General features: G+C 32.2%; 3 protein-coding genes across 3 annotated transcripts; all 3 read right to left on the bottom strand.

Moving 5' to 3' along the window:
* Positions 1 to 26,617: 26,617 nt before the first annotated feature.
* On the bottom strand, positions 26,618 to 29,805 carry LOC143048942 (temptin-like). Its single transcript, XM_076222793.1, has 3 exons — positions 29,554 to 29,805; positions 27,739 to 27,889; positions 26,618 to 26,803 (listed from the first exon to the last, which is right to left on the bottom strand). Exons 1-3 carry the CDS (start codon positions 29,734 to 29,736, stop codon positions 26,700 to 26,702), a joined length of 438 nt encoding a protein of 145 aa, XP_076078908.1. The 5' UTR covers positions 29,737 to 29,805; the 3' UTR covers positions 26,618 to 26,699.
* A 6,168-nt stretch (positions 29,806 to 35,973) lies between these two features.
* Positions 35,974 to 37,879, bottom strand: LOC143048941 (temptin-like). The gene is made up of 3 exons (XM_076222792.1): positions 37,641 to 37,879; positions 36,844 to 37,000; positions 35,974 to 36,105 (listed from the first exon to the last, which is right to left on the bottom strand). The coding sequence occupies exons 1-3, from the start codon at positions 37,812 to 37,814 to the stop codon at positions 36,017 to 36,019; spliced, it is 420 nt and encodes a 139-aa protein (XP_076078907.1). The 5' UTR covers positions 37,815 to 37,879; the 3' UTR covers positions 35,974 to 36,016.
* Positions 37,880 to 57,034: 19,155 nt separating this feature from the next.
* LOC143048832 (uncharacterized) lies at positions 57,035 to 61,064 on the bottom strand. Its single transcript, XM_076222701.1, has 6 exons — positions 60,972 to 61,064; positions 60,601 to 60,691; positions 59,206 to 59,275; positions 58,905 to 58,966; positions 58,021 to 58,111; positions 57,035 to 57,351 (listed from the first exon to the last, which is right to left on the bottom strand). Exons 2-6 carry the CDS (start codon positions 60,682 to 60,684, stop codon positions 57,035 to 57,037), a joined length of 624 nt encoding a protein of 207 aa, XP_076078816.1. The 5' UTR covers positions 60,685 to 60,691; positions 60,972 to 61,064.
* Between the last annotated feature and the right edge of the window lie 11,025 nt (positions 61,065 to 72,089).

The raw sequence follows: 72,089 nt of genomic DNA, 5'->3' as shown, positions 1-72,089 counted from the left end.
TTGATCAAAAACTGTTCAGCAATTTTCCAAAAAAATGGCCTTACTATAGTTTGATATGCTTTTTCCGGAGTTAATTTCTAAATGATAAGAATTAATTTGCTCTTGCTGCTGATTATTGTTCATGTTTATTTCATTTGAAATCTGAAGAAAGTGTTATATCTAGATATTTTGTAGATTGGACCATGCATATTATAATGAAAATACATTTGGTTTTTCTTTGTTAAGAATGTAAGGATGTTACACACCCAATGGTCAAACAGTGTCCGGAGTGCATTTTTAAGTACAGTAAGATGTATAGACCTACTGAAACGTTCTCCTCTAAATTGTTTGTGCGTAGGATTTTTTTTAAATGACTCTGTGCTATAGATTTATTTATTATTATTACTCATTCTTTTATGGACAATTAACTATTCTATTAGTCACACTTACAAGAAGGTGATAAACTCCAACTTCCTAAAAACAATTGAATGTAGAATCATTTTGACGCTCCTGTCCCAAATTAGGAAATGTATTATTTTAAGTATAGATTATACAATGTAGTTGCCCGATTTTTAAATACAGACTGTTACATGCATTTACAACTTTTCTAGAGGCGGGTATATGAGAGCTCGACATGTTTCTATTTTTGACGCTAAAATGTATTAATCAAAAATATACTGTTATATTATATTAAGGGTAATGAAGGTATTTTCTGAAAACAGCGAGTTACCTCGTTTATATGATTTTCATTATACACAATCGCATCATACGACGTCTATTACGTGAATGTACTTTTTTGGAAATTTTAACTAAGATTTCACATCAATTATTTTTTTCGTGTATTTATAACTTTCAACGAGACTTAACTGTTAATGGAATAAATTTATCAATTTCAACGTTTCGCAAGAAACATTTTTATCTAATAAAAAAAAACCATTATTTTTACATGCCAGTTTAGATAATGTAGCAATACAGATACACAGCTGGTGTTGTGATACCTATTGTAAATATAATTTAATATATCGTGCAGTTCTTCATTGCACTTGTTCAGGTCTGTAAATGTTTTCAGAAGAGCGTTGATCAAAAACTGTTCAGCAATTTTCCAAAAAATTGGCCTTACTATAGTTTGATATGCTTTTTCCGGAGTTAATTTCTAAATGATAAGAATTAATTTGCTCTTGCTGCTGATTATTGTTCATGTTTATTTCATTTGAAATCTGAAGAAAGTGTTATATCTAGATATTTTGTAGATTGGACCATGCATATTATAATGAAAATACATTTGGTTTTTCTTTGTTAAGAATGTAAGGATGTTACACACCCAATGGTCAAACAGTGTCCGGAGTGCATTTTTAAGTACAGTACGATGTATAGACCTACTGAAACGTTCTCCTCTAAATTGTTTGTGCGTAGGATTTTTTTTAAATGACTCTGTGCTATAGATTTATTTATTATTATTACTCATTCTTTTATGGACAATTAACTATTCTATTAGTCACACTTACAAGAAGGTGATAAACTCCAACTCCCTAAAAACAATTGAATGTAGAATCATTTTGACGCTTCTGTCCCAAATTAGGAAATGTATTATTTTAAGTATAGATTATACAATGTAGTTGCCCGATTTTTAAATACAGACTGTTACATGCATTTACAACTTTTCTAGAGGCGGGTATATGAGAGCTCGACATGTTTCTATTTTTGACGCTAAAATGTATTAATCAAAAATATACTGTTATATTATATTAAGGGTAATGAAGGTATTTTCTGAAAACAGCGAGTTACCTCGTTTATATGATTTTCTTAATACACAATCGCATCATACGACGTCTATTACGTGAATGTACTTTTTTGGAAATTTTAACTAAGATTTCACATCAATTATTTTTTTCGTGTATTTATAACTTTCAACGAGACTTAACTGTTAATGGAATAAATTTATCAATTTCAACGTTTCGCAAGAAATATTTTTATCTAATAAAAAAAAACCATTATTTTTACATGCCAGTTTAGATAATGTAGCAATACAGATACACAGCTGGTGTTGTGATACCTATTGTAAATATAATTTAATATATCGTGCAGTTCTTCATTGCACTTGTTCAGGTCTGTAAATGTTTTCAGAAGAGCGTTGATCAAAAACTGTTCAGCAATTTTCCAAAAAATTGGCCTTACTATAGTTTGATATGCTTTTTCCGGAGTTAATTTCTAAATGATAAGAATTAATTTGCTCTTGCTGCTGATTATTGTTCATGTTTATTTCATTTGAAATCTGAAGAAAGTGTTATATCTAGATATTTTGTAGATTGGACCATGCATATTATAATGAAAATACATTTGGTTTTTCTTTGTTAAGAATGTAAGGATGTTACACACCCAATGGTCAAACAGTGTCCGGAGTGCATTTTTAAGTACAGTACGATGTATAGACCTACTGAAACGTTCTCCTCTAAATTGTTTGTGCGTAGGATTTTTTTTAAATGACTCTGTGCTATAGATTTATTTATTATTATTACTCATTCTTTTATGGACAATTAACTATTCTATTAGTCACACTTACAAGAAGGTGATAAACTCCAACTCCCTAAAAACAATTGAATGTAGAATCATTTTGACGCTCCTGTCCCAAATTAGGAAATGTATTATTTTAAGTATAGATTATACAATGTAGTTGCCCGATTTTTAAATACAGACTGTTACATGCATTTACAACTTTTCTAGAGGCGGGTATATGAGAGCTCGACATGTTTCTATTTTTGACGCTAAAATGTATTAATCAAAAATATACTGTTATATCGTCCGTGTACATTTACGCCAAACATTTTTCATTTTAATATGAAAAATAAATTTTCAAATTGCTCTGCAAATCTTAAAGGTAGTTGGTTTGAAAAATGTAACAAAAACCTATAGAAATCACTTTCGAAAAACCATTTTCTCTATGAGATTTGAAATTTGTTATTTTCATGAATTTATATTTTTGATTTAACGAAGATATTGAAACAAATAACAATAACTTTCTGTTAAAAATGATTTTATTTTGTCAAAAGTTTAAAATTATTAAAACATTTGTATTTGCTTGCTTTAGAAAACAAAACATATTTCAATCTCATTCTTAAAAGCAAATATTGAAAATACTGACCTTTAGCATTTTTCAATTTAGTTTACAATATTGACAAATGGAAAATGATCTAACGTGGAGCATTTTTCAATTTGACTTACAATATTGAAAAATGAAAAATGCTCAAGCGTGGAGCATTTTTCAATTTGTCTTCAAATATTGAAAAATGAAAAATGCTCCAACGTGGAGCATTTTTCAATTTGACGTTTAATATTGAAAAATGAAAAATGCTCCATTTTTCAATTTTCATTTTACTGTGCAATATTCAAATTTGAAAAATGTTCATTATTTAAATGTCTAATAATGGGAACGAAATGTAATTTGTTTCAATGTAGGCGTTTTAAATGTTTAAATTGTTGTCCCTTTTTATTAAATGTTTTACTATTTCCGTTTTTTTTGTCTTGTTTTAAGCGCAATATGTCTTGAAGATCTTTTTAAGGTGTGTGTGTGTGTGTGTGTGAACTATGTGTGGTATCAACAAATTCCGAACAAGAATGGTACACTGACAAGTACGATAATGACCACAAAGAATCATTCTTTCTTTTTATCTATATACAATGTATATAGCTGTCTTTGTAGCTACGTGTTTATATCTATCTTTCGATCTATCAATCTGTCATTCATTGTACATGTATATAGCTTGCTATCTGTCTATCTATCTGCCATTTGTTTTTCTTTGTCTTTTCTTTCCGTAAGTCGTTTTTGTTCTGAAAATGTAATTACTAGGCGATGCGGAGTAGACGAAGTAGCATTGAACCATATCGTGGCTGAATGTGTCAAACATGTTAGAAAAGAAGAGAAAATATTAGAATATTAGATATATTGTCCATGTCAGTTTCTGTACATGCTCAAGGAGCAAGGTTCGCGATTCGAAAGGGATGGGGAGGGATGGGTGTAGATGTTAAATTATTCTGATCACTGCTAGTATATGTTTTCAATTTTGTATTTTTCTACATTATACAGCGTTTCCTAATTTTGAATCTGTTTAATACAAACTTGTTTTTCCCAAGCTTATGATATTCACAATTTCATTCGCAGAATTTCAAGTAAGCAATCATCTTATAAAAGAAAATATGAAATTAACTTGCATGCATGTATGTGTGGTAAATGTATATTTCGAAGAATGAAAGACTTCTTATATTTGCTTTTACCGAAAACAAAATGTAGCAAAGAATATATAATAATTATGTGAATAGTATTTCAACTAACATGAAACAGTTCCCCCTAGGTTCTGTATTATGTACATTCTATTATCATGTCTTTAATATGTTTTACATCTTCAATATGTGAAAGCAAAACGAGTATTATAGGACAAATATGTCGACACAAAAAAGGGGTCTCAGTCAGTGACAATCTTCTTTTGAAATACAAAAAGGAAAAAATAACAGATCGACACAGATCGACACAAATGATCGAATTTCAAACCGTATGCATCATGTACATGGAACAAATACTAGTAGTTACATTTATCAAGCAAAGGAATCAACGTGTGTGAAGCTAGAGTTGGTAAAGCATTAGCGACAGTTAACCCTCGCTACTATCATTTACGACAGCAGCAGTGGTTGATCCAGAACTTTTCATAAGGGGTGGCACTGACTGACTTTAAGGGGGTCCAGTCATGCTTCGGCGATTTCCTATATAATCAACCAAATTTTCCCCACAAAAGGGTGGGGGCACCAACGGAAATACATAGTGTTTCAACTTCTGCAATGATGACAGCGTATAATGCACATGGTCGACGCTTCCACAAAGCCAAAGTAAGGGACAACATCAAAAGTTCAATGTAGGATAATAAAAAAATACTTAATTTACATAGTTTTTTCACTGATTCCTTATTCTTAACTTAATTTGTGAAATATTGATTGTAAAAAACGGACATATGTAAAATCGATTTTGGATAAACAAAACTCGCAGCAATTTCACACCCCTCCCCCTCTATCACAAACATCGAGCACGCTTGTATCTGTACTATATGTTTAGCATTTTTTATAACTTGTTTCTTTGTTTGTATACGCCGTCTAAAACGGGACATATTATGGTATACCGTTGTCCGTCCGTCGTCCACACTTCGGACAATTAATAAAAAAACGCTTCCACCAACTTTTATGGAACTTTATCGAATTGTTTATATCTATTGACGTAAGCTCCCTTTCGATTTTTATAAAATTCAAATTTTTCGTTTCCATGTTATGAATTTTTTTTCCTTAAAAAGGGGGAGTTTTCCAGTTTTCGGAGACTAATTCTAAAATGCTTCCATCAACTTAATGAGACTTTGGTGAATTGTTTCAATCTATTGACGTATGCTCTGATTTTTATAAATTTCAGATTTTACGTTTCCGTGTCATGAATTTTTATGCTTAAAAAAGGGGGGATTTTCCAATTTTCGGACAATCACTCATAAACACTTAAACAAAATTTTATGACAGTTTAGTGAACGGTTTAAATCTGTTGACTTAAGCTACATTTCAATTTTTTTTTAAATTTCAGATTTTACGTTTTTTAGTTATGAATTTTTATATTGAAAAAAGGGGATTTTTTCCAGTTTTTTGGACAATAACTCCAACACGCTTTTACCAACTTTTATGAAACATTTACATTTTTGGAGTTATGGAGTTTTTATTCATAAAAAAATGAGGCTTTTTTTCCAGTTTTTTTTCGGATAATAAATCACAAATGCTTTCAGCATTTAATGATTAGACTATGGTGACTAGTTAATATATCTAATAATCAAACTAAGTACCCTTTTGATTTTTATATAATTTCTGATTTGATGTTGTACAGTTTTGGGGATTTTTTCTTCTGACAAAATGTCGGAAACGGTCAAGGAAATTTTGCATAACGAAATTGAAGAAATGGTGATAGACACAAAAGAGAGTACTGACAGTATAACATTGAAAGACGGGAAAAGAATTGTGGAGCTTTTAAGTCTGGCACTGAATAACTGCAAAACGGTGCACGGCTCAGCGGAATCTGCTCAGCGTAGAGAAAGAAATATTTCAAGGAATTGGGATCTATCTTACTATTCGTTGCTTAAACTGTAACATGCTGAAAAACAAAATTCGGAACAAAACGACCTGCAATAGCTAATTATGAGTATTGGTAGCTGCTTAACGTACCGCGGCAAATATTTTTTGCACATTTATGACATCCAAATGTTATTTTAATGAAACTTAAAGAAATGAGAAAACGTATGAACCCGTAATTAATGAGAAAAATTTAACAAAATATATGGCGCGTAGGGTAGCCGAATCTGGTCTGGTGTTGAAATCCATACACAAAAGTCATTACTACGGCGTAATGTACAGCAGTGCAATATTTTTCATGACGAGAACAGTTATTTTCATTTATTGATAATGAATTCGAAGTAAATAATACTATCTTGAATTCTTTTCTTTTTTAGCATTTGGCAGCCTCCAAATTTTACGGAGAATTGTCATTGTAAGGCCAAATTTAACAGACTATCAATGAAATAACAAAACCGACTGCATGTGCGAGACTCTCATTGGTGAACAAGGTCGTATAACACCTCTATTCGTAAATAGAATAATAAGTAAAGAGAGTTTCTCATCCTATTCTGGACTTGAAATTGGTACATAAAAAAGCCGATTTTAATTGATATTTTAAAAACATATAATATTGTATGTGTATGAAGAAAAACTGTCAATAAAAATCCGTTAAAAAGATTTCAAAATATATAATGGTGTCGTTTTTGATTTGAATTTAAGCAAAATATTACCAATAGATGCAGCATTGTCACACGTTAGTTTGTTTAATTGGTTGTACATGTATTCTTTTTGTATATGAAACTGGATGTAATAGACCAAAACAAGAAAACGCCCGTTCACATGCTGTTAAAAGGGCTTGTAATTAACGGTGTCTTTTGCTATTGTTCATCAGTCATATTTGTATTTTGTTCATTGTTTTGTACTTAAATCAGGCCGTAAGTTTGAGGTTTTTTGCATTTGTCATGTAGGTGCCTTTCATAGCTTACTATGCGGTATGGGTTTTACTCTTTGTTGAAGGCCGTCCGATGTCCTATAGTCGTTTAGTCATTTGTCTTCTTATTTGTATTAGCATGTCCCTATTGTACATTTTTTACTTCAATGTATTGAGAGATAAAAATTGAAGTATCGGCAAATGTACACTAACTGCAGACAGACAGATCAGAAAGTGTACACACGTTAAAACTCGTCGTATAGTTAGAAGATCAGACATACGAACAAAGTGTTTTCAATATAGCTCTTCTTCTAGACAAACAAGTATGCAAATATTCATACGTATACGCCGTAAAAAAAATGTTATGTAACTCATCTATTGATAAAGACATCGTTTAATATCATTCTCTTATACCGGCTGCAGTACTTCCTATGAAATATTATATTACAACTTCATTTTCGGTCGATTGATGCAATAATGGCATGAGTTAAATTGCACAAAACAGCTCTTATTATAAAACAACAAGTACTGCTCATAATTTAAATTTGAAAGATAATTATCTTTTGAGTGTAAAAAAAAAATAAAATCAAAGTACGTCGGGACCTTTTAAAGTTGACGATACGGTATCGGTTTTGTCATTGTTGACGGTTATATGGTATGATCGCCTCACTTAATTTATAGTTGGTTCACATTTTGTCATGTCAATAATGTTGTCTATCATCCTACAGTACATCAAGCAATTTAGAACTAATGTCGGACGGAGATGCACCTTTATACTTCTAGCAGATCTACATCTGGCAAAGCAATCTGCTAGAATCCTTCATTTATATTAAGTATCAACGCTTTGAAAAACACCTGCATAAACTTGACAGCGAACTCGTGTACGGCGGGAATGATTACACGACGTTGTTACGATTAAAACTTAATTTAACGTAATTTAGCGCCATACTGACAGACGTCGTAAAAAATAAAGATGTATGGCTTTTATTGAAAAAACAAGCACATGGACCCCAATTGTTTTCTTTTGCAATCAATCAAGTACTGTTTCAAGAACACTCCGCCAAAATTTCAGGAAAAAAACAACGATAAAATTTTTTCTGCACTTCCGAAAAGACGCAAAAGTATTGTCAATTTTTTATTTCGGATATAGCAATCTAAATCCGGAACATGATGATTTGGTTTAACCTTAAACTTGTTTCAGTATGTTGATGTCATGGATCAAGGGAATATTTTACAAAAACCCGGTTAAGTTATGACTTTTCGTTCAAAAGTATTGTTACTTTCTTTAAAAGTCATAATTTATTGAATTTCAGGGATTTTCTTCCAAATATGCAAATTTCGAACCAAATTATCTCTAAAAGTAGGTCATGAAGGTACTTTTTTCTTTGCATATTTAAAAAGTACACAATGAAATTGACCTTCTATCATAATTTTAAGAAAAAAATCAACGAGGGATCTCTACTGTATCGTATGCTCTTAAAGCATAAAGACAAGAGGAGTACCATGCGCTTACAGCGGAGCTCTTTATTTATTTATTTATTTATTTATTTATTTGAAAAGTCTTTTCAAAAGTGGGACGAAAGATACCAAAGGGACAGTAAAACTCATAAATCTAAAATAAACTGACAACGCCATGGCTAAAAATGAAGAAAACAAACAAACAAACAATAGTACACATGGCACAACATAGAAAACTAAAGAATAAACAACACGAACCCCACCAAAAACTAGGTTTGATCTCAGGTGCTTCGAAAGGGTAAGCAGATCCTACTTCATAAGTGGCTACCGTCGTGTTGCCAATGTGATAAAAAATCCGGTAAATAGTCTAATTCGGTAGGTCACATTCATGAAAGGGAAGGGGATTGTAGTTACGACGTAAGGAACATATCCGATATCATTTGTGAAACGATTCAACTGTTTTTATAATATGCTTTTTATCACTGTTCAATGTTAAGGCGATGGTTGTGCACATAAAACGAGTTTAATCACGAAGAGTCCTATATATGCGCCGTAAAACTAATTTTTCTCGAATGAATTGAATTGTTTTTCAATTTTTCTTTTTGGATTCTCTTATAGATTGTTGTGCGGTAATGGTTTTCATCAATATTGAAGACTGTACTATGAATTATACTTGTTCACTTCATCATCATTTAATGTCTGGTGGAAAAAATTGTTTCTCTCGCAATCATACCACATCTTTTTTTTTGGTGAAGTTATGAATAAAACAAAGTTTATCACTAGTATTCGTCAGTTTAGTTACAGAGCATTCCATTCACGAATTGAGTAAATGAATACATGGAGAGCGCAGCGTTATTTATTTTCATGTGCCATACATGCTATACATATATGATTTTTTATAAATGTACATGTATCAATTGGTGATGTTTTTTGTACTTGCTACCTGGGAAACTAAGAAAAAATAAGATAGCACAGTTTCTTCGGTATTGATTATGTTTATTGATTACGTTACGAACAATAACAATAATAACAACAGTTGAAATTACTGAACAATAAGTGATATATATTTCACGATTATTAAAAAATGTATTCTGACACGATGAAAGCAGGAAACGTACGGTATCAACAATTCAAGACAAGAACCAGTTGCTCATTTTGATCAGTAGGAAAGGTAGAGAAACAAGGAGCATGTTTTAGGTCCAAGTCACACTAGACCACTATTGCACCACGCTCACCGCGATCTAAAAGGTGAGGTCCCGGTACGAGCAGGATGAAAGTTTGGATTTTCATTGTTTTCACGATGCTACTACGATCCCGCTACGGGTCACGTTCTCATCACGCCTATTCTGAGTCTTCAATACGATAATCACGATTTATTACGCTAATCACGTTTTCATAACGACAATACATGCACGATTTATTCGATTGCAACACGATCTTAACACACTTTTTCTTCGATTATAGACCGCTCTTTCATCGACCGGTCTAAGTCCTTTCCACTTTCAAAACGTAATCTGACTACGCTCTCGTCATTATCATCAACATCATATTGCATATACATACTGTTTATAAATACTGTTCCCTTTAATTCTTCTAATTGTCATTTAAAATACGTAGAATTCTCGCAAACAACACAGGCATACCACCAAAATATACCAGAACTAGCGGGAGTGATGGTAGAGATAGAGGTAGAATCAGAGGAGCCTCTGATACGAATTCTGATCCAGTAGATCAGATCAACCAATCCAACCTGAGTCACAACGCGATGCTGATCCATCGAGATCAAATGACGATATTTTATTGAACAATAGAGGAAATGATATAGATGTGTCAAGCATGGTTGTGCTTATCAAACCTTGACCAACGTTAAGTTTTTGATATTTGGTCTTTTTTTCTAACACTATATGCAATATGTAATCTTTGTTTGGTGTATGGAAATATTTAATGATGTGCATGTCAGTCTGGCAGGTTTTATTTGGCCTTGACCTCATTTTCACTGTCCATTGCACAGTATTCAGTTTTTTAGTTTTGTTCTGATTTTCTTAAACTATAAGAAATAGATTAACTTTACTTGCTGTATGGAATTGTAAGTTGTACACTTCTGCCTGCCATGGTTCAGATCCTTGACCTTACTTTCGTGGTTCGTGTGTTTAGTTTTCTCGGTTAAGTCTGTTTCTTAGAAACTATTAGCATGGGTCATTTATACTTAGTGATTTATTGTAAGGTGTACATGTATTTCTTGTTTTGTTTATATGACCTTGTCCTATTTTTCTTTGACCATGTTAAGTTTATGTGATAGTTGTAGTAAAGCTTTATATTTAGAACTATCAACATTGAGGGTGGGCAGGACCTTTTCAGGACGTCATCGGGTGTTTTTAAGCTTGTGATTTCGGGATTAACCCTTTCGGGACACGGGATTTTTTTTTTCATTCAGGACCTCGGGATTTCATGTTTTTAAGTCCAGGATTTTGGATCAACATAATATCAATGATTAGTAAAGAAGGCGAGACATTTCAGCGTGTGCACTCTTTTCGTAATTTGAGAAATTTAAAATAATTTGAACATTTATCGAAATTGCCTCTTTGTTGATACCATTATATTTTTTGTAGCTCGTCCGCTCCCCTTTTATATTCGTTATGTAAACAGAAAGTCACAACTGTTTTGTTTTTTTACAGGGATCACGAAACTTTTATCCTGATCCATATCAGGCTGATAATTCTGAACATACAATCCATCTTGATCAAAATGAATTTTGCAAGTAGCCCCAGAAGTGGGATATAGAGAGGGGGTGCTATTGAGGTTACAAAAAGGGATGGTCGGATATAGGATTATTAAAATGTGGGTAATGAAATCAAAGGGACACCAAAGGTGGGATCTGGAGAACAAACAAAAAAGATGAATTTAGGAAAAGGCGCACACCGAGTCACTCCAACCTCATTCACGTGAATGAAATGAAATCCCATCTGTAATGTCAGAATAAGATTTTAGTGTTGTTTACTTTTTTTAGGGGGAGGACGGGCGGGCATCATAGGAAGATCTCCCATCTCTGACTCAAAATATGGATAATTGTATGTCAAGGGTTTTATGATTCTCCCTGACAGCTTCAGACATAATAATTTTGTATCTTCTATTTTTTTAAATAGACAATCCAATTGAGAATGGAAATGGGGAATGTGTCAAAGAGATAATAACCCGACCATATATATAAAACAGACAACAGCAGAAGGTCACCAATAGGTCTTCAATGCATCGAGAAACTGCCGCACCCAGAGGCGTCCTCAGCTGGCCCTTAAATAAATATATATATATACATGTACTAGTTCAGTGATAATGGACGCCATACTAAACAAATTAAAAACTAAAAACCTAATTCAAAAATAATACATCACTAACAGAGGCCAGAGGCTCCTGACTTGGAACAGGCGCAAAATAAGTGGGGTTAAACATGTTTATGAGATTTCAACCCTCCCCTGATACCTCTGACCAATGTGGAAAAGTAAACGCATAACCATACACCCAGTAAAATTCTGTTCAAAAGAAGTCCGAGTCCGATGTCAGAAGAGGTAACAAAAGAAAATAAACAAAATGATAATAACACATAAATAACAACAGACTACTAGAAGTTACTGATATGTCAGCTCCAGACCTTAATTAAACTGATTTTAAGATTACGTCTTCATCATAGGAATATCAGGCAACTCCCGTTAGGGGTTCAGTATTATACAAATTATAAAATATTTAAGAGAAGAACACAACCCGTGTCATGCCAACAACTGGTTTTTAAAAAATATGTTTAATCCCGATGTAAAAACCTTATAAGTGAAACAATATTAAAACCAAAATATGCAAACTTTAATAACCTGACAACCACAACAGAATCGTACTATATCCCTTCTTCCTAAGTCTGTTTAACAGGTTTTTTTTTTATCTTCTATAATGTTCCTTGTTGTCGTTAGTTGATGTGATTCATAAGTGTTTCTCGTTCTGTATATAGATTATACCGTGGTTTTTCCCGCTTGAATCGTTTTACACTAGTCATTTTGGGAACAATTTATAGCTTATAGCTTTATGTGCACCATGACTCTGTGTTGAAGACCGTACTTTGACCTATAATGGTTTTTATTTTAAAAATTGTGACTTAGAGGGCAAACTGTCTCATTGGCACTCATACCACATCTTCTTATATCTAGAGAAATGTAAACTAGCTTCACATTTGAAGTTAAGTTTTAGCTAAAATGCCACCGCACATTCATTCCAAATAAAAGAAAATCTGTCTAAAAATGAACAAATTTTAAGTAATCAGCAATATCAGTCTTGACAACATTAAACATATTTTGACTATACATTGACACAAAATGTACCAAATAAACCATACTATAAAAATAAAAGACCACAGGAACAATTATACACCTACATTTTCAAAACTTGTCTCCTAAAGACAGTCGTATCTAATTCCACCGAGCACTGACTAAAATTTCTGCTTCATTTCTGATTAGTTTTCCCAAAATGATGTATTTCAGTTAAAAACAGAAAAATCGCTGTAAAATTCAACATCAACCTCGCGGGACCAACATTTAGCATTAGTAATTCTGATTGAGATTCGGAGATGTAAACCACAGCTTGTTCTAGTTGTAAACAGAGACGATGGATGCCAAATGTTAAAGCACTATTGGTATTAAAATAGCTTAGTAATACTACCCCCCCCCCCCCAAAAAAAAAAAAAAAAAAAAAAAACAGTGAACAAATTATTTAATTCATTTTATCTAGTTAAGAAAGGGAGCATTCAATGACTTCCAAAATGAGCTGTATTTACTATTTATTGATGAATAGCTCTCAGCTTTGGTGAAGCTATTCTGTCGTTGAGGGTTTTATAGGGTATATTGTAATTGCTTTCCGCTATGCTAAATCCTTTAATGGCAATAACCGAACCGTGTTGTTACGAGCAAGGTTGTATATGCCTTGATCTATGCGTGTGCGTATTGCTCAGATGTTATCTTAAATGTATATTAACTTTTTAAAGAAGTTTACAAATGTTTTGCAACGGTGCAAATACTAAACTTTGGAGTAAAAATAAATATCTTTATCAATGAATTAAACAAACAAATATCCATTTGATTTAACAGATATAAAGAGAATATGTAGTTAACCTGAATGTGAATAACAAAATAGGGAAATATAAAGTTAAGGGTTTTAAGCAAGGGAAATAACAATAATTTTTTGCATAATAATCCTGCGCCACATCACAAAATTTTGCTGGTGCGGTGTTGTTCTCCTATCTTTTCGGGGTAAGGTAATAAATGTGTATACACGGGTTCACACATACACATATGTGTATTTGGCACAACTTTTTGGAATTTTTGGATCCTCAATGCTCTTCAACTTTGTATTTGTTTGGTTTATAACTATTTCGATATGAGCGTCACTGATGAGTCTTATGTAGACGAAACGCAAGTCTGGCGTACTAAATTATAATCCTGGTACCTTTGATAACTATTATATTTAAAGCATAAAAACAAAACTTTGATTAAACAAAAAGATGAAAATTCAACATTTTTCATTTTTCAATATTTCAAAGCAAATTGAAAAATGCTCCAATGTGGAGCATTTTTCATTTTTCAATTTTTAAAGGCAAATTGAAAAATGCTCCAAGTTGGAGCATTTTTCATTTTTTGATTTTTGAAGACAAATTGAAAAATGCTCCACGTTGGAGCATTTTTCATTTTTCAATTTTTAAAGGCAAATTGAAAAATGCTCCACGTTTTAGCATTTTTCATTTTTCAATATTTTATGGCAAATTGAAAAATGCTTAAGGTTAGCAATTTCAATATTTTGTCCTTAAGAAGGAGATTGAAATTTGTTTCTTTTCTAAAACAATCAAATTCACATGTTTTAATTTATTCAAACTTTTGATAAGATGAAATCTTTTTAAGACAAACTTATCATTACTTTTAATATTATCCTCGTGAAATCAAATAATGTAATGTCATGAAAATTACAAATTTCAATTCTCATAACGAAAATGATTTTTCAGAAGTGACTTCAACAGATGTTTGTTACATTTATCAAACCAATTAATTTTAAAACTTGTAGGGTATTTTCAAAATCTATTTGTTCAGCTTAAAATGAAAAATGTTTGGCGTAAATATACACGGTCTTTATATTATATTAAGGGTAATGAAGGTATTTGCTGAAAACAGCGAGTTACCTCGTTTATATGATTTTCTTAATACACAATCGCATCATACGACGTCTATTACGTGAATGTACTTTTTTGGAAATTTTAACGAAGATTTCACATCAATTATTTTTTTCGTGTATTTATAACTTTCAACGAGACTTAACTGTTAATGGAATAAATTTATCAATTTCAACGTTTCGCAAGAAATATTTTTATCTAATAAAAAAACACATTATTTTTACATATACATCACATGTACTAATAATGACATTAGACAATACGGTTACCTATTTGGTGGATAGCTGTTTTATTGGCAATCATACCTCATGTTCTTATTTCTATATTTTTTTAATTGTCGATATGTGGTCAAATATTTCGGGATGGCATATAGCATATAAACAATATCATTATAAACAATAAAATTATATGCACTGCAATCTAGACATTAGATATGTAGTATGTAAGCATAACGAGACATACACAACAAAATAATAACAACACATTATGATTAAATTAATATTATGTTGAAATTGACTCAAGTGCATAAGGTAAGTGTATTTTGACTATTAAATAAAAAGAAGGCTAAGGTAGTCTGAGCCCAATGTAGAAATCTCAATAACAAAAACATTTAACTATAATAAGATATACTGCAAATAACATACGATTTTTTTAACTAGGCATAATAACTTTTTGACATATCCATTATGGTATGTATAAATATGTTATACAAGAATTATAAAGTTAACTCTAAAACATGGACGTCATCTAAAAGTGAATAAAGTGTATCTTCCTAATATATACAGGACGTAAAACCTTTTCAATATTGAGGAAATTTCAAGTGTTTTATAAGGTAATTCATAAAAAGATTAATATTTTCTTTAAGACTTAATTTTGTGGTTTTGACAAATTTCCCACTAAAGCCTATAAAAGATTGTTTTTTGTCCATAAGTAAAATTCATGCGTCACCTATATCTTAATATATCCCCGGTTTATGTTTGGGGTTAGTGTTGATCAGTCCTTCACTTTCTATGTTGCTATTTATGCCTTTTAAATGGTTTTTCGATTGCATTGGCAGTATGTTTCTAACGTTTGCGTTTGAATCAGTTTTGACCCTGTTATCAAATAGGTAATTGTCAAAACAAATGTATAGAAATCACAAAGGTATATTTAATAAGGGGGAAGTCTGACAAAACGGACAAAATCAAACGTTAAACTATGCCAAACAACGGAACGAATAGAAAACTAAATTTCATATTTCTTACTTGGTACAGACATTTTCAGAAATAAAATGTTGGTTTAAACCTGGTTTTATATCTAGTCTAACCTCATTCTTCAAAGGCTTTTATAGTTCCGTTAGATTGACAAAATTGTGCTCAAATAGACTAGTGACACTTGATAATATAAGTACAACAAAACAATGTAGAAGCAAAAACATTCAAAATTGCATGAATTCCAATTGAAAAGACACAAGTTGTACTTCCAGGTATTCTTACATACATATGGGAGCAGGAAGCGAGAATAAGGATGAGATGAGTAAAAAAATAATAATTGATTGATTTTTGTCTCTGGGAGTAGGTGTGGTATTGAGAGTAGAGAGTGAGAGAAGTGGGAGAAGAATTAGTATTGAGAATAGAGGGGGAGAGAAGTGGAAATTTTCCACCCCTCAAGAAATATGCAATTTAATTGGAATCAAGCGAATTTTGGTGTGTATGACAAGATTAAAATGTTTTAATGTTTTAAGTAAGTACTTTTCATTACTATCAAGGACTAAACAATTTCCAGTACCGTGTGAATCATATGCTTTGAGAACATACATACATCAATAAAGAGTAGTCATTATTTAAAGTATAGCAAATACAATGCAAATACTATGTGTATTAATAGATGTGAGTATCACCAATCCACTACCCAGTAATTCGAAACTGGCATGAAAACACGGATACTGTTTGATTGAAACTTCTTACATTAAACTTTTTCAGGACTCGTTTCAAATTAAGGAATATGTATAACTCATGAGGAGGTCTAGTTTCTTGTTCGGATTTCGCTATAATTTAGGTCCTATTAGGTGTTATCGAGTCTACAATGTCTTATTTGGAATTGGATTTAAACTGTCGAAATGCGCATTTGGTTCATTTAAATTAGTAATCAGTGATTCGAAGTAATACTCCGCCAAAACATATTTAAGGATGTCATGTTCATCCCAAGTAGCGTTGAAATTATATGTAATCATTGAAACTGATTGGATGGTGAGTTCATTCAATCTCTTGATAATTTACCAAAAATTGAAAAAAGTTCCTTAACTCATCACACAGGCTCGAAAAACACCATCCTTGTTTTTTAATCCATTTGCCAGGATTTCATCATATAGTCTTATAATGGAGACACTAGTGTGGCATCCTGGTATCTATGATGAGTTTATTTAGAAGATGCGTAGCAATCAATGGTAGATCAATGCTTACAATCTTGTTGGAAAGAAATATTGTTGTTAATTTTTTTTTTTATGAAAAAGGTCTATCATATTGGGGATAGTCTTTACTGATACTTAGTACTTAAGACAGCTACTATGTAATGTATGAACATAATTGCAAATTCAGGGTTTTCAAATTGTGATCTTGAAACGTATTTGTGATCCCTATGTAAATAAGGTTTGCCTGATGAATGAAAGTGTTAGGATTTATAAAATTTAAAGGATTTTATAAACGGCATGGTAAAAAAAGAGGACTGCTTCTACCCTCATATACATTTGGGATATATTTTTATGAGACAATAAGGTGCAATAAAAATTGTTAAACATCAAAAAGTGGCATGTTCATATATATCTCTTAAAACCATGGCGATATCTCCACGTTTAAATACGTTTTAACAGAAAACGGTGAGTATAAATGTGACATTGATTCAATCTTAAATGAACAAGTAAAATTTTATACTAAACTTTTTACCACGGAAGGGTGGGACAAAACAGCGGGCGAACAACTTTGTCAATTTATGGTAGACAAGGTGAGTAAGGAAGATCAAGAAATGTTAGATAGAGATATAAATATCTCTGAAGTAGAAAAGGTTCTAAAATTACTTAAACAAAACAAATCACCTGGCGAAGCTGGTATAATATCAGAATTTTATGTTTTATACTGGGATATAATTAAAGACGATTTCTTTAGTTTACTACAAGAAATATTTAATGATACTATATTGAGCAACTCTCAACATAAGGGGGTCTTAACCTTATTACATAAAGGAGGGGAAAGGGAAAATATAAAAAATTGGAGACCACTAACTTTACTTAATTGTGATTATAAAATTATTGCAAAGATTTTGTCTGAAAGACTTAAAATAGTATTGCCTAAAATTATTCATACCGATCAGAAGGGGTTTGTTAAAGGTAGGAATATAAGCGAGGCTAACTGAATGGTTCAGGACATTATAGAATATATTGACAACGAAGATGAAGAAGGAATTATATTATTTTTGGATCAACAAAAAGCGTTTGATAGGGTTGAATGGGAATGGATAGATTTTGTATTGGAGAAATTTGAATTTGGTTGGAAATTTAGAGCATGGATAAAGATGCTATTATACAATGCTACTACGTGTATCAAAACTAATGGGTTTGTATCAAGATACTTTTCTATTACTCGCTCCGCTAGGCAAGGGTGTCCAATAGCGCCTCTCTTGTATATCATACAAGCTGAACCCATGGCATGTGCGATTAGGGGTGACATTAAAATAGAAGGATTAAAATTACCAGGAGGGGGAGGGAACTTTATAGAAACCAAATTATGCATGTTTGCAGATGACACCCAGGTATTTAATAAAAATGAAAAATCTGTAGAAAATACTCTTAAAATTTTGTTCTTATACGAAAAAGCTTCGGGTTCTAAAATAAACTATGACAAAACAAAAGGCTTACTATTAGGGGCTTCTAAAAGAAAACGATTTAAATTTGATAAAATGAAATGGATCACAGGCAATGTTAAAACATTAGGGGTGTGCCATGGTTATGAAATAGATGACGATGATATCTGGAGAAAAATTATAGAAAAAGTTAAAAATTGTATACATGTATGGAAAAGTTGGAAGCTTACATTTAAAGGTAAAGCACTTATAGTAAAAAATATGATACTTTCTCTTTGTTCTTACGAGATCGAAATACGAGGAATTCCGGATAAATACACTAAAGAGCTGAATAATATGATTTGGAACTTTATATGGGACGGAAAAGTGAACCAGGTAGATAGAAATGTCTGCTGTTTGGATGAAATAAAAGGGGGGATGGGAATGGTAAGTATAGATACGTTTATAAAAAGTAAACAAACAAAACTTGTATATCGTTTAATTCAGGAGCCATTGGAAAGCTGGAATGCGATCGGTAAGTATTGGCTTTGGAAATTTGACGAAAAATATAATGATGCCTTTTTTGTATGTAAATGTTCAAGTTTAAATGGTCTAGATATGAACTAACTACCACAATTTTATCAGAAAATTATAGATACGTGGTCAGGATTCATTCAAAAGGTTGATTCACCTACATATAAAAGTGCTATTTTAAATACGAGGATATTTGGAAACTCTTCTATTCGTTTCAAAAATAAACCATTGTTTTACTCTTCTTTTTTAAAAAGCGGTATCACAACTATCCAGGACATTTGGAATTCAGAAACTACAGATTTCATTAGCTGTAATGAAATTTATAGTAAGCTGATTGATCGGCGAAATTGTATTTCCGAATTTTCAAAAATAAAACAGGCAATTCCTAAAGATTTCGTGCAAATTTTGAAATCTTGCAGAAACCAGAATTTGCATTATGAAAGTAAATTAAAGATATCAAATGACCTTGAGATCATTAACTTAAACAACCATAAAATCAAACCATCAAAGTTAAAACTCAATTATACTCGTACGGTTTTAAATAAAGATGTATCTCCAAAATGTCAAATTAAGTGGGAGGAAATATTTGGAACAATTATACCTTGGGAAAATATGTGGTCGGGATTGAAATATTTGAAAATTGAAAATAAAGTAAAAGAATTCCAATGGAGATCCTTGCACAATATTTTATATACTGAAGAAAGATAAAAAAAAAATGAAGATATCAAATGGAAAATGCCACATTTATCAAAATGACAATAATATAGAAACCCTGCAACACTTATTTTTCAGTTGTTTTACATCACAGTTAATTTTAAAAAAAACCTCCAAGAAATACTGATCAAGTCAAACATAGGAATAAACAATCCGTTTGGTGAAAAGGACGTTTTATTGGGTAAAAACACGGGAGAACTAAAATATGATAATTTTTTAAACATAATTATCTTATATTTTAAATGGACACTATGGAAAATTAGGAATTCAATAAAATTTAACAAAACGCCTAAAACACCACAAGATATTTATAAAATCTGGAAACAAAACTTGAAAATTAATCTTAAATTTGTTCTTCTTTTGAAAGACGTTGATATCATAGATAAGACAAAATTGGAGTCTGTAATAAAGAAAATTTAGACATTTAATATAGTATAATATAGCTTGATTCAAAGTACATTTTTTATGGTCTATAGTATTAGAATATCGATTGTATCAATTTATATAAACATAAAAAAAGTGATAAAAAAGTATTAGCTTATCATGTTTATTGTAGTAAATGCAAATCTTTTATGTGGGTATCTTATACTTATTCACTTACTATTTTGTATTAAAGTATAGAACTGTTAGATGCTTCTAACATTATATGGTTATATTTTTTACACTAAATGTAAATCCAAGGTTAAAAGTGGACTATATTTTTTTATTGCCTTCTATTTTCCCTGGATAGATGGTTTCACTTTGTAAACAGGGACCCTTAGCCTGATCCTGGACGACTAAGGTAATTGTACACAGGAAATATTTAGGAATAAAAGGTTTATATGTCAAAAAAAAAAAAAAAAAACGTTTTATGGAGCCACGGTCAAGAGAATGTGTAAAAAAAACTATTTATATTTTTTCATGGAACAAACGTCGGTGAACATTATTTTGGAGCACGTGATATCCTTCATTTCTGTTTTTATCTAATATTGTAAATTCCCCAAGTGCTAGTCGAAAGTAAAATAACGATAATAACGAACTCCGAGGAAAATTCTAAACGAAAATAGTTATCAAAATAGCTATCAAACGCACATTGATGCTACGTATATTGTTAATGTGTCTATCTAGTAAGTTCACAACTTAAGTTGGTTGTTCTAATTAGTAAAAGCGTATACAAGAACATTTTGAATAACAGTAGTAAAGGGTGTTTTCTAATTTGCTTTAGATGAAGTAGAATAAAATGATGTAAAGAATCAAGTTAGGAGTCATTTCATTTCATTTCATTTCATTTCATTGGACTATAGAAAAATATCAAATCATCATAGAGGATATTAAAACAGGAACTTAACGTGTTACAATGTCATTAGTCAATAACACAGTAGACAGAAATAGTAGGGTTCATGCTGCACAAATTAACAATTTTAAATATTTCATTTCCGGGACTCTTTGTAGCATTGTACCATTTTTGGTATATCACATTTCCAATACAATACTAGATCCTTATTTTGCAATAGTTGTTTGTCAAATCACATCAGTCTTTGTTTCAGTGTTGGTACCAGTGCAAATGCGATTCATATTTCGTTATATGATACCAATTATAATGTACCATTTGAATTTGTATACTTACAAAGTGGTTTACATCTGAAAACGTCGTTTGTCGGCAAAAGCCACGAGCGCTACGGAGATCTTACACTTTTGCTGTTGCCGGCGTATTGCATAGTGGGTGGATTCTATGTACGACTTGCTTTCGGAAATTTCGTGATTTTATTTAAAAAATGGTCGTTTCAATATAGGCACATAAGAGTTATTGGATACATTACCTTGTGTCTTGTAAACGCAGTTACTTTAACTTATACGTTATCTATATAGTTATCATTTACATTTTAAATGGATGGATATATTTTCTTGTGCGTTCCGACATTGACAATTCTTCAATATCTGTGGAGGTTACGGATATTTTTCGGGATAAAGATTATGTTTTGAAACCTCCGTAACCTTTTGAAAGAACAATTTCCTGGGAAATATGCCGCCATAATAACAGTCATTATTGGTCATATACAGAATTTGATGCAAAATTTTATGATGCTAAACTGCCAGTATGTAGAGGGATTTATTATAGAGTTGAGGGTGAAGATGTTGAAATCACCTGTAAAATTAATAATACGTATGGAATGGTTGAAGCAAATGAAAGTTACACAATCAACTGCATGAGTTTTCCGGTCTTTGACCATTTCCAATGGTATCTTGGTAATGGCTTGACGACCGGTTCATTGAAAGTATCACACAAAATTAAACCAAATAATATATCAGAATTTACATTGCGAATGACTGACTTAAAAGCTGAACATTTTAAACATGAAATAACTTTATGGGGATTGTTTAACCAAGACGAAACATTGAGAGTCATATTCGGATCATTCTTTATAAACAAGCAAAAAGAAATTTCTAGGTTTGTTCATGTACCTCAAGGGCATATTGTATCATATACTGCAATGCCATTTTACAGTTGTTCAACGATTGATCCACATTGTTATACCTTTGACAGATTTTCATATGATAGAAGTTCTACCTTGAATACAAATGCAGTATATTTTGACATTGATAAAGGCTGCGGACCGATGATACGGACCGTGTGCTGTTTGATATGAGTAATGAGTAAGATAGGAGATATATTCTATAAAACCCCATTTTTTAAGGATAGAGAGTTAAATTCTAGCGTTGGTCACTCTGCTTTAACTAAAACTGGGATACAAACAGTAAGTTCATACCAATGCGTTTGCGAACATAATTATGGCAAACAAACCTTCATTATTATGACGTTCCACTATAACGCTTCAAGTAATAAACCATATATATCTGAGATTAAATTACCATATACGTTTTACATCCTTCCAAGGGGGCTCACGCATTTTACGGCGAATAAGTATAAAAAATTGCAAAATGACGTCAGAAAAGCAATAAATGAAGGGAAAATTATTGGAGGGATCCTTGGAGATATTTTGTCGATGATTTACGTTATGAATATTTCATTTCTTACCAAGTGCAAAAAGTCATTTTAATGATAATTTTGATTTAAAGTACTATCATTATAGGGATATTTATCAAAGTATACTGCAAAGTTTGAGTTCACCAATTAGCTAAGATGATATTAAAACCAAAATCTCTATTTGCGATACGCGATGAAATGTGTATTACTCGCGCGAATATTGGGAACTTTGTCATTGATGAAAACATAACACACGACATTATGATTATCGCCGCTAGAGATAGTAAACGTGATTATGCATTTGCAGTACACAATCTTATTCCTTTCTTCGAGGATCTTGGGCTGTCCGTTCTATTTCCACAAACGGATCTTCACGGCGGACAATCAAATATTAATGGTTATTCTGAAGCAGTGTTTTCGTCATCTATATATGTGGTTGTTGGAACTATAGATTTTGAAAATGACCCATGGAGCAATGGTTTTATATTTTCCGATTTAATTCTATCCAAAATGTATGAACAACAACAAAACCAGCATAGAATCTTGTTGATAAAGTTTAGCGATGTGAACATCCCATACGCACTCACATGGAATGAACACGTTACAATAGCTAATTGGTCTATCAGACAAAGTGATGATGACAATTACAGAACATTGAGAAACAAATTTAAATCCATGATTGAAGCACATCATTATGGCATCCTTGATGAAGTTGGGTGACATATTGCTATTCGTTTCTTTTACGTTTCATTATTATTTTTCTTCCACTAGACGTGTTACGGTACTTTTCTATCCCAAATTCATGTATTTAGTTTTAATGTTATATTTGTAATTCTCATCAGATTTTGTCAAATGTCTTGACGTCTTTTCGGTTATATTCATGTGTCAGGGTAGAGAATATTAATCATATCCTTCATTTATCATATTTGATTTGGTTCAACGTAATTTATACGATATATTATGTTTGCAGTTTGATTCAGAATTAACCGGACATAGAATATAGTTAATTGTCTAATTGCTACCTCACTTTGATATAAATAAGTATTGCAAGTTTTATTGTTATTAAATGTAATATCAGTATTTAGTACAAATATAATCTTAAATCAATCCTAATTCTATCTTATTTTTGATAGATAGTTTTATGCATTCAAATGTGACGTCATTTTGCGTTGATGCTTTGACTGATTCGGGGGGATATGTCTATTTTTTTGTGTTGGATTGTGTTGGACTTTGTCGGTTTATGTAATGTATCCGGTTGTTTTCTGTAATTATTTTATACTTCAGTTTTATCATGTATATCTTTTATATAGTCATTTTATCAAATTTACTGTTTGCAAAAGTATAATTTATTCTAAATAATATGAATATTCTGGTCCAGAACAGAAAATCCTGGTCGTTTTTGGCACAACTTTTTTGAACTTTTGGTCCTCGATGCTGTTCAACTTTTATACTTGTTTTGGCTTTAAAACTTTTGTATCTGGGCGTCACTAGTAAGTCTAGTGTGGACAAAACGCACTTCTGGCGTATTGAATTTTAAACCTGGTGCCTTTTGTTAGCTATTATTCGTGTGTTTCTTTGTCAAATGTGTTCTCCTATTTATTTGAACTGTAGTCCTGTAATGTTGTGTTGTCATTTTAATGTTATAATTGACAGTGCCTTAAAAGCGGCCGGGAGGTTTGGCATGCCACAAAACCAGGTTCAACCGACCATTATTTTCTTTTAAAAAAATGTCCTGTACCAAGTCAGGAATATGGTTATTGTAATATTATAGTTCGTTTCTGTGTGTGTTACATTTTAACGTTGTGTTTCTTTTGTGTCGTTTGTTTCCTCTTATATTTGAGTGTGAATTCACATTATTATAAGATTGTCACGGTACTTTTCTATCCCAAATTCATGTATTTAGTTTTGATGTTATATTTGTTATTCTCATCAGATTTTGTCTAACGCTTAGTTCGTTTCTCTGTGTGCGTTACATTTTAATGTTGTGTCGTCATTCTCCTCTTATATTTAATGTGTTTCCCTCAGTTTTGGTGTGTGACCAGGATTTGTTTTTTTCTATCGATTTATGAGTTTTGAACATTGGCATGCCTTTATTTTTGTCCAACTTATATCAGCCAATTTTAATGTAGGTATAGCATAAAGTTAACCACCATGTGCAAATTTTTATACGGGTAAGATATTTTCAAGATGACTACCGTTACCATAGAAACTGCTAAGATACGAAAAAAATCTACATTCTAAATTTTTCATAATAAGATTTAACTGGATCAATCTTTATGGAATTATTCACTTGCATACCTACAAATGTATATTAATATTTTTTTCGCAGAATATATCGTATATTTATTGACTGCATCGGTATGAGTGGAATAGTAAGTTGATTTATCCCGAGAAGCAACTAATGCCCTGAGGCGTAACCGTGGGCAAAAGTTGTATTTTCAAAATATATGCTGTATACTAGCAATTGCAAGGCGAGTTCGCCATCCGCTATTACTAGCAATTGCATATCAGCTTATGTTTATGTTTCTTATGTCCAGACGTTCGTTTATTATCTTCTTGACAGCTTTGTTATGATTCGGAACAATTAGATTAGAAAAAGAAACTTGACCATTTTGACCCTTTATATCAAATATCATACCACATCATATATCTATAAAATATTTACTATGTCCTTACACTGTCAGAATTCGGTATTTTCGAATCGTGTCATAAATATATATTTGCATGAAAGTTATTCTATGTTATTGCTTTGTGCTAATTTAAACTGTCTGTATATCGACTGCAAGTTCCCTGTTGTATACTGACATTTATTTAATTGAATGATGATATATAGAAATAAGACGAATTGATATGAGTTTCAATGAAACAACTCTTCATCGAAGTAACAAGTGTTAAGAATTTAAATGCAAAAAACTATAGATTAACACGACGCCTTGTCTCAAATATAGCAAACAGCAACCAAACACAACTACTGATTTACAGCCTCCTGACTATGGAGGAATAAAATATCATAAAACCGTGACAACGGTGTAATATCAGAACTTTAGACAAACTGTATGGGCTTTGTTTATTATTGAAGGTCGTACGGTGATCTGTAGTTGTTAATTTGTGTGTCATTTTGGTCTCTTGTAGAGAGTTGTCTCATAGGCAATCATACCATATCTTCATTCTTTTTTTGTATTAACTAGTTGGTTTTCAGATCGATATGAAACACGAAAAGAAAAACTAACAAAGGAGAAAGACACAAAGTACTTAACTAAATGAAATCCCTGTTACTGAAAGCTAGTTCACTGTTTAATTAAACTTTAACACAAATCAGGCTAAATTATCAATCACTTTAGATGCAAAGATTATGATAGTTTAATAAAATAGAACTCAGCAAAATGTCCGCTTTAAAACAAAAAGTAGTTCTCATCGGTGAAACAATTCTACAACAAAAACTGTAATATAACCAATAAGATTCTTATCCACAGGCATTTGTTTCTATCCATTGGAAGACCCACTATCAACGTATATTTACGAGAAGGTACCCAACTACTTTTTTCACCTCTCCGCTTAAAACCCTTATTTCTCTGTCAATTCAGTCCCAAATTTGTTGTTCCATACACCATTCGATTCATGAAAAGTTTATCTTTCAGATGATATGCATTGTATTTACCCTTAGAGTACCCCTTACCCCCAGTACACAAGATTTGTCAATAAATTTTCCAATGGATAGAAGCAAGTGCCTGTGTTCTTATCTGTATATCACACTCAAATGGAAGGAATTTTGTGTCATGTTCAAACCATCCATGGGAAAGAAAAGGAATTTTGTGTCATGTTCAAACCATCCATGGGAAAGAAAAGGAATTTTGTGTCATGTTCAAACCATCCATGGCAAAGAAAAGGAATGCATTACAATTTGAAAAATATATATAAATTGTATCTAACAAAAAGCTGCTACGTGTATTCAAAGAAGTATTGGCTCTTCCACTCTGAGGAAACTTCTACACACAATGACCAAATAGACACCATTTTCCTGTTTCCGATGCACATTTTATATCTTTATTTACTGTGGCACATTTTGGATCACTCAGTGGTTCACAAATACCTAAAATTAAAAAAAAAATGTAATAATTATTGTTATAATTTATATTGCATTATTATGCAACGCCGATGTTATTTTTTTTATCTTTTATTACAAAAAGCCTTTCATTCTAATTAAAACACATGTAACTATTTCTATATGTAATCACTACTAAGAAAATAAGTTTCTGGACTGTTAGTCCAACCGGTTTTTATCAAGTCAATAGTCAGTAAATGAGTTATAACATACCAGTCTTTGAATCTCCGTTTGTTCCGCATAATACTTGTTTCTCCAAGAACAAAACTATTGATAATAAATTAAAAGTTCCTTGGAAGAAACATTACATAATATTATTTCCACCTTAATAAAGATATTTTCCTGGAACTAAAACGTCAGATGGTTTCATAAAATTTGTTCCTTTAAAAGAAGAGTGTTGTTTGATTTTTTACATCTGCTTACATCTTAATTAATGTTCACATGTGATCATATTGTAACCGGAGAACATGATTCTACTTGCAAAATCGCATGTCTCCACCGGGATTCGAACCCGGGACATCTGTGTTACCAGGCAGCGAGCTAACCGCTGAGCTAAAGTAGTACTTCTTTAGCTCTCTTTAGCTCAACCGCTTACGGCTGACTAAGTATCTACCACATGTTCTAAGGAAAGCGATCCCGTCACAATATAGTAAATATTTCTGAACTCTAATCATCTAATCACCGTGTTAACTATTCCTGGAACATTTATAATATAGCCAATATTCAAATATGCATGGAACTTTTATAATATAACAAATATTCCTTATGCAATATTTTATCCATTGTGAAGGAAATTTTCTATAGCATTGGATAAAATAGTATATAAGGAAAGTTCCAAATAGAACTTTTGTTATATGATAAAAGTTCTTTGGAACAAAATTTATTTTTGGAACTTATATTCTGTCACACCCTGTCCTCCTTACCTGGGTGACCAGATGCAGCGGCACTAGGAGTTCCACCTTTTTTCCATGTACAATCAGGGTCTCCAAGTTCTTCACCATTTGTACGACCATCTTGATCTGAATCTTTTTGACACAAATCTTTTGTCCATTCAAATATAGCGCCCTTAAAGTCCTGCATAGTTAAGAACAACAGTTTAAAGATTATTCAGATCAGACGATCAAGAACTAAAGCAGGGTTTTCATATCGTTTCCAATACTAGAAAATTTTCATATTACTAACTTATCAAGCTGATATACATGTTTTTCAATGTTATATTAACACTGGCTAATGCATTGCCACAAAGAAGGTAGTTTGTCGACAAATTAGTCAAAATTCGGTAATATGAAAATTGAATATTCAAAAGCTAATATAAGAAATAAATGTTCTAAACAATTTAACGAATATGCAATACACAATTACAGGAAGATTTATATGTCGCTTATCAAAATGGTAGGGGGGAATGCGTAATGTATACTGATATTAGAACAGTGTATTACATGTCTCATATTTAGGCAAGAAAAAGTTACTATAGAAGTCAATTTCGGACAATTTATATTGATTAAGTCTAATACGTCTTAAATTACAAACTTTTTGTCATTTATGGAAATTTGAGGCAGATCCGACAAAAACGCTAATGAACCATATTTATAGCGGTAAGGCGGATGTGCAGCGGTATTCCATAACATATTTACTGTTTAGCAGTAAACTATAGTAAAATGTCTACAGAACTGCAGGACACACTTTTTTTTTATTAATTAGACGATAATTATAAGCTTTCCAATTATTTCACAGATATCCTAAAATAAATTACTTATTTTTACATTTCAATATTTCATTGATATATAAATGAGAATTTGTGGCACCATTGCCAATATCCATGATATCTAAAATGAGGATGTATTGTATGACCTGTTTTTGTTTGCATAAAGTTGGTATGGGAGTATAAATTAAAAAAAAAATAGACTTTGTTTATAATTTGGCAAAACATAGTATATATTGTGATATTTTCCAAAAAATAAAATGATAGGTCACTGTGAATTTACTCAAGCTACATGATGTGACAAAATGACACATTTTGTATGGATTATACAGGAAAAAAACATCATTATGTGATAAGAAGCTATACTAAATGATAGAATTGTAAAACAAAAGATAGCTTATAGAAATGCTTTGGGGGAGGTTGGGATCCCGCTAACATGTTTAAACCCGCCACATTATTTATATGTGCCTGTCCCAAGTCAGGAGCCTGTAATTCAGTGGTTGTCGTTTGTGTTACATATTTGTTTTTCGTTCATTTTTTTTACATAAATAAGGCCGTTAGTTTTCTCGTTTGAATTGTCTGTGTCATTTTGGTCTTTTGTGGATAGTTGTCTCATTGGCATTCATACCACATCTTCTTTTTTTATATTTGGGAATGCCAAAAGAAAAGATAGGGTCACCGTAGGTTTTATCCGGCTAAGATATTAAATGGTCAAATTTCAATTTTCCTTCAGAAAATGCACTATTTCAAAGTTACCTACCCTGAAATGCCAATTTAAAAACATTGAAAATCAAGCAAAAATAATCCATGCTTGTACAAATATTGATATTGATAAGTGTTAATCTTGTTCTTTTTAAAAATGAAAATTCACATTAGTTATCTGCATTCTTGCATTAAATTTTGCTTACTTGAGGGCAAATCTGGATCTTATGTTCTCTGTTATTTACAATCTGAAATGGCGAAAGACGCCCATACTATCTTAATATGAAAAAGTGATAATGATGACAATTTATAGGTAATAAGAAGATATTTTTACCAGTCCAAATTGATTTCTAGGCCCTCCACCTGGTGCCTGGTCGTGTCCTACTCCTTTCCATATCTCACCAGTCTGTCCGCTGCAAGGATCTGGTACATTATTACCATTTGGAATATCATTTCTAAACCATGGGAATCCAAAAACAACAGCTGTCAAGGCTAAATATACAATTTCTCTGAACATGACCGCTCTATTGAAGTACTTCAAAAATATGAAAGTGTGTTTGTCTCCCTTTGCAAGAAATCACATGGAATGGTTCAGCCTTTATCTGGACTTATGTAAAGCAACTACAGTGAAACCTGTGTCAATCGTAACCGTACCTTTTTGTGCCTCAATGTTGTTAACTTATATAAAAGTTTGGTTTGAAGAGATACAAAAGAGGGACTAAAGATACCAGAGGGATAGTCAAACTCATAGATTGGAAATAAACTGACAACGACATGGCTAAAAATAAAGATACAAACAAACAAATAACAGTACAGAAGACAAAACATAGAAAACTAAAGACTAAGCAACACGAACACCACCAAAAAACTGCGGGGGATATCAGGTGCTCCGGAAGTGTAAGCAGATCCCGCTCTAGCGTCACTAGTGGAGCAGGATCTGTATTCCCTTTGGAAGATCATCCTCGAGGGTTTTTTTCGGTTCATGTTTCTAAGTATACTAGTATTAAATTTGAAGACTGTTGTATATGTTTTCGTTGTTTTTGTTTTTTTAGCAAGGTATTGTTGGTTTTAGTGCGACTTTCTTTGCCCTTAGTCCTTGGTATATTTCTCCTTATTTATACTGTGTACAACTGGTGCCCCGTCTTATGTTGTCAATTAATACTATAAGTTGAAGGAGCATCAGTTAAGGAACAAAATAAACTACAAAATATTGATAGGTTATGGAGTTCCTTTTTGAGACCTTACATAAATTTTGCACCTTACATTTGCATTGGTAACATTTGGGTCTCATTTGCTGGTTAAATTTGAAAATTGACCTTTTATGAGCTATTGAAGTCCTTTATGAAAATAAAAATGGATGTAATGGGGCAAAATATTTTACACAGTATGGTCGGAAAAAAACCAAGGAGTCCGAACATCTGACACTTATTTCCAAAACCTCGCATAAGAGCATCCTTAAGTCAACGAGACAACAACCCGTACACATGTAAATTAACGCTATGAACAAGTGAAATATGAAAGATCCTATTCTTTTAATCGGTTTGGAAACACCCTGATAGGTTGTCTACAGGTTTAACTGTATATTATCTGCTCCGATTCCTATGACCTTTTATTTGTTCTTATTTCATGGACATTCGGTGTTATCTTAAATTCTACATTTCCGTAGATGTCACTATCTGGTTCTTATTTAAGTACATCTAGACGAAGTTATGTAAGAAATTTAGAATTATAGAGTCTATATAATAAATTGTTACGATAAAGGATGGTCATCAGAAAAATAACTATGCATTGGTTTCCAAATACTATAGAAAGATCATTTTAACAAATATATACCATTTTAGGTGGATGCATGGGGTGCAATTTAACCCTTTTTCTCAAACCCGAACGACAACCATGATATGTCCCTCATACTAGTACATGGAAGAAAGTTAATCTGATAACATCGTAGGCTATGTCAATTCACATTTGGTGGATGAATGGGTGAATTGAGATCCTTTTTTAACAGAATAAAAAGTAACTGGTCTAAGCTTCAGAAACATTATTAAGACAAAACAAATGTAGATTTTCATCCAAGTAAAAAAATTATCTTTGAATAAAGAACATTTTCCATTGAAACACACCCGGTGTGTCCAATTGTGATAGTGGATAACGTATGTACCACATTCTTGAAGACGATATACATTTACAATAAACTGGACACTGTTGTTTTCTTTCGTCACTACACTAACCTTCGGAGCAGAGATTGGATGGCGGACAGGTTTTACATTTACCCTTCACCGAAATACAGTCAAACTGTCATTTATAAATAATATATATTCATTAAATTTTATACAAAAATATGTATGACATTTAAAATACCGTGTTAATCGATGGTGAGATTGACATGAAACAGCTCTAAATTATTCCTCGATAGACATTTTTTTAAATTATTACTGGATACTTCAATTTGTTCTTGCTTTACTTCGTGAACCAATAGATTATGCAAAATTGTTACTGAAACATGCACCAAGTAACAACAATACTAACAAAATGCTCGCACATGCATGGTATATGTAACATAGCACGCATGATATTATGCCATACCCGTTTTGTATATCCTTTCTATGCTTAAAGCAAAATGACTGCCTCTTAAATGTAAATTACTTGAATAGTTTATGAAAAATGGTTATAAACCAACGAGATATTAACCCAACACCAATATAAGCACGTTATGCATTGTCAACCCCTCGAAAGTCAGTGCTATATATTCGCAGAGTTTGTATTTGTTGTGTTTTGGTTTTGATTATTTATGCCAGGATGAAGGTTAGCAAAATGTGTAATTTACCATCAACACAGTCCTAACATACAACGTTTCTACCTTTTTAGGATACGTTGGGCCAGTTTAATGACAAGATTTTAATGCGGTGCTCTTTTTACACTGAGGGGGTCTCGGATATTATGAATTAACTCCCCTGAGATGGCTAAACTTGACACATTCCATAAGCTTCTGTCTAACCAACCAATGTGATACTGAAGGATTTGTTGAATACACTGGATAAGCTTGTTTCATAAATACGGATTAGTAAATGTATCTATAAAACCTATTTATAGCAGTAAATACTAAACTACCATGATATTTCGTGTTTGTACTCTTAAAATAGATGCGTTCTTAAGACTTTACATGATTATGAAAACTATACATGATTATGAAAACTATAGTTATGAAGGTTAGATACATTTGCTCCTAATCAAAAAGACAATTTTACAGTTTGTTACATTGTAAAATAGCTGCATCACTGTCTAGAGTCAAAGTCAAAGTGAAGGTTTCACAAACATGCTAAATTGTGTAAGTTATTTTAATATGATTTTTTAAATAAAACAACCTTTGATGTGACCATACGGTATATAATTCTCTCATTGTTGAAGGCCGTACGGTGACTTATAATAGCTTTTATCTTCCGTCATCTAAACTGTGGTGGGTAGTTGTCTCAATGGCAACTATACCTCATCTCCTTATTTTGATAGAATATGGCATTGAAATATGTTCGCATATAAACTCATTACTAGTTCCAGACTACATGTAATTATTTAGTACGACAGACAGACTGTTAGCCGACACTCGAATCAAAACAGTTGGGAGATCATATCAATTACAAAATTACAACGCATTGATTATTAAACACAACTCCAAAAAATTTAAAATATGCAAAATCTGGAAAAGCTTTAATATTTTATGAATAAGTTTACAGAAAACGACAGTATCAATATTTCATTCCAACACAGGAGCACTGACTATCGTGCTTGTGATTGCTACGCGGACGAAACTTCCAGCAACAGGGAGACTTTGTAGTGCAAACCATTAGAACTTTTCATAGTTATTAGTACATGAACCATGCACGTATCTTTAGAGTCAGAGAAAAACAGTTAGACCGCCAAATTGTATTGCATTGGAAAACCAAAAATTCAACAACTTTGTGCTTTCAGCTATAAACCTAGTACTACGATAAGGTAACGAGAATTAATTGTCGAAATTATCACTTCATAAGTTCTACATTCGTGAATGGATTAATCTTAACGAGTTTATTATGCAAGTTTTATATTTGTACCTGTGAAGTAACAATTTGTTCCAGACTTATTTAAACCTATCAAGGTTTACCATTTACAAATTGTGAGTTGGATTGCGAGTTATCTCATTGGCATTCATACCGCATCTTCTTATATCTATTTGATTAACTTGGCTCTTGTAATGCCCAGTGTATGGTTAAACAGAAGCCCACGACTTTGGATATTTATACATCATTGGCTGTAACTTATATAGGTTTAAGCATTCTTGATGAAGGTTTTTTTCTTCAGAAAAGCACTTCAGACGCACGAAATCTCTTAAATCTTATTTACATTTTCCATACTTACTTTTCGGTTACATTAGCTTTTTCGACGTTGCCACATTTTGAGCAAGATCTACTAAACCTTCAGGAATTTTTTTTTTCTGTTTTCGTTGTGGTTAGTATTGTGAAGTCTTAAATGTTCTATGTTCTGTTTTGTTTACCGGTGTTTTAGTTTTTATTTGATTGCGAATTATGACACAAAAACCAAAGCTGTCGATACTTTTTTTTTTAACAATTATCAATTTATAGGATTTAAACTGTAATTGAACTAAAACTAAGGTGAGCACCACATGCAAATTTTTCAATTTTGGTTGTCTTAGGCAGCAACCATTTGACTTTCGGGGGGGGGGGGGGGGCCGCTATGGACATTTTCCAGAACAACTGATGACAAGTCGAAAACAATTTTTTTCTTTCAATTTTAGCATTACATATAGTGGCAGCTGAGGGTGAAAAACAAAAAACATTTTTTTTCTCTCAGGGTCATAAACAAATTATTTTTTTCTCCAAAATATGGAAACAAACTTTTTTTTCCAAAAAAATCCATAGCCCCCCCTCCAGAAAATCAAATGGTTGCTGCCTTAGATATAGGAAGATGTGGTGTGAGTGCCAATGAGACAACTTTCCATCCAAATAACAATTTATAAAAGTTAACTCTTATAGGTCAATGTACGGCCTTCAACACGGAGCTTTGGCTCACACCGAACAACAAGCTGTAAAGGGCTCCAAAATTACTATTGTAAAACCAATCAAACGGGAAAACCAACGGTCTAGTCTATATAAAAAACGAGAAACTAGAAACACATATAAATTACATAAACAAACGACAAATACTGTACATCAGATTCCTGACTAAGGTCAGGTGCAAATATTTGCAGCGGGATTAAACGTTTTAATGGTACCAAACCTTCTCCCTTTTCTGAAGCAATAGTATAACATCACAACATAGAAAAACACACTATAAGATATAATTGAAAGGCTTAACTCAATCAAAAAACGTAAATTAATGCATTGTTTCTTTTGGATTTGATGCTTGTCAATATCTTATACATTGGACTTACAAAACATTTGGTTGTGAGTGTACCTGTTGCATGATACTCCAGATTCCAAACGTACCAGTTGTGAGTGTACCTGTTGCATGATACTCCAGATTCCAAACGTACCAGTTGTGAGTGTACCTGTTGCATGATACTCCAGATTCCAAACGTACCAGTTGTGAGTGTACCTGTTGCATGATACTCCAGATTCCAAACGTACCAGTTGTGAGTGTACCTGTTGCATGATACTCCAGATTCCTAACGTACCAGTTGAGTGCGTACTGTCATTGGTACAAAAAATGTATAACCGCACTGTAATATACTGCATATACAAAATCAGCATCCTATGTTGTTTTTGTTTTTGTTTTTTATTTATTAGGGTTTTTTTTGCTGCCGGCGGTCATAATTTGTTAGTCTATAACTGTGTATAGATCAAGCTGTTGGGTTTCTTATTTCATCTGTTTTCTCTATTGTCATGTCTGGGCATTTATAACTGACAACACTATGGGTTTAAACAAGTTGAAGGCCATACATTAATCTATACCTGCTTACATCCGTGTCATTTTGATTCTGGTTGATAGCTATCTCAATAGCAATCATACCATATATTCTTATTTTCAATTCGTAGTTCATTATTTTGGTCATATCAATAAAGACGTTATATATTAGTTGTGCTTTCATTTATAAATACATTTCAGGTATCACATTGCAGCAATGCCAATTTAAATACGAAATGTATCTTGGTAACTAACAAAATAGTATCATAACATGTCCTGTTCTGAAACTGGATTATGGGCTTTGTTTAATGTTGAAGGTCGTACGGAGAACTATAGTCGTTAACTTCTATGTCATTTGGTCTCTGGTGGAGAGCTGTCTCATTAGAAATTATATCACATCTTCTCAAATTTTCGATACTGCGTGTGCATCGATGTTTACCTTCCGAAAAACCGATAACGCTTTGGTTATAATTGGAGCATTGAATGTTACTGCGCACACTTTACTACATGTAGATAGTGTGTTGGTCTCGTACATTGCTGTTACTGTTTTCTTGACCTTCATTTTATTATATATACTATCAGTGAAGGTTAGAGTCATCAATGAAAGCCATTAAAAATTGAAATTCCTTTTATTTATTTTTTTTATTTTTTTCTAAATTATATACAATTTGTCAACGAGTGAATGTAATAAACGATAATATGACAAGTGAAGAAAAAAACATGAATAAATGATAAAAGTTATAATGACATATGTGACATTTTGAAAATAAATAGCAATGACATTAAATAAATGACATCTTGTAGAATAGTCATATTGCACATGGTTTGTGTAGCCGAAACACAGAATGTGGTGTGTCCGTTGTTGGGAATCCCTTTCCAGTTCGTCTTAGTTGGAAACCAGGTTATCGGCCAAACTTTGGGTTCGGATGGTTACAATATATGCCCAAATTCTTTATTAAACATTTTGCACTACTCATTGGCTCACATATTCCTACAATTAGAAAACAAGAAATTAAACATAAATAGAAATAAGGAGATGTGGAATTGTTGTCCTTTATAGGAGTCCTTTCTCGTAAAGAGTCAGTACTGTACCATCCAAACCACAGACAAATATTGAATTGTAACGTTTGTCACATCTCATTTTGGCCATCAGAACCATTTTTTTTTTCATCGTCATAAATCTACTGATATATCTAAAACCTACGTTTTATGTTTTTTGGCTTTAAAAACTGTCGATCCGATCATACCGGATGTCAGAACGTTGTTTTTATAGACATGTTAATAGTAAGGCGGAAATATACAATACAAATACACGCAGTATATATATATATATACCATCAATGGTTCACTTATCCAAATAAAGAACAACAGCAATGCATTGCAGTCTATAAAACTCAATGACGAGATTGGACGTTGTTTTGTTGTCCGAAATTGTTGTCTACTCGGAATCAAACTCAAAGGAACGTATATGTCAGGCAATTATAGAAATATACGACATAAAATATAACAAAAACGAAGTTACTAGACCACGTTATTTTATAGACTGTAAGTGCTTGTTGTTGGTTGGCTAATGCATTGACGTATTAATTTATCACACATAGGCTACTGCATTGGCGAGTATTACAAATAGGCTACCGCATTGGCGGATATTACACATGTGCCTCTTATTAAAAAAAACAAAAGGTATATTTCAAGACAACGTTGTGTACAATTCTTATGGCAAACTAACCTGGGTGTCCAGTGGCGTTAAATATAACTGGGTTTGTTGCTTCCATGTACCATTCACATTTTGGATCTCCTAATTCTTCACCATTGGTTTTGCCGTCACCATCAGAATCCATTTCACAAATATTAACAGTCCATCTTAAACCAGCTTGGAAAAAGTCCTAAATACAAAAAAAAACAGTCTAACTTGTTAAATGTATGTTTTTCAAAAACTATTTCTCCGTGTTTAAAATAGAGAGAGCAAATAGAAGTATATCCGACTTGTTATCAGAAAATTGTCTATCTAATAATTCTCGTCAGCAGTTGTCTCAGTTATAGTTTAGTCTGCTTTTTTGTCCCTTTTTAACACAATAGGGCAGTTGGTTTGCTTTTAGTTGCTTTAAACCCGTGGCAAATATTTAATGCATAATCAGGACAGAAAGATATATCGCACTTGGTATATACAACACTCCTTCACAATAAAAGAACGGCCACTATAAAAGTCAAATTAAAGACGAAGAAAGATTGCAAACAGACCATGCAATCATATTTAAATAAAAGGAAATACACTTTGTATGAAGTCTTTGATGGGTCATGCTCTTTTACTTTTTCCAATTCGATATAACAGATTATTGATTTGAAATAGAAAAATATACATACATTTTACCATGTTGAAATACTTTTTCAACTAGACCTCATTTCAAAATGGATTGATACCAATTTTTGAGAATTTGTTTTAAAAACTGTCTTTTTCAATATATGCATTAAATATTTGCTCATGAAATTTAAAAAAATGCACATCAATTTAGATAAAGAACTTACCTGGCCAAAGATATTACGGTTCCCTCCTCCAACTTCCCTTAGATGTCCAACACCTAGCCATGTTCCTCTGTTACAGGGATTCGGAACACGGTTGCCATTCGGAATCCTTCCTTGAAACCAGGGAAATCCATATGCCAAAGAAAATAACGAAACAGAAATTAATATTTGTTGCATTTTGAAGAGTTCGAGCCTTCGACGATTAAAAACAGTCTATTCTATTCACTATGAAAGAGTTGTATACAAAATTTTAGAATGGGTTCTTATTTATATACCAAGCATTGTGGGCGGGATTTTTAATCCAATAAACACGACTTTTGGAGGGACACCCAAGAATTTTTAATTCAACCTTTTAAAACTCAGTTGATAACATTTGAATACATTAGGTTTGTTTATTTGTTTAAGAAATACAGGCCGAAATACCCCATGTGCAGTTTGCCTTTTCTTGAGTACGTGTAAATAGCCACTGCGAAGGGTTTGTAATCGATAGGACATTGATGTATACACCTTATTTGAATGATTTTGGTTTGACTCCTTAAGTCAAAATGACTTTATTATAATGTAATATGGTAGCTAGGCCTTGTCCTTAAACAAAGTATATTTTAAAATAATATCTTTAAGTCTGTATTTTTTTTTAATAATTACTATTTTTCCTTATATTTATTTATTTTTCATAATTCAAATATATAATTTTTTTTTTTTTATACATTTTATCATAGCCATTATTATTATTATCAAAATTGCAAACAAATCACACATTGTATTTACAAAAAAAAACAAATGCAAAGAAGTCGGAAACTTTAAACTTATGAACGAATTTTAACAAATACTGCCAATTCTTTATACTTTTATTAAAAAAAACATTAATAATACTATAGTTACTACAAAAAACGTACTGTACTATTTTAACACTTTTGACCTAATCAATCTGCGATTCTTGAAAATCTTAGCTCGATTACAAAATACACAAATTGAAGTATTTTATCATAGCATTCTTTGAAACCATTTTCATTATTGTAATGGTATTTTTTTTAAACCCGTTGTTCAACGCATGCATACAACAGCGAATTCGTTCAAATTGAAATTCAGAATTACGATTCGAATTAGACTGGACCCTGTTCTTGCAACATACAAGTATATGTCAGAGCCAAACAAACAGAAAACAGAGAACCAGTCAACAATTAGAAAATCTTAGTTACTTTTGATCGGTTCCCTATTGTGGCGTAAGTAATGTATGGAAATTGTTTTAGTTTTTGGAAACAAGAACAATACGAAAATACAGCATCTTCAAGTTCAAGAAATTATGCTGCCAAATAGTCTGATATCGGCCGCTGTATTCCTCGGAGGTGATTTCATACAGAAAAGTCATAGACAGTTGAGAAAGAAAAGATCTTGTGTAATGCTCAAAACGATTATGTACTGATTTGCGATAGATTTAAAAGTATAAAAATTAATTTTACTTATGTTTCCTTATATTGATAAGTGAACTGGTATTATCCCATAAATAATACCAGATGCAATGATTTAAGAGTAAAAAATAAAATTAAAGCCATAAAGGAAAAGTCGAACAAGCAATAAAAAAATATCGAATGGTCATTTTCTTAACTTATTAACTTTTTAAATACTATTACATTATCATTAAAAGCAGCTGCGTGTATAATGCAATTATATTTCAAGTTAGTTGCAGTTGCAATCTTACTTTTATGATATTTTTTTGTATGAATTTGTCAAACAGTTTAATTAATAGTTTCACTTAGGTTTTTTTTCCAAATGATCTTCATTTAAGAAAATGTTCAACCTTTCCTTGACCTGTAATGGTTAACTTTTATATATTGTGACTTGGATGGAGAGTTGTCTCATTGGCACTCATACCACATCTTCCTTTATCTAATTTCTTTGCATCATTTTTTTAAGTTTGCCAAATAACAAATGTAGGTTGTGTCAGGTTATGAGAACTGGGATAGGTATTGAAGGAATCAAAAACATTTTGAAACTGAATTGTCTGTTTTGATAATGCATATATCTTACTTGTTTTAATGTTACCTTCAGATTTATAAATAACAAATATAATTAATATTCACACAATGACATGCATAAACTTGATAACGTGTTGCTCTTATGTCTTAACAGTTACCAACAGTAAACAGTATTGAAATTTGTCCGCCCCTTTCAAACTTACGAAAACTGCACATTTTTATCATAAAACTTTGATATATTAATTTTATTTATATCATTAGATTTTCTTTTTTTGTTGTTGTAGAGAATACAAAAAAAAAACATATTTTTTTTTTATCAAAACATATTTGTATTCTAAACTGAGTGTCTTTTGATTACTTTCGTGAGACGTATTTGTACTTTGTTAGTGTTCGCTTTGTTCGAAACCGAAAAAATACATGATACGCAGTTATAAAAGGTAAGGGGCAAAATTCAATAAGACATCAAGGGACGACATAAAATCATAAAAAGGGAGCTACATGTATGTAGAAATTACTTTTTTTTTCATTTGTTTACTCCTAGATTTGTCAAATGTATAAATGTGTTGCCGAATTGGTGCATCGTCAAAGTATACCAGAGGGCCATTATTAGCATCATTGTTATAGTAGTATACTATAAAACCATTGGGAGTTCCAGGGTGTGTTCAGAGGGTTTTAATACCCTACTTTTCGATTTTTTTTCAATTAACCATGATTATTTTATTTCTAATTGTGTGAAAGTTTCGTGGTGTTACGGAGGATAATTTTCTAAGATTAAAGGATAAAGTTATATTTTCAATTTCATAACATTTCTTTTCCATATTTAATTCGTTAACAAATCAATTTCTAGTTCAAATTTTAGGACGAAATACTGTATCGTTCAATTCGGGGGGTCTGGGTTACTAAAACTGAAAATACATATCCATGATATATTAAAATAAATCGCCCGACCTTGTCACGTTTTTATAATTGATAAGTTTCTCTAACGCAGATTAGGAGTTATATTTTTAGGCTGAAACATTTATTTATGTTTAACTTAACCTTCAAATTCATATTATAAATACATGAAATATATGTAGACCATGTCACGCTTAAACATGATAAAGATGTATTTTTTCGATTCAACAGCCAATCAACATTAAATAGATACGGAATGTTTCTGCTATTGTGATTTGCAGTTTATTTTGATATTTTCTTCGCGATCTGTGTCTAAGAAATGTAGGTTTCATTTATACACTCTACGACCATTTCTCGGGAAACTAATTGAAAACATAAGCCACATGAATTGCACAACCATTGATTTTTGTTGATTGATTAATTGTTGTATAACGCCACTTTCAACACTATAGTGCTACTTCATGGCGGTCAGTTGTATTGACGGAGGACACCGGAGAAATACCACCGACCTTCTGTAGAAAACAAAATTCGAGAGTGAGCTCGTGTGCCCTGTAAAGGTTAGCAGTCTTCTCCCTTAGTGATACAGACGGAGTTGCTCATGACAAGTGTCGTGATAGGCCGCATTCGGTGACTAATCAGAACGAGACAACGTGGACGAGATTATTACTACCGTAAAAAGCAACCTCAATCAGGCATGCGCCAGAAAGTAATCTTCAAAATGTTGATGGTTTTCTGTAACTAAAGAAGAAGAACGTATATACGAACTATCTAATCGATCGTATCCATTTTCACATAATCTGAGGGGCAGGTACGGCTTCGATACTGAACACGAAACTTAGACATATGAAACTTCAAATAAAAAAAATGATGCATATATTTTTTATAACTAAATAGCTAGTTTTTGTTATAAAACTTATGTACACATACTTTTTTCTAGAGCTAATTTTTTAATTTCTGCAAATTAAGAAGAAATTTACTTTGTCTAATAATTGGCTTCCCAGACAATAATTCGTCGACATGTTTCCCGTATGTATTAACCTCAGCATGACTTTTCGTTAATATACGATGATCGCAATACCCAAGTGCGAAGGGGAAAACCAACATGACATAGAGAGTCAACAAACGTAAACATCGCTCCGTCATCGAAATCAATTACAAGAGTACAAAGGTAAATGTCGGAAAACTTCTGCTTCAAGACAAGACAATTAATTAGCTGCCATAATTTCACATCAACACTGACCGAGTGTTTTTTTGATGATATGGATGCGTAAACAATGATAAAGTCGTGCATAGAAGACAAAGTTTATTACTTATGTATGCATTGGTTAAATAATTGGATGTACATTATTTTTCCTCAGTCACTCGTTTCATATCACAACTACAACTTAGATGTTTTACTAGAATGAAATTCAAAACAGTGTGGCTGTGGCCATTGATTGACACAATAAATTCATCCATTGACTGGGACAATTTAGGTGAACGTTTGTATGTAACGACCACTGTCCACGACGTACCTACGATAGACATTTAAACTGTGGGGTCACCAAAGGTTTCTTAACGCCTTTAATTATAAAATAATTCGACAAATTAATCAGGAATAACCTTTATGTGTTGATTTATATAATTGATATAAATCAAAACATCGTGTTATTTCTGAATATTTTTCGAATTACTTTATTAAGGTGTTGAGAACCTTTGGTGACCCCATAGTTTAAGTGTCTTTAAAAAGTACATAGTGAGCAGTGGTCGTTACATACAAACGTTCACCTAAATTGTCCCAGTCAATGGATGAATTTAATGTGTCAATCAATGGCCACAGCCACACTGTTTTGAATTTCATTCTATTAAAAACTACAAGACCATTCATATACCTTTTGAATCTAAAAAAAAGTATATATAATTTACTTTGTATTCTTAAGTTTAAACTATATTTTTAACAATTAATCCTACATACTTTAACTGACTCCGATGTCCCAACTCAATCATACAACTGCAACCTTTCTGAAACCGTGACTGAAACGTATAAACTACAATCCAAGTTCCAAATACCGAATTGGGAAATTCCTCAGACACCTAGTCTCCGAGACATAGACATCCACCACGGTCGGTGAAGTCATGGTGATGACGTAATACTATTTAATCGATTGGAATGTGTCGTTGGGTTACTGTCTCCTTGAATTTTAATTCACAGCTCCTTTTCATATTTTGAATTTAAATAGAGACGTAGGGAATACGTAAATTAGACAACAACCTGTTTAAATTATCCCAAGCTCTGCATCACCATGAATTGTCTTTATAAACCAAACAAAAACGTGCGACATAACATTTTGTATTTGAATGAAAACATATTAGAAATTGGAGGACACATGAGTTTACTTGGCAAAATCTTTTAAGATATGTAGGGCCACAAGAAAAAAAGGCTTGTTGTTTTTACTTTACATACATTGTATATAGAAAAAAAAATCTGTTCTTTTTTGTTTTTGTGTTGATCCTTGACAAGTGACTTGTGTAGTTGACTACGGTTAAAATTCTTTTTTTTTCCGGCTCGAAAACGTATACAAGTTTCAAATATTTTTTGGTTATTTGAGGTAGCTCAGAGTAAAATTGTATTTAAAGTAGTTCCGCATGTTTTTGTTAACGCCCTTGTGTATACATTCCTAAGTGACAACTGTCCAGATGTGTACTAGTCAACAGCAACACAAGGGAGGGTTGGTTTGTCTCTCATGCAAAATACAGATATCTGGGTCACCCCTTTTTGTCACTTTATTAGTCAGACTTAAACAGACAACGGAAATTATATAAGTCAACTTGACGGAAATGATGGTTCTTAACTTTGCAACATACCCTTGTTCTCACGTATGCCAGTCAGACCTAAGCACATATAGAATAGGGATTTCGAACCCTCAGAGTTCGAACCAGTCACCACAACGGGTGTCAAAAGTTTGACTGCAACTGCTTACTCTGGTTTTAAACGAGGTATCACCTGTCAATCTTATGTTGTATGGAATGTACAATGTCCATTTATTGAAATATTCTGCATTGTCCCATATCATTTTTAAGCAAAGACCATACATCATAGTCAACTTAAAAGGCCCTGATATGACAAATTTAAAAACAACTAAAACGAGTAAACTATACTAGCGGTCTGATTTATGTACAAAACAACAACGGAAAACAATTATAACAAACAGCAACAAACGACATCCAATGAACTGCAGGCCACATACTGTTGACATAAAAGCATAATAATCGATAAATACAAACTTCAAATTACTCCTGTCCTCAGTGCTAGTGACTGTTGTAAAATAAGGATTGAAGTAATTTCATTAGTTTATTATTTAGTTCGGTATAGGGATTCTGCTCTTTCGTTTTCTGTGGAAAAATACCTGGTTTGTTTAAGAAATCGTAGATTTATATTTCTCTGTTTTTCGAGTTGAATAAGTTTATTTACTTTATTATCAAAGTTACAATTAGATGTGTATCCTCTGCTACAATATCATAATCATATGAACTAAAATTTGTAAAACTTGAATTATGTAAAGACTTCTCTAATTCTCTTTTACAATGTTGACTGTTGTACCCCAATTTTTTATATTTTTACCCATTATGTCTGTGTGTCTTGGTCACACATGTTGTCAATATAATGAAATTTTGTGCGACTGCAATAAAGTGTGAAGTTTAGGTAGCTATACAACCAGGTTTAATCCCCAATTGTCTACATAAGAAGTAGGAAGTACCAAGTCAGGAATATGATAGTTGTTCTCCATTCATTTGATGTGTTTTATCTTTTGATTTTGCCATTTGATTAGGGACTTTTCGCTTTGAATTTTCCTCAGATTTTTTTTGTGATTTACTGGATCAAAACATTAATGGCTATGGCTGTTAGCATATAGGACAGATTTTGTATTTTGGACGTTGGTTTCTAAAAATTTAATAAAAAAAGCTAAAGATTTATTCGATTGACACAAAAACAACACAGAAAATTGCAAAAAACATGCAGCTTTTATTGTCGTTCCCTTGTAACTACTTTTCTAATAATACACATGTGTGATTACAGTTCATAAACATGAAAATATAGTTTTACAGATAAATAAAATGCGATTACAAAAATACGTTTTGTAACGATTTGTTAATGGATGGCATTTTATAAAACAACGTCATATTGCACTTGTTCGTGTAATCGAACAATCATGGTTGTGTGTTTGTTATGCAGAATCCCTTTCCAGTTCGTCTTGTATGGCTTGAAGACTGCTTATCGGCCAATAATTTTTCCACTTACACTGTCACAGTACATTCCGACATTTTTACCTCTGCATTTAGTACTACCCATAGGTTCACATATTCCTAAAATCATACACGAACAATTATGTATTATATCGAATGACTATTTATAATAGCTTTGTATATATAATCCTTGTATATTGCAAAAATTAAATTCACAAAAATACTGAACTCCGAGGAAAATTCAATACGGAAAGTCCCCAATCAAATGATAAATATCAAATGATAAAACACATCAAACGAATGGACAACAACTGTATGTTGTTTCGTCTTATTCTTTTTATATGTATTTGCTGTTTTCTTTAATTTGTTTTTTATTTATTTTCCTTATCTTTTTTTTTTATTTATTTTTTATGGAATTCTATATCGGTGAAAGAAAATGTGGTTTTAAATTACGACAAACAACTCATATGAGCTCCAATCTTCAGCAGGGATTTTAACACAAGACCGGAATAATGTGTTCTTTTTTGGGGGTTCATTTCATATTGTGTTGCTGCCTCATTGATGTTTAACCTATAACAAACTTTTTATTTCACATATTTAACAACCACACGTTGTTATATTGTGATCTATATAGTAAGATACATGTATGATTAAAAAGGAGCTGTATGAAGATACAAATACAGGCAGAAATATGTTAAATAAAGGCTACAGTAGTATACTGCTGTTTGATACTCAATAATCGATTAATACTGATGTATTTATTTATTGTTTAACGCTAAATTCAGTGATTTTGGCTATATATGACAGCCATTTTTATTAGTGGAATACGAGGAATACGTCAGAGTTCTCGGATAGGAAAAATAACAGACCTTTGGCCTGAAAATTTAAATTCTAGTCTTTGATTGTTTCAATTAGCTGTCTTAACAGTATGTACAGTATAAACTCCACAGCTGACTAACCTGGATGTCCAGTTGCGTTAGATATCACTGGGTTTGTTGCTTCAATGTACCATTCACATTTTGGATCTCCTAGTTCTTCCCCATTGGTTTTCCCGTCACCATCAGAATCCATTTCACAAAGATTAACAGTCCATCGGAAATTAGCATAGAAAAAGTCCTACAAAAAATTCCCGATTAAAGTGTTTGTCGATTTACATATTGCTTGAAAGGTAATGTTTCTTCTTGATACATTTATTGCATACAATGAATTGTCTATATCAAATCAAAATCAATGATATTAACGAATTTAAATTGTTCAATATATATTTAGTTTTTACAACCGACTATTTATTGAAAGGTGGTATTAATTTGGCTCTCTGGTACCACATCAAATTTATATTGACAGCTTAGCCTAGTGCACGTAGAACAACCATCATAAATATTTTTATTGTATATCAAATGTCATGTAAAAATTAAACTCACTTGACCAAAACTGTTCCTTGGGCCACTTCCTGCTTCACTTTGATGCCCAACAGCAAGCCATATGGACGAGCCTCCTTTACAGGGATCGGGCACTTTGTTACCATTTGGAATTTTCCCTTGGAACCATGGATATCCATATGTTAAAGAAATTAAGAAAACAAACATTAGAATTTGACACATCTTTGTTTGATATTAGCTATATTCTGCAAACGTCAAAAAGCGTTTCTGTTAATCCTGAAATTATATTGTATATCAAATTTTCAGAATTGCGTTTTATTTATACATAAGGTAAACTATATTTTGACCTGAAAAATCTGTCGATAACATTTATAAGAATTGAAATCAATTAATCAAAAGACGTCACATGCCAAAATACATTTTAGATGGTGCGTGAGTGTATGTAAATAGCCATTGCAAAGCTACAAAATTAATAGGAAACATTTTATTTTCATTTCAAGGTGAAACTACGGGGAGTATGTGTCGTATGTTTTAATAATAGATTTAAAAAAATCTTAAGATACTTTTTTCTTATGCACGACATGTACCTGATAAAGTTAACGTCAAGTTTCTTTTTCAAAGCCATGACCATACAACTATCAAAGTCAGTGCATAATTTAACACTAATCATAAAACGAACGTTAGAATATAAAAATAATGATAATAGAAAGTCGGAAAAGTTCTGGCCTCGCGGTCATAAAACTTTCGAGCATGATTTTTGTACTCAGACTTAAGAATCAACCAATCAAAATGCGGGATTCGTGTTTCGAGCATGATTTTTGTGCTCCGAGCACCGAGCAAAGTTTCAAGGTGTTAGTTTTAGTTTGTAACCCGGATTTGTTTTTCTCTATCAATTTATGAATTTCGAACAGCTGAATACTACTGTTGCCTTTAGTTAGCTACGGCTTATTTTGGTTTGTCCATCCGTTTTCACTTTATTGTCACTCCTGGATGGTGCCTTTCTTTTATATCCCTTCTTGGCGAGTTCCAATATCAGAAACATCGAAAAAAAATGTCATTTTTTTAAATTACTGATTTAATGTTTTAATTATTATTTTTCTGTTAAAACTTGATTACATATCCCATAATGTATATTTGTTGAATTTTTCAAAGGTATAATTATATCATATCATGACTACTATTATTGTTCACATATTTTGAAGAATTATTTTATTTTTTAAAGGGAGTTTCAATTCCTGCCCCCCCCCCCCCTTTTCGATTTTTTTTTATTTATGTAATGTTGGGTAAAGTGTACCAATTGGGCAAATTAAGACTTAAAAAGTAAAATCACTAAAATACTGAACTCCGGGGAGAATTCAAAACGGAAAGTCCTTAATCAAATGGCAAAAGCAAATGCAAACACATTAAACGAATGGATAACAACTGTCATATTCCTTACTTGGTATAGGCATTTTCTTTAGTCGAAATGGTGGGTTAAACCTGATTTTGAATCTAGCTTTGCCTCTCACTTGTATGACAGTTGTAAAACAACTTTATAGTCAGTTTGCAAGAAACTATATTCATGTTTAACAGATTTAAGGGGGCTCGCGGGTCTAAATCAAATTTTTTATTTAATATAGGATTTCGCTATATTTTTCTAAAAATGAACTGTATCTTATACTTAATAGAAAAATGAAATAAAAACATGGGGTCACCGTTCATTTACGCTCACAATCTGCCATCGAAAAAAGCATACATTTTTGTTAATGTCCTTTTTCTGTTGAACTAATAGGAGCAATAGAGGTAATATCGAAATAAAAAAAGAACTAAATTACAGAAATCGCTTAAATTTTACAATTATTTAGTTTTTGTACAGCTCATTCGAAAACAACAATAAAAAATATAGGTCACCGATGAGTTAAAAATGATATTTCAATTTTAATGTAAAAAATAGCATTTTGCACCAAAGGGAGATAATTTGAAGCTTTTTCAATGATATCTACATTTTAAAAGTCACCTGGGGCCAACACGAGTTAATTTTGTGGAAAGATTTTTGTAACATATGATAAAGTAACAACTACTGAAGGTAATAAATAAAATTTGTAATGAAAAATAAATGTTTCATTTTTTTCTGAAAATTTTGTACCCGCGAGCCTCCTTAAAACATTTTGCTGAATGCTAAAAACAAAAATTATATTAAAAAATTGAAAGTGTCTGAATGTTCTGGCGTATACATATATTTTTTTATGACTTCTGAGAAATACATGTACCACGTCAGGAATATGGCAGTTGTTATCCATTTGTTTGATGTGTGTGAGCTTTTGATTTTGAAATTTGATAAGGAACTTTTCGTTTTGAATTTTCCTTAGAGTTTGGTATAGTTTGCTATTTTACTTTTTGTAATATTGTCTATAAGAACTCGTAAAATATAAAGGCTCCGTCCGTGTACATTTACGCCAAACATTTGTCATTTTAAAATGAAAAATAGATTGCAACTTTGAAAGTTAATTGGTTTAAAAAATGTAACAAAGATATTTTGAAGTCACTTAATAAAAATCATTTTCCTAGTGAGATTTGAAATTTGTAATTTTCATGCGGATATTAAAAAAAAATAAGTTGGAGTAAAAAAATTATTTGATTTGTAAACAGTTCCCCCCAACAAAAATATATCGTGTTGTATAAACAAATGACCAAAGCTTCTAACACAATAAAAGAAGAACAAGCTAGAACCACAAACAATAATAAATATTTCTATCTTTTTTTTTTTTTATTGTAGGCCTCAATATTTTAAAAATATAAGTTAAACAATATCCAATGCAACATTTTTATACAAAGTTCATTTAATTTAAAGTGCTCTAATTATTCCAGCATTGCACGTAAACAAACTCAGAAAAGCCCTCTAAGGGAATGACAGCATACTTAGAAAACCCCTTTTAGAGACCAACCAATTATTAAATATCACATTATTTAAAGTGACTTTCGATGTTCTGCTAGTAACTATACATCTCAATGGTAAACTGCAAAAAAGATGTATCATGGAAGATAAGACGAAAGAACACTAAAGATACTCAAGATTTAGTTCAAAATATTGTTGTTATTGGTTTGTAAATATTGACACTTTACTTCCGTAATGTCAGTGTGGGAATTTATCTTGACGTGTTGGTCATGATATTTAATTGTTAAATTGTAAATAATGCGATAACAGTCGGTTTGTATGACGTCACATTGATCCCCACGTAGCAAGTATAAACATCTATATCTACATATTGGTGTGCCAATTAAGATACCACATTCAATGTGTATATCAAAATGTTCATCAAGGAAACCGACATCAATCTAAAAAAGGTAAATTGAAAAATAAGCGTTTATTTGACATTTTCTGATCAAAATAAAAAAATAAATATAAAATAAAAAGATGTGGTATGATTGCCTATGAGACAACTTTCTACCAGAGAAAAAATGATATAGAAGTTGGTGACTACATTTCGCTGTATGGCTGTCAACAATGAGCAAAACCCAAGATGTTGAAGGCCCTTAGACAATGTAAACAAAAATTGAAACGAGATAACTAATGTCCTCGTTTGTGTACAAAACAATAAACGAAAAACAAATATAGTATACAGAAACACACGACAATCACCGAATTACGTTCTCAATGCTTGGGACTGTATCATACAGAATATGGCATTGGTTAAAAATGTTAGTCGGCGCACAACCATCCATTACTTGGGACAGCAGTGTAAGGTCACAACAAGAACAAACTATGAAAATCAATTGAAAAGGCTTAACTCCTATATTCGCCCTTCAATTTGAATACAAAGAATCACACAAGGACGAGGTTTCAAAGCTGTCGAAACTTTGCTTAAACTTGAACTTGAATACTAAGTATTTCAATAATCATTCATGTCGTTTATAAATAATTAAAAGTGAGATGTTAAGCTTGCTATAAAACCAGTTTAATCCAACATTTTCTATATATCAAAAATACCTGTACCTTGAGCTTTTGATTTTGCCATTTGATTACGGACATTCCGTTTTGATTTTTCCTTGGAGTTCGGTATTTTTGTGATTTTACTTTTAACTAGATAACTGATAACGCAGACTTCTGTGCATGAAGTCCATATATAAAGTGAAATTTTAATATATATGGTATGTTACTACTACTTAAAATGGGATGATTTTTTTATGATAGTATTTGCCGAATTTTGAGTACATTTATGAGACGGTTATCACTATCATTGTTAGAAGTTGCATATTTCAGAAATATTTGTTGATAATCATCAACTGGCCATCGACCATCATTCCTGTTTTGCAAATGGAATTATATGATAATATTGGTCATACAATTGAACACATACATAATCATATTAATCTTCGTGTAAACGGATTTTAATATTTTTGATATTTATTCATACCTATCGCGACCTTTTATCTTTTGTTCATGAGGTTTTGATTTGTTGAGCCGAGATAAGATAGAAAACATAATAGACCGTAAGACGGAAATCAACTCTGTAATACTTGTTAGCTTTATAGCTTTACGTCACAACATAGTGGTATTGTTGTTTGTACACATATTTAAACATGTAAACAATTTGAACTATCAACTGCTTTTTTCTCTTAAGTCTGCTTGTTACATCACTTTTGACACATTACCCATTTTCATTCTCAAACATATTATTCCATTCTCAAAAAAATATATATACTTTAAGTTGGAGAAACTCAGATTTATTCAATACTTTTTCATTTACAACTTTCAGATGAAAAAGTTTAATTCAATAGCTCATTTAAATAAAACCTATTAGAAAAATAGAGGAAACCAAGCAATACAAATGTTTGCACCTGTCCTAAGTGAGGAACACAAAAATCATGCTCGAAACATGAAATCCCACATTTTGATTGGTTGATTCTTAAGTCTGAGAACAAAAATCATGCTCGAAACATGAAATCCCACATTTTGATTGGTTGATTCTTAAGTCTGAGAACAAAAATCATGCTCGAAACATGAAATCCCGCATTTTGATTGGTTGATTCTTAAGTCTGAGAACAAAAATCATGCTCGAAACATGAAATCCCACATTTTGATTGGTTGATTCTTAAGTCTGAGAACAAAAATCATGCTCGAAACATGAAATCCCGCATTTTGATTGGTTGATTCTTAAGTCTGAGAACAAAAATCATGCTCGAAACATGAAATCCCACATTTTGATTGGTTGATTCTTAAGTCTGAGAACAAAAATCATGCTCGAAACATGAAATCCCGCATTTTGATTGGTTGATTCTTAAGTCTGAGAACAAAAATCATGCTCGAAAGTTTTATGACCGCGAGGCCAGAACTTTTTCGACTTTCTATTATCATTATTTTTATATTCTAACGTTCGTTTTATGATTAGTGTTAAATTATGCACTGACTTTGATAGTTGTATGGTCATGGCTTTGAAAAAGAAACTTGACGTTAACTTTATCTAAGTAAGGAATTTGATGTACAGTAGTTGTCGTTTGTTTAGTAATTTATACGTTTCTCGTTTTTTTATATAGATTAGACCGATGGTTTTCCCGTTTGAAGGGTTTTACACTAGTAATTTTGAGGCCCTTTATAGGTTGCTGTTCGGTGTGAGCCAAGGCTCCGTGTTGAAGGTCGTACATTGACCTATACTAGTTTACTTTTATAAATTGTTATTTGGATGGAGAGTTGTCGCATTGGCACTCATACCACATCTTCATATATCTAAGTAAAAACGATGATATTAAGTCAAACAACAGTCCACAGAACACATTTACAGAAAAAGATAGTGCAACACGAACCCAACCATAATCCGTGGGTAAAATATCTAATAAAAACTGACATTTTTAAGAACGAGATACTAGTAAATAAACTGATCATGAATACTAGGATTGAATTTTGTACTTGCACCAGACGCGCCTTTCGTCTTCAAAAGACTCATCAGTGACGCTCGAATCAAAAAAAGTTAAAAAGGCCAAATAAAGTACGGTGTTGAAGAGCATCAAAGACCAAAAATTCTTAAAAGTTTCCCAAATGCAGCTAAGGTAATCTATTTCTGAGGTTAATTGAATAACGTATCTCATGGCATCATGGACTTAATTTAAATTACAATGTTTGTGTCATTTGTGAAACTGGATTGCGTACCTTTCCAAAGTACCCGAGATCATCCCCAGTTGGTTTTTTTCTGGGGTTCGTGTTACTCAGTCGTTACGTTAGTTTTCTATGATGGAATGTGTGTCCTGTTATTTGTCGTTTTGTCGTATTTTGTTAGTTAGGGTGTTTTGCCATTGCAATGTCGTTTAGTTTTGCACTTAATATCCATTAAATTATTGTTTGATTGTATTGCTTGACCCTCATGGGTGTAATTTTGCAATACAGATTTATTAAAAAGTTAAATATCATTGTGTTACTTGTGTATTGCCTCATTTTGTGTATCTGAAGTAATTAGATAAAGGAAGATGTAGTATGATTGCCAATGAGACAACTCTCCATCAAAGTCAAAATTTATAAAAGTAAACCATTATGGGTCAAGGTACGGTGTTCAACAGTTACACGGAGCCTAGGCTGACACCGAACAGCAAGCTATAAAAGGGCCCCAAAAATTGCATATATTTTGTTTAGAAAGTTATTTGGACCGGGTGTTCGTAGACGTACCCATTTAACTCTTTAATTATTCAACAGAATTAGAAAATATTTTGGTTTATATGTCAAGGAAGGTCATATGTTGTTCTACAGATTAGCCATACATTGGTCTGATTACTATTAAGTATAGAGTTCAAGATTATATTGTGTTTATGTCTTTATAACGGTATTATGAAATGAATTAAACATTTTTAGATAACAATTTCATTCATTTGTTGGTTATTTATCATAATAATTTATTTATTTGTCAGTAACTTATAAATGTCAATTATTCTAGACCTTGGTCGATTTATGTTGATCAAAGAATTTTTATCAATCAAATGTTAAATTAAAATATTTAAGATTAAAAGTTTGATTTGAAAGTATTAAATTATTTACATAATTAATTGAAAACTTGGCCTCGGCCTATGTTTTACATAACGATAAATTACATGCAAATCGTAGTAAGTCCAACATAATTTATCTAAGGAGTTCCATAACCTAACCTAGTCAACTTAGACGGTTCCTTGCAGAGAATTCACTAGATAATTTGCACGTTCAAATATTCAAAGAGTCCCGCCAAAGTCTAACAAGGTCGTCTGGTATGACCGGCGGCCTTTCATTCAATATTGATCATATCTACGAAAAATATCCAAAAAAAAATAATTTCTACGCAATAAAAGTTTAATCTTGTGTCATTTTATTTCAAATTAAAACATACTCTGACTTATCGATCGATTTGATGAGTCGGGTTTATTGCCAAATTCTTATTTTTTTTTTTATATACAATTCAATGACTCCAAAAGCTAAGCTATACCCGAAATGGTTTATTTGCACACAATTACGTGTGATTTTGAAATATTCTTTGAGTGTTGTTTGACTAACGTCCAGTGGCAAATAATTCATGCGCACCTTAACATATAATATAGAAATAGCTCTATTGATATAAATGAGAACTGTTGATGTGTTTTTGGATATTTCTATGTCATTATTGTCATTTATCCCGCACTTTAATTTCTTCATATTGGTAACTGTCAAGAAACTAAAAATACACAATCATAACAAATATTTCCGTTCTCGAGAATTTCTTTTTAAAGTCATATTTTGAAGTTTAAGAAAGTATCGGTTTAAAACAAATAACGACATGTAAAATTCGAAATTCGATTTCGGTTACAGCAGATTTCATTGAGTATGTAGCCAAAGGTAGTATCTTTGGTTAGCTTGCTTGTTAGCTGAACCGTGAATTCATTATCAGGTCAGGTATACTACCCTTCTTTCGAAGTAGCCTAGTCCAACAAACAGATCGATTGGTTATCTGCCGGACTAGTCTACTCTTAAAGAAGGGTAGTTTACCTGACCTAACAATGACTTCACGGTTCAGCTAACAAGCAAGCTAACCAACGATATTACCTTTGAATACACACTCAATGAAATCTGCTGTAACTAAATCTTGCATCATGCTGTACAAATTAAGAAAAGTTAAAACAATATAAATCAAACAATTAATGTACTGCCAAGCTATAGAATTGTTTCCGTACAAATCAAATAATTTATTTCGGAACTTAATATTAGATTTAATGGCAAAAACTTGCCCTCAGAGCATATTTGTCCTGTTTTCCCATTTGATAAAAGTTAATCAAGTGTACAACAACGGAGATATGGCCTAACCATGTTGTTTCTCGTTTTTTTATTTTATATAGATTAGACCGTTGGTTTTCCCGTTTGAATGGGTTTACACTAGTAATTGTGGGGCCCTTTAGAGCTTGTTGTTCGGTGTGAGCCAAGGCTCCGTGTTGAAGGCCGTACATTGACCTATAATGGTTTACTTTTTTTTAAATTATTATTTGGATGGAGAGTTGTCTCATTGGCACTCACACCACATCTTCCTAGATCTATTAAAATCAACAGTTATTTTAATCCTAATATATAGAGTTTCTTTATTTTAAATGAAGACAGACTAAATACATTAAAGCTAAAAGGATCGTTATTTAGGTGAACCATTTTCTAGATTCTTCCTTTACTTTGCATTCACAAGGTCAGAGCTATTTAAGGTTAGATTTGTGTCACATTTAGAAGGAAAAGTCATTGATAAATCCCTCTGCAAATAGTATGCAACAGGAAAATCGTAATCTGCATATGATTAATTATTGTGTTACCAAAAAGTATAGAACTATATTTATCTTAAAGTAATTTATCTGCTCCAGCAATGGAAACCGATATAACAGTTTCTTACATAAAATCGAGCTTATCGGAATACCCTTGAACTATTTTCAAATATTTCCATTTGTTAAAACATATCCATGACCTTTTGAAACAAAACAGACTCTGACATTATCAGAAGTCATTTTGCGTACTTAGGTATTATCATATATTGTAATTGGGAACGAATCATGATTAACATTTTTTTGATAGATTCGGAACGACTTTTACGTTTGTATAGAGAATTGTTACAAACGTGAATTGACGACTGCTCGGTGTATTTTGCATGGTTGTTGGTCGATTGACGTAAAAACCATATGACCTTTTATGTATACTTTCCAGTGCCAGTCAAAATACCTAAGGTTCACTTATGCCAAAATATGGCCTTGAATTATAACGTTATCATATACTTTATCAAAAAGGTCACAATATCATTCTTGAATTGGTCTATCTCTAAAGCTGTATAGTTTATAAAATATCTGCATAAAAGTTTGTTATAAGCTTCAAAGTCGGCGCATTTGGAAGGTCATAAATCAATGATATTTGAATATTTCGTACATGAAAGTTTCGGTAAAATCTACGATCCATCATGTATTTGACCAAAAGATGCTTACTCTTATACTAAATTCCTAGAAACAGGAATTTTCTTAATCCGGGGTTGGCAGATAACCAAGGTTATTTTTTTTCTCTCAAAAACTATAATTATAATTCATTGATGAAATAGACCAAACCTAATGTTAGAATCAAATTTGAGCATAGATCTAGAAATTTACCTTCGTAAGGTATAAATTGATGTGCAAAAGATGTTGGTTTGTATTTATAGTTTCACTACAGTCATATCTGTGTAAAATTTATAGCATTCAGGTAAGAGTTGTAAAAATGTAAGTATTAGGGCCAATGCTAAACCTTGGTGAAACTCAACAAAGATTTATTGTTAACCGTTGTTGATCAATCTATGTAGTCAGTGTTTGTGATGCTAGGTTGCTGTCTTGTTGACATTTACCTCATATCTCATTCATCCAATTGTCTTTACGTCATGCCCCAGAGCGTCTTTGGGTCGGGTTGTTAGAGAATGCAGCCAAAACTCCATTGGTAAACTCTAAAGCTATACACCTCAGGGAAAACTTTCCATTGAATGTCAATAAAATCGTTCGAACCATTCTGAGGCCTTGCTTTTTTATGAAAGATCTGATAATGTCTCATCCAATGGACTACTGCAGAAAATATTTTTTCAGAGATCCCATTGACGCTGAAACTGCAATTAGTACAATCAACTGACAGTACTGGTATGACCACATCACGCAAAATTTAGTATCGATTTGTATCTTGAATTTACTAGGCATTGTATTTGTCTCGTGTCTTGTTGTATCGGTATCGTTTCTCTCATTGTTGACAGCCGTACGTCGACCATACTCGTTAACTTGTTCTTCATTTGGTCATTGGTGGAGAGTTGAATCAGACGACATTTCCCATTCTAATATTGCTAACATCATCTTACGAGAACTTATTATCAAGCAAATCAAACCTTGTTCGTATTTTCTAACACGTGTCTTGTAATCTTGTCTTTTGCTAGAGATAATTTATAGACCTCTAGATGTATTTTCTTATTTCAGTGTATTGCTGGGTTGCTGTTTCACCAGCGTATCTCAATTTTTGCTATGTTTTTAATCTTATCATATAAACCATTATATAATTTCTTTAACAGTGTGTTAATATGTTGTAGTCAGATGATTATTTCTTCCGACTACAGTTTTTAATAGTTATGAATGGCATCTTTAAATTCAAAGCTCTATAATAAACATGATGGAGTAAGAATAAAAAAGTAGATGTTGTTTGATAAGCAATGAGACAACTCGCCACAAGAGATCAAATGACACAGAAATTACCACCCATAGGTCACAGTACAACCTTCAACAATGAGCAAAGCCCATGCCGCATAGTCAGCTTATCAAATACGGTCAATATATTCAAACATGTGTCGTTGCAATCATCCTTTCAAAGCATATGACTAGTTAAGTATAGCACGTATAAACAACATAATAAATTATCAACAAATTACGTCAGAATAAAACATTTTTATTAATGAAAAAAAACAAAATCAAAATAATTTAATTACATGATGATTCATCTGGTTGTTTTGCAAGAGCAGCATAACAAATTTCTCAACAATTTGCTACCATGTTTATTTGTTTGTCTTTTTTGTGTGTCTGAAAGAGACTGAGAGTCTATTTTTGCAATTTTGCAAAACTTGTTTTCCTCTGCTGGTGTTTCACTTGAAGTATCTCTGTCTGCTACTTCCCACAATCCTCCATTCTCTGAGACTGTTTCCGTCAACCTTTCTACACCAGCTATATCCCAGAATTCCTCACTGGGATAGAACTCGAAATCGTTACCCAAATCCAGCCATTCGTTATCAATAGTCATGGTTGTCGTCGTAAATTCTGAAAAGAAAACAATTTAAATTGAATACACAAAGTATTGACCTGAATACCCGTATGGTATATGTATAATTTCTATTTTGAATAATCTAAACATGAAAAAAAAAGCCGTAGTCGTTTCCATTAAAAATGGATGTTTTTTTTTCGCCATTTGATGCATACATCATAAAAGTTTGACCTTATTGGTTATTTTTTATAATTCTTTCAGAAAAAATGTCTATAGACGATTCCAGAAATATTATATTTACTTAACACATGAAATACATGTAGGTAAAATCTATTTGTTGTTACGTTCCTATGAGCCGTGGATTGTGGAATATTATCCGCATATTTCTAAATAGTTCACGTAAATTGATCATTGTCATGTGTTTAACAGCTTTTTGCCAATAAAATCGGTATATATCATTTGATCTGGACGGTATTGGTGACCCTAAGTCGCCCGGGTAAATTACGTCACCCAAGCCGTGATGATGTATACCGACTTGCTTCAAGTGGTCATCAACGATAACATATTGCTTTAAAAAAAAATGTAATTACTACCATAAAGTTCACCTTATTCATCTGACTGTGTGAGATTTGTGATAAAAAGTTCAAATTCCTCGCCCCCACCCTCCCCCTCAAAACAACAACACAAAAACCATAAATCTTCCTAAACGTTATAAGTGTAGTTACCTTGCTGATAATATTCCTCTTCGTCTTCAAAACAAAACTCTGTATCACGTGTCTGTCTATGTTTTACTCGTCTGGTCATTGATCCTTTAATCTAGGAGAGAAAAAAATACATTTTAACTCTCCTCGTATACTACATAACACATATTTCTGACGCGTACATACAAGCACAAATAAAGTGCATACAGTATAACCATGTTGTCTGCCTTTAAACAATGGGACAAAAAAAGACAAATAAAGTACACAAAACACAACCTAAATACATAAAGTTTTTTTTTTAGCAACATAAACCCCAACAAAATCCAGCGGATGATCTCAGTTGTTCCGGAATCCAGCCTAACATGAGGCACTAGCCGTATCAAGTATTCATATACAGGCTCTAGATATGTCATTGCGTGGTACTAGAACCTATAGGGTTTTTTGTTGTTGTATTGACTAGTATTGATGTATTTATGTTAAAAATCCTATAATTATTGTTAGTTATACTAGTATACGAGTATTTGGATAGTGGTCCTTCAGTTCTGTATTTTTTGTATTCTTTTTCTTTTAGCCTTATTCTTAACTTTATACATATTGTCCATTTTTATCATGAATAAATAAATATAACTGATCACCTCATTATTTTCTTTTTATTTTGTTTATATAAAAAAAAAAAAAAAGATGTGGTATGATTGCCAATGAGACAACCGTCCACAAGAGACCAAAATGACACAGAAATTAACAACTATAGGTCACCATACGGCCTTCAACAATGAGCACAGCCCATACCACATAGCCAGCTATAAAGGGCCCCGAAATGCACCTTTTTCTGTCGTGTTCACTAACTGTTTATTTTAAGTACAAATTAGATTTATGGCATGTAACACCATCCGTCCTTTCTTAATTACATTCATAATTTTGTTGAGTGCTCGCCTTGTCCAAGACGAATTCTTTTTGTTTGATGGTCTATCTGAAATTAGAAAATGTTTTTAAATACATAAAAAGTATAAATATCACATTAAAAGAAAAACGATAAACACTCTCAATTGAAGTGGCTGATTTATGTCTCAAACTTCTTCTTTTTTTTTTTTATTCTACACGATCCATGAGAAAGTTATCATATTCCTTCGAAATTTACTGTCTCGTTTAAATGCATTGTAAAAGCTCCTCTGTTCTATTCTTTTAACGTTACTGGTTCCAAAAACTTACTGTTTAATGCAGTAATTAATATTTCTTGACCAGGGTTCTTCTTTTGTGTACATCTGAAACTATCCTTTTGCTGGAAAAGAATGAAAGAAGATACATTATGTAATAATCTGCGGGACACAAGCATTTGTTTATCGGATATAATTTGTAGCTTCACATGTTAGAATTTGTTTATCGGATATAATTTGTAGCTTCACATATTAGAATTTGTTTATCGGATATAATTTGCAGCTTCACATATTAGAACCTGTTTCGTTATTTGTGAACATTACAATGCCAACAGAATCGTATTCGAAAGGTTTGCTCCACCAGAACGCATGTGCTCGTCGCAGCTCTTATGTGTACAACAAAATCTCGTCGCAGCTCATATGTGCACAAGAAAATCTCGTCGCAGCTCACATGTGAATAACAAAATCTCGTCGCAGCACATATGTGCATAACAAAATCTCGTCGCAGCTCATATGTGCACAACAAAATCTCGTCGCAGCTCATATGTGCACAACAAAATCTCGTCGCAGCACATATGTGCATAACAAAATCCCGTCGCAGCACATATGTGCACAACAAAATCTCGTCGCAGCACATATGTGCATAACAAAATCTCGTCGCAGCTCACATGTGCATAGCAAAATCTCGTCGCAGCACATATGTGCATAACAAAATCCCGTCGCAGCACATATGTGCACAACAAAATCTCGTCGCAGCACATATGTGCATAACAAAATCTCGTCGCAGCTCACATGTGCATAGCAAAATCTCGTCGCAGCACATATGTGCACAAAAAATCTCGTCGCAGCTCATATGTGCATAACAAAATCAGAGATCTGTTTTTACGAGTTGCTCAGTCTTTAGCTTTCTATGTTGTGTTTTTTGCCCTGTTGTTTTTCTTGGTTTTTTTTTTTTTTTTTAACCATGGTGTTGTCATTCTATTTTCGACATACGAGTTTGAATGTCTTCTGCGGTATCTTTCGACTCTCTGATATACGGGGATGTCATCTTTAATTTTAAATCAATACAAAATATTTCTTTCACCTCTCTTTTAATTTTGAAGACCACAAATCACAATTTTAGCGACGATGGTACAGATTTAATGTGCATTCCTAATTCTTATTTTATTAAATTCTATAAGAAATGTAATGGACTTTTATGGGCTAGTTTCAACTGAAGACTGCCTCTGGGACCGAATTTTTTTCGCTGAATTGCATGCAGACCCATTAATGGTCGTAGGCGGGTTTCTTCTCTGGTCGGGTTGTTGTCTGTTAAATTAGTGAGAAATTATCCGTTTCAATTTTCATTTCTATTTTGCATTACTTTGTCGGTTTTCTTTCGATACATTTAAATTTATTTGTGCGAGTCTTATTTAAAGTATCCGTATTTTGCAGATTGCAATCAACTTACCTCAATGTTAATTCCATGTTGGGTTTTGTCGCTGCAAGCAGCAGACAGAATAATAGAAACATCTATAGAGCCAGATCTATCCATATCTTTCCTGAAAAAAATCCAATGTAAAATTATTTGTTGTGTATATAAAAAATAATAATAAAGAAATAGAAATATTCATTACACAGCAAGTAAATTTAAAAAAATAATTATGGTGGTTTTTTTTTCAGATATACTTTTTATAAAATTCACTGAAATGCTATAAGACATCGAAATTTTCTGATTAAACGTTCAAACCTTAGTATGCTTTGCTCTTTAATAAATCTTTTTTCATCAATTCTTTTTTATTTTGTAAATTATTGTTTAATTAAAAAAAAATACGTACTTACCAAATCTGTAATCGAGAAGTCTGTATGATTTTGTATGCAAAATGTTCAAGCTGGGATCTAGTAACTGTCTTGAAGATGGATAACGTCGGGAAGATATCTCCTTGTCAACAGCGGTATATTGTGACGTAGTTGACGTCGGAAGTCACATGTTTGAAAACGGTATTATGTTAACACTGGTTGTTTGTGACATTACAACAGCAGTTATGTATGTAAACGTTAAGACGGAACTTTGAATATTATATTAATGAAAATATAATATTAAAAAAAGCTATACATTATCTCCCATTGAACACTCTTTTTTTTAATCCTCGTTGTCAAACAATCTGGGACTTCAATGAAACTATGATAGAAGCTGTTACAAGTATGATCAAGAGACGATATCTAAAATAATTTTTTGAAACATTTTTTTTTTCTCAGTTTTCCGCATTTTACCGAACGGACTTGTATTTTGCCGTTTATAATTACATTTAGTAACAGTCTCGAGTTTAAGTTTTTAAATAAAAATGAGAAGGTGTGGTATGAGTGTCAATGAGAAAACTCTCCATCCAAGTCACAATGTATTAAAGTTATGATTATAGATCAAAGTTCTGCTTCAACACGGAGCCTTGACTCATACCAAACAGCAAACTGTATAGACAAGAATTTTAAAAGATGTCAAGCATGAAAAAAGTGTATGGAACTTTGACAGAAGAGTATTTTTAACCCCATTGCACACTTTTGCCGGGACATAAAAATAACAGACGTCCATCCTTGATCGTCCGTCCGTCCGGCCTTGTTAGCGATCTCACACTTTTTAAAAGAGTAATGCCCCATTGAAATATTGAATTTATGGAAAATGGCCTCGGTAGCGCTCTCACGGTTACAATTCTTGCCAGATTTTATGAAACTTTAAGTTTATAATATAGTATACTATAAGTAATGCCCTGACGGTCTGTTTGAAATATTACAAAACTTACAAACAGACGCGGTGAAGCGAAATAGCTTCGTTTGTCTTAGCATAAACAATCCTGCCTTAACTAACATGTAATTCATGTTTGATCTGTGCCAATTGCCAGAGTATCGCCAAACACCCAAAGTTATCCAAGATTTTTCTAAAACCTCCTGTCTTAGCTTTTTGGAGACCAGAAATAAGACATTTATGTGATAGTTTATGTCTCTTCTTATAAACGCTTTTTAACTGCAGGTTGGTGCAAGTCGTGTGGTAACAAAGGATGTCTGAATTGCCACCAAATACTGAATACTGAAACATTGACTTGCCACTCCTCTAGGTCTATGTACACTATATTTTGCAATGTTACTTGCAAAACCCAGAATGTTGTATACTTTCTTCAGAGTCGATGAGTCATGCAGTATATGTTGACGATACAGAACAGATATTCAATAAACGCATGAATGGTCATCGAAGTGATTATACCTACAAGCCCGACCTTCCCGTAAGTCGGCATTTGCATTAATTTATCTTCATTTTATATGAAGATTTCCACGTTTTCACAAATCAGTTGTACGAAATATGTAAGAATATATAGACAATAACTGTTTAGTGTCTTTAAATATCAGTTGTATTTGTACGAGGCTAGAAAACAAGGTGAATACGAGCTTTTAGCGAGCTATTACACCTGTTTCGAGCCGAGTACAAATACAGCTGATATTTAAAGACACTAAACAGTTATTGTCTGTATCCTGCAATTAATTTTGTATATTATTTGTGTTTTGAAAGACACAAAAACACATGTTTTGCATTTATTTTCGATTTGAAATCGCCTGTGGCCCGTGTAGTAATACGATACAGTAATCACACTTTCAGCTGAAGACGGGGTCGCAAAAAAAGAATTTCGAATGGTCAACAATTATACATCGCTCAAGGTGAATAATTATTTATTTTAACATGACAACAGACTAATTTCAACAGTAAAAACAAATAACAAAACATTGTCCAATTTGAAACAGGAGTGTACAAGTTGTCCTACGCTTCAGACTCGACATTCACTAAACATGCATGCTGAAATTGACATGGTTGTTTTTGTTACACAATCATACACATTCAAGTTTTGAAGTCGATAGTTGTCATCTTATAGACTGCTGTTCATGTGTATATGTTATCAGAACATTGGTGTGATTCTTATTGCTCTAAAGAAATGTTTGAAAACAAACAGCATGTATAAAAGTAATCGTTAATTCGCAGGAATGCGACTGCAATACACATTCTGAGGTCACGTAGGTTCATACAATACTCAGTCCGGCAGTGGGCGGAGCTTTAAAGCGATATCTGTATAGTATACAGATACCGTATAGCGATATCTGTAGGGCTGTATCTGTATAGTGGAACACCTAATTGCAGGATAAATGAATATGTCAATATGTAGATAGAGTACAAAACTCGTTGACTGTTGTTATACAAGATTTATTCTCTCTTGAAATAGTATACTTTCTAAAAGTATATTTTGTCCCAGATTTTGTGAATTATTTAGTTTCAATTGATATTATTTTGAAAGAAAATCCGAAATCTTAATTGTAAACTTCTCTTTATACTTGAAATAATTAGTTATTTAAAGATACAATGCATTCTAAATATGTGTGAACGTAATAAAACTGATTAGCGATCACATAAAAAAAGGTATATGTGATGTATATTTCGGCGTTTTACATTTCCCAAAATTGGCATTACTTTTCCAGGAAAAAAAAATGACTTTTCCGTGGGAAAAAGTCGACGTATCCGGAAATAAATACTTTACTTTTCCGGGAAAATAGTCAGTAATGAAAAAAAAAATATTACTTTTCCGAAAAAATAATTAAGGAATACCTTTTGAAGGAAAGCAAAGTCATAATACAATTGGTAGCAAACATGTCGTACAAAGTCCATAATAGTATATACATTCACAGTGACGCAACGTTAGATATTGCTACTACCACGAAAAACAGCGTTAAGTAAATATTTGACCGGAATTGTTTTATAGAAATGCTGAAATAAATATTTCAAATTATACAAGAAAATAAAGATTGATTCTTACATTTTCACATTATGATAGAGAAAGAATAAAAATATAATATTCATAGGCTTAGGAAGACACAGATTATCCGAAAAACGTTAACTTAGCGTTGTCCCATGTAACAAACTCGGGGCATAAAACTCGCACAATTCGCGAAATGTTCACGCAACTCTTCGAAATTTTGCATGAACATTCTATGACGTGATATATTTCAGTATTGGTTAACATGGCTGTCTCCATTTAAAATTTGCATACATATTTTCAAAAGAATATGATGTACGGAAATGTCCCATCGGAAATTTAATTTGGAAACTTCAAACATTTCAGTTAAAAAATAAAATTTTGACAGAAAATTCATTAATTTGTAAGCACGATCGTTTTGTACTAAGTGTAAGCTTTCAAAATTCGATTTTTAAAATAAATTGAGCTACATATTCAATTCAAAACAAAAGATTTGCAATGTCTTGCGGAAATGTCCGAGTTGAACTTTCATGCCTTCACAAAACTTGTACGGCCAAAAAAACAGAGATTTGATTTCGTGAAGATTATTTTTCGGCTTTGATAACCATACCAATAAAAAGTACTTTTAAAGTTGAAGTTGGTACACCAAATAGTATTAACATTACAGGGTTATCTATACAAAATACGGATTAATGAAAATGTCTTGCAAGTTTGTCCGTTATCATAATTTGACGTCGCCAGAAGCGTTATGCTAGCTATAGGAACGGCATAAACTGCATTCACTTGTTCTTTCCTCCACTAAATATAAATGTCCTGCTTTCAACAAAACGAAATGATGCACACATTACAAAAATACACATCTATAAGACGATCAAAAAGTCAGAAAACTTCAGTATCATAACTATAAGCTATTGTATGTTGCTGCTTGAATAAAATCGTACTCGAGTTGAATATATAATGCAGCGTATTCCTCCAAAAACATATAATTACCAGCAGTAAAATTGCATTTCCTATGTTAATTATAAAATCATATTGGATTGGATTCTCACAGCATTTACACTTGTGTGTTATACTTTGCATTTACCAAAAAAGGAAAGCAGGAAGAATTAGATAGTGTGCGTTTTCAATTTAACGTCATTTTTCTGTTACACTAAATGGTAGCAATATCTGACGTTGCGTCAGTGTACAAGTGATTTGTTCAATAAAAGAAGTTCATCTGCTACTGTTTACAGTTTTAATAGCACATCGACACAGACAAAAAAGTAAGCGTAAAACTGCTCGTTTAAGTGGGTATGAAAGGACTCGGCACCATTGTATATCCTTAAAGAATTCAAATATTTATGTAATCTGCAAACTTCATTAATTTTTCGTCAGATGGAGCATCTGATAGTAATTCTACAAAGCATTCTCCAATCGTATTGTTTGGCAAGTAAGCCAAACCAAATCAATGTGTCAGCCATTTTCCAAAAATCCTAATAATCAGATTCAAATGGTACTATCTATAAGATCAGAATTTGTTGGTATAAAAGTATAAAAAAAATTAATGTATCTAACATTTATTCAAATAGTTATAATTTACTACTAGGTAAATTTCCGGAAAAGTTATATATACAAATTCTGGAAACGTATACTTTCAGTTTCAGGAAACGTAGTATTGGAACTTTGAAAAATTAGCGGAGACGCAATATGCCCGTATATATCTTTTAAAATTAGATGAATGAATGAATGAACATTCCATAGTATAAGTAACCTAAATAGTTCAGTCCCTCCCCGTAATCGATCTCTCCTACTTGCGAGGGCCTGAATTCCTACCACGATTGAAACTCTTCACGAAACCTGGATTTTGATTGGTGCCTAGTAGAAGAGGTGACCAATCAGCAATCAACTCAATTTAATCGAGAAAGGTGTATCCCGAGCTAATTCCGAATGGTTGATTGAAGATTTTTCATTGTCTATGCATTCAGGCGTTACTTTAGTAATCGTAGATCAGCGGAATATTACGACTGCATTATTCGGGCAATAGTAAAGGTAAACAAGAATAAACTTTATTCTGAAAAGTATATCCGGATGTAAACTAACGAGAACGTTAACGTTCAAAATGAAACTTACAAAGAAATGGAATATATATATAGAGAGTTGAAAGATGCTAGTGGTTCTAGCTGCCAATAAGTCAAAGTTAAGTTCGCTGTACTAAAACTTATTGAAAAAAATAGTATCCATTTGGTCACTTTGTTTCCCTTTTATTATCGTATAGGTGGGAAATAATGGGAAAAGGATGTTACCTATCAATTTTGGAAACAATAAGTCAAAGTTCAAGGTCACAACATGAAACTAAACTACTATTTTTTTCAACAAAAAAAACGTTTCCTTGAAATGAGATTTTTATTTACGTTTTGGCTCAATATTGGTCATGTGAACGTACACCTGAATGGTTAATCAAGGTTAGGCAAACCCCGTTAATATTTGTTCGGGGATGAAAAAAATACAAGATCAGATGAAACAAAATAATTAATTTGATACATATTCCAAAATCTAAATGAACGCAATGTTCTATTCGGTGAGTAGGACGTGATTATGTAACATGATACAAAAAAGCGTCACCTTTCGAAGTAGCCACTAACAATGTGTTGGTACGTTGGTCATAGTGCAGAACTGTCGGATCAATCAGTCCAGCAGTTCTTCGCGATACAAGTTGCCTGCAGCGTTGTCCATCGGCAGAGATGACGACCACATTGTGAGTAGCATATCCAACTACAAACACATTACCGCCATTATCTACAGAGATACCGCGTGGATAAATCAGAACGCTTGTATCACGGAATGTCCACAGTATATTACCATGGTAATCACAACATATTACACTGTTATTGTTGCCTTTTGTATAGATCAGTTTGTCAGCAAATGTTGTAACGTATGCGTTAGGAGGTAGTGCAATATTATGAATATTGAACATAGATTCATCTTTAAGACTAATCATATTTAGTCCATTCTTCCTCGAACAACGAATCAAATTTCCATCTTTGTATACTACTCCATAATTACCTGAGTTTACTTGTATTGGTTTCTTCAGTTTGCGGTTCCTTATGTCTATTATATTAATCTTATCTGATTCGGCAGATGTTGAAGCAATCGAATCGTTATCAATAAATGCCACATCAAAAGTATGATCAATTGTCTTTATTTCAAAATCAGATGTTCCGTCTGATTTCAATACTTTTATTCCCTTTTGTTGATAACAAGAGAATACCATTCTATCATCTGGAAGCATTGAACAACCTCGGACCTCTGACAATCCTGTTTTGAAACGTTTTTGCAATGTCAAAGTCAGTTTATTGATATTTCGTGTTGGGAGAGTTACCATAATCTGGGGTTGTCTGTCGTTTTGTTTCTTAATGGCTAAATCACAGCGAGTAGAACTGACATTCATATCTTCAACCTTCTGTACCCTGTCTGTGATTTCCTGGTTATCGATATTTCTGGTTGGAAGAGCTACCTTTAGCTGGGCTTGTTTGTGTTTCTGTATCTGAATGGACATCTTACAAAGTTCGGAAGAAACATTAATTTCCCCAAACTTCTGAATGCTGGCTGTAATTTGCTGTAAAGACTTGTTAATTGTGCATGAAATATTGACTTGATCCGTGGTATCACTTTTGAACAGCGATTGGATAAATTTGTCTTCGATTGCCATATCGTTTTGAATATGCTTAATTGACAAAAATGTGTGCAGCTCCGATGCAAACTTATTTATATTCGCTAAGTTTGTCTGATATTTTGCGACCTTTTGTTCCTTCTGTTTTAAAGTAGTTAACAACTTTCGTATTTTGCTGCTTTCGTTTTGTTCTGTCGCCATTAATTCTTTCATCAAATCATTCTGAAGTTTGTCAAGGTGATTATTTATCTTGGTTCTGGTTTGTTGTATTTCTTCTTCGATTTCTCTTTTCTGGTTTACCAGCGATGTTAAATTCTCTTCCCTGTTAGAACTTATCCGTTTGATATTCACAACAGCTTCAAGCAAAGATTGATCTATTTCATGAAATGCATTTGAAGTTTTGACGTTTTTTGTTACTTTGTTGATGTCTGTTACACCTTTGCAACTTTTATGATATTTCAAACAACATTTACAACATACACAGTCGTGCTTTTTACAGAAAAACTCGTATTTACTATTATGCTTGTCACACATCTGTGCGATTTGAAGGATTTCAGTCGGTAGTTTCTTGTAATCGACAATGGAAACTGTTTCATGGTGTTTTGTTCCCTTAGAAACACCGTGGTGTTCTTTACAATTTCCGCATGGTCCTTCCTCGCATTCGGAACACCAAACTTCTGACGGGTTGGTTATATGACGATTATCACAAACACCACAAAGACTCCAATTACTGGCCATGACCCTGCAACATAAGTGTTAAAGAGATTGCAAGATAACTTTGTATACAAATTGCAATCTGAAAGATGATTTTTCAGTAAGTTATTTGAATTTTATCTATTTTACTTTCATTGGGAACTACTTCCGAAACAATTCCATATTGCACTTCACAAAATAAACTGTTATATGCCATTGTTTTTGTTAAGTATGATGGAAAGCTATATGGAATTCGCATCAACATTTCATGCACATGCTGGACGATAACACATTAAACAATTTATAGAAAAGTTGAGTTCTGAAACATTGTTAAACCGAAATGATAAGTGGAAAATTTGAGTTTCCACTTCAGAAACAGCTGGTACAAAACGAGAAAGATATTTAGATCTCTGACATTTCTTCATTAACTACTTTTTACAGACCTTTGAAATGACTGATGCAATGATTCCTATACGGGGGAAAAAGAGATTGGAAGTCTACCTATACTTGGCATTTATACATTATTCAAATATAAAATTGCTCATAATGTTTCGAGCCTAACATTTTTAACTTGAATTTCTGGTTCATATTCTAGTATTGTTACAACAAAAATCGTTGTTAATATTTCTAAGCTGAATGCATTCCAAGAAAAGTATCACATAAAACAACACTTGACATCAGATGTTTTTAAACTTTAAACATTTCGGCATGCGTGTAATATTTCTGCATGCGTATTAGAGTTCATTTAGACAGGACACAAATAACCATAAAAAAACAAATATAGTCTTCAACATTTGACAGGACACGAATTACATAAAAACACACATATAGTATTCAACAATAGATAGGTCATTATCAAATAATCAAAAATAACCGAGATCTGCAATCAACACCAAATTCTCCAAATAGCAAGAAACTTTGAAATGATAAAATAGCTAATAACTGCTGAGTATATCAAGAGAATAGTACGAAAAACAAAACACAAATTTCAACGTTCTTTTTTCAAATTTTACAATTGCAAGGTTATCTTATATTCGGAGTTTTTTATTCTTATTATTATAACGGGTGTCACATGAGAGGCAGGATCTGCCTACCCTTACGGAGCACCTGAGATCCCTGGGGTTCGTGTTGTTTAGTCTTTAGTTTTAGTATTAGTAAAATATTCAGGATGTTTAAAGCTGTGTGGTGGAAAATGTTAAACGAAAATAATAATAAAAAAACTAACGTTAGTATACTCTATGTATGTGTGAATGGGTGTTTGAATGCAAGTGCAAGGGAGCAAGTGCATGCTTTGAATTTGTTTAATATAGAGAAACATAAAACAAAATACGTACCTTCACAATATAAATAAAGATATATGGTATGCTATTTCAAATATAACCTATATCCAAAAGAATTCCATATAATCTGAATTAATTAAAGCAGCTACGAATAACTCTATGGTCTGTCGTAATGAGCTAAATCCATACCGTGTAATGACATTTCTTGGTAATAGGAAGTTATATACTTAAACTTGATTTAAATATCAAAAATGGTTCATGTCAATAACCGCTAATTTTCCAAAATGTAAAAATAAAACAAGGGAAAAAAATCATATAAATATTTGTTTTTATTTGTAGAAAGAAACACATTCAAAATCTTGTAGAAATGGGAAGATATTTAAAATATCGGCCCACCATGTCGGTAAGGTCGAAGCAGTGTAATGTATGCCTAATAATAATAAAAAATGCTGTCATGAATTTTCAATCGGACATAAATAGCTCTGGACATATAGCAGAGTACTCATGAATGAATTAATCATTCCAAAAGAGTACCACAGTGCATTTGATAAACGTACAAAGAGAGAATACTGTGTGCCATTTTTAAAACAGGCATCAATTTTTACAAGACTATCCCGAAATAAACTTCGATCGGCAAAGTGGTATTAAATCCAACATTTGAATGGCAGTGAATTGCATTTTATTTTGGGTTTTCAATTCTGAGTAAAGTGGAAATTTTTTATCAATCAATTTTTCTTACTTTTCTCAATGGATAATTATTAAATTCATAAGAAATAATTGACAATTATGTACTGTGAAGAAACGGGGGGGGGGGGGGGAGAGAGATTGGAATTTGAAATTTAGGGATGTGAGAGGTGATTGGATTCTGGAAATTACTTTACTGAGGAAAGTACAACTTTACTTAAAAAAGGATGGAAATGAATATTTGGCTTAATAAACTGCTGGAAATATATCTGGCAAAAAGTGAAAACATACGCTCGCAAATATAAAAACGATTAGCAAACTAGTAAACATTAGGGATGTCAACGAGTACTCGATTCCAATGTTAGCGTTTAGCTGTCATTTTGAAATACCTGCTAGCAGATGTACATGTAGAATATGTGAACAAGAGCATTTCCCCAAGGCTTACGTTTTTAGCTAAATAATTTTATTGACTCTCCCTTCTCTGTACCAGAGCGTTTCATCAGCAGGACTGTTAGTTACCTTACAAATTTGAGAAATAGCTACGTCCCAGAAAAAAAATAGATAATACTGTTAAAAAAGAACAAGTTCGCTGCACCCTGTGTCGACCCTCAGAAAATAGTTGATGGTATCAGTAAGTTCCAATCATTACCCCTTTGTTGATCTTTAAATGAGTTTTTCTACTGTTCCAAATTACTGTTATTTGAGTAATAATTTTTCTTTAGATATTATTTAATTACTTGATAAGATTATAACCAGTTTACATAATTAGTACATGTAATAAATGAGCTATTAATTATGGTATAAAATTCCTTGGACTGTTATCTAGTCCTAGGTAATAATGTTGAGGGTTTTACGACCATAAGACAACGACCCACAATACATGTACATAAAAGGGTATAATTATATATAATTTATCGAGCGAGTACTCAAGTATCGCTAGGTAAATCCACGAGTAATCGATTAGTAAATCTTCCCTAAAGCGAAAACATTTGGATTAAGAGGGGACATGATGAACAAGAAAATGAATAACATGGCATATAGCTAGTAAGACCTGCAAGTAAATAACTTTGCACAAGATAGAATAGAAAAAAAGTACTAGTATTTCGCAACCAAAAATTCAGACATCAAATGTATACAAAAGAGAAAATAAAAAATACAAGTTCTTCTTGACCTCTGAGTTTAAGTTTAAACATCTGTACTAATACGTGACCTGTATGAATCATTACTTCGTTCTATTTATAACATGTCCGTATATAGGTTCTATCTCTTGATTTCGATTGTTTTTCTGTGATAGATCTACTTTTCTTAGTTTGAATAAAAACAACTGTGTCAGGGTAAGTATTTCCTTCAATTGTTATGAGATGGTGAATGAACATTGTGTAGAGTTTCCCTGAGAAATATATTTTAAATTTGTACAAGGTTTTTCCCCACATCAAACAGCACTTACATTAATCTTTTATCGTTTCAACATATTTTTAAATATTTTAGTAATACATATTTATTATCTTAGCAACACAAGTTATAATTTACTGTTCTTATCCTAATAACCAGTCCTAATATGTAGAATAACAAAAAATATCAAAATCGCAGGAAATAATTCAAACTTTCTCATCCAAGTCACAATTTGTAAAAGTAAACCATAATAGGTCAAAGTACGGTCAAATTATTTGTTTTAATGATTACACTCACATAAATCATCGAAAGTGTTGAATTTTTTGAAAAACTAAGGATTTTCTTATCCCAGGCATAGGCATCTTTCGTCCCTTTTTTAACCTAAGCCGTATTTGGCACAACTTTTTGGAATTTTGGAACCTCAATGTTCTTCAACTTTGTACTTGTTTGGCTTTATAACTATTTTGATATG

The sequence above is a fragment of the Mytilus galloprovincialis genome, chromosome 10, assembly GCF_965363235.1.
Source record: "Mytilus galloprovincialis chromosome 10, xbMytGall1.hap1.1, whole genome shotgun sequence".
NCBI classification, from domain to species: domain Eukaryota; kingdom Metazoa; phylum Mollusca; class Bivalvia; order Mytilida; family Mytilidae; genus Mytilus; species Mytilus galloprovincialis.
This window is presented reverse-complemented; position numbering and strand designations above follow the sequence as displayed.

Bases quoted from the DNA above. Each gene is read 5' to 3' on its own strand.
- LOC143048942 (XM_076222793.1), bottom strand. From the start codon at position 29,736: ATGTTCAGAGAAATTGTATATTTAGCCTTGACAGCTGTTGTTTTTGGA. The intron at 27,890-29,553 runs GTAAAAATATCT...TTAACTATGCAG, and splicing joins CTAGAAATCAATTTGGACTG to GACTTTAAGGGCGCTATATT. The intron at 26,804-27,738 runs GTAAGGAGGACA...TTTTAATTTTAG, and splicing joins CGCTGCATCTGGTCACCCAG to GTATTTGTGAACCACTGAGT.
- LOC143048941 (XM_076222792.1), bottom strand. From the start codon at position 37,814: ATGCAACAAATATTAATTTCTGTTTCGTTATTTTCTTTGGCATATGGA. The intron at 37,001-37,640 runs GTAAGTTCTTTA...TTTTGTATTTAG, and splicing joins ACCGTAATATCTTTGGCCAG to GACTTTTTCCAAGCTGGTTT. The intron at 36,106-36,843 runs GTTAGTTTGCCA...TTCTAATTGTAG, and splicing joins TAACGCCACTGGACACCCAG to GAATATGTGAGCCAATGAGT.
- LOC143048832 (XM_076222701.1), bottom strand. From the start codon at position 60,684: ATGGATAGATCTGGCTCTATAGATGTTTCTATTATTCTGTCTGCTGCT. The intron at 59,276-60,600 runs GTAAGTTGATTG...ATTCTTTTCCAG, and splicing joins AACATGGAATTAACATTGAG to CAAAAGGATAGTTTCAGATG. The intron at 57,352-58,020 runs GTAACTACACTT...TTTTCTTTTCAG, and splicing joins AGAGGAATATTATCAGCAAG to AATTTACGACGACAACCATG.